Source organism: Schistocerca piceifrons, chromosome 4 (assembly GCF_021461385.2).
Source record: "Schistocerca piceifrons isolate TAMUIC-IGC-003096 chromosome 4, iqSchPice1.1, whole genome shotgun sequence".
Taxonomy (NCBI): domain Eukaryota; kingdom Metazoa; phylum Arthropoda; class Insecta; order Orthoptera; family Acrididae; genus Schistocerca; species Schistocerca piceifrons.
The window spans coordinates 424,523,045-424,595,133 of record NC_060141.1 but is presented as its reverse complement, the minus strand read 5'-3'; positions in this window follow the sequence as shown (position 1 = coordinate 424,595,133).

The following is a 72,089-nucleotide window of genomic DNA, read 5'->3' as shown; positions in this document are numbered from 1 at the left end:
TCCCCGCATCTCAGATTAACGGAAAATACTGAAGCAATTCAGATGTGTGCTACTAAATTCGTTATCTGTAGGACTGGTCAGCACGGAAGTATTATGGAGATGCTTCGGGAACTCAAAAGGGAATCAAAGGAGGGCAGACAACGCTCTGTTTGCAAGGGTCTAAAGCGAAAATTTAAAGAACCAGTATCTGAGACCGACTGCAGGACGTTTTCGCGCAAGAATCGTGGAGATGCGAGTAATTAGGCCTCGTACTGACGTTTCCAGACGATCGTTTATCCCTCGCCCTGTTTGCAAGAAGAACAGGAAAGCAAATGAGTAGTAGTGCTGCTAGTACCATGCAACGTACGCTGTTTTGCAGGATGCGAATGTAGATGTAACAGAGATTTTCTTATTGACCGCCTCTATCGCATTATTTCTTAAAATGACCTCTTCTGGTTCAATATGACCATTGAGTTTTAGGCAATAGTAAAATAACTTATGAATAAATGTTCTATGAAATACATAATGTTATTACATCAAACCATCCTCAAACCTACCTGATTGCATCGCTTACGAGAGTAGCCTGTACAACTACGAGCAAAATTTACTTGGTGCACAACAGGATGAAACAGTGTTTTGGTACAAACCACGTTATTAATGTACCCACAAGGCCACTGCCAACAGGTAGCGTCTGGTATATTTGACACATTTGAATAAAACATATACACCCATGTTGAACTAATAACAATTTTTTTTTGTGAGAATATTGCTCTTAGGGACAATTAATAAAATTTTGTGGGTTGACAAGATTAAAAGACATTATAAAGACCAGAAAAGTTTTGTAATTTAAATGATGGACGGTGTCCATATCCACGGCATTGCTGCGGGCCTGTCTCCGACGCGGATTGCTTTCTTTCACGGTCGGTGTTTCGGTGCCGTGTCGGGTCGCGAGGCAGCCACTCGTCAGCTGAATACCGCCGTAACCAGAGTACTGCGCAGGAGGGCCAAAGTTCTCCAACAACTGTATGCTGAACAAACAAAAATTATTATGAATTCAGTATGAGCATATATGTTTTCCTCAAAAGCGTTAAATATATCAGACGCCACCTGCTGGCCGTAATATTGTGGGCAACATTAAAACATTTACTGATGATAATTCAGCTTTTCGTCAGTTGGCGTGCATCACTCAGAACACCTGCTGTTATCGCAGGAATGAGAAAATTTCAGTTCTTTATTATTAAAATGAAGCTAAGGTGTTGTTACATAATTCAAACAAGGTAATAAAAATGTAATTGTTGCGTAACTGCAAAATAATGAAATACAGGTTAACTTGAACGTGGGAAACGCCGTGGGGCTGCTGTTATCTCTGTGAAAAGCTGCAACTTCAGAAGACTATCCCTAAATGCAGGAAGACCTACCGAGGACCGACAGTTAATATATCTGTCAATCATTCTCAAAAACAGATCTCCACCTCAGTGCACTACTTTCAAGCGAGCAACGATTTCCTTCTCGGTGAAGAGATCGTCTCCTGAAAAGCTGTCAATTTCCATCTATTGAAGCCTAAACTCATCGTGAACTGCTTGCCAGTACGGAGAAATAGGTAACAAGAAACAACAATTTGGTGTCGCCCTTGCATTTACGCGGAAAATCTACACAGAGTTAGTTGGGACGTATGGTTTCTAAAACGACGATTTTCCGATAACATTGCACTACAAACGATTAGTAGAAGCAGCAGTGATTTGAAACAAGCGAATTTCAAAGTTCAGACTGTAATGTCTTGAATGTTAAGAAGAATGAATCTTTCAGTTTGCATCGGAAGGTGCTGCTTTGAAGCTTCGTGTCCGATTGAACCCGCGTGCCAGGCCGGGACTCGAAACCAGAGCTTTTGCCCCTAACAGGCCATGCTCTTACGTGCTCCAGGCACGACGTACGTGCAAGTCCTTGCAGCTTCAATTCTTCCAGTAGCTCTCTCCCATTTCTCAAAGTTTACAGAAGTTCTACTGCGTAGCTAGCTGGACTAGCGCTTCTAGAAAAAGTATTTCGGACAGGGTCACAACGTACGGGATGTTCCGAGAAGAAATTATAAACTCTGCAGCTGCGAGAGCGCTGTTTTGAAACTTACCATCTAAGTTATTTTTCAGGCTGAATGTTTCAGTTTAAAGAATGCTGTGCTGTGTTTTGTCTGCTAGTAACTCTTCAGTATGACCACACAGGCGATCTGATTTTCCGGTCCTTTGTTCACTAGGGGGCAGTGCGGTACTGTATCGAACGCCTGTGGCACTCAAGGAACACGGTATCAGTCTGTATGACGGTATCTACAGCTTTCCGAGTCTCGTTGATAAACAGAGCGTGCTGGGTTTCACAGGCTGCTTGTTTGCTAAATTCATGTTGAATTCCTACAGAGGAGATTTTCCTTCTCCAGTACAGTTTTAATAACCGGCCGTAAAACAAGTTGCTAAATTCTGCAGCTTATGTCAGCGATTTAGGTATACATTTTTGGGACTATATTCCAAAAACCTTCTACAAAAGGGCAATGACCTGTATTTTCTCCCCTACAACCACTAGGGACGACGATCTAAGGGCCCTTTCTCTTTGAGCGATTTCAGCTGAATTTTTATTTCGTGGTGACTTACAACGATACCTATCAGTTTGACAAGGAATAGGAAACAACCAATTGATATGATGTGGAGTTGGTCAAAATTAGTACCGAAACTCGTAACGGACATATAAACAGTATTCCAGTGTGGTAAATACGACAAGAAACTCCAATCGTGGACGTCCACACGAAAACCAGAACATACGAAACTACTTTTGGATCGATAACATTAGTCATCTATAGTGTAACAAAAGCAAACAGCGAAAGAGAAGCAGAGTTCTCCTTTCATAGAATAAATATATTTGTTGTTGTTGCGGTCTTCAGTTTTGGGACTGGTTTGATGCAGCTCTCCATGCTACCCTATCCTGTGCAAGCTTCTTCATCTCCCAGTACTTACTGCAACCTACATCCTTCTGAATCTGCATACTGTATTCATCTCTTGGTCTCCCTCTACGATTTTTACCCTCCACGCTGCCCTCCAATCCTAAATTTGTGATCCCTTGATGCCTCAGAACATGTCCTACCAACCGGTCCCTTCTTCTTGTTAAGTTGTGCCACAAACTCCTCCCCAATTCTATTCAATACCTCCTCATTACTTATGTGATCTACCCATCTAATCTTCAGCATTCTTCTGTAGCACCACATTTCGAAAGCTTCTATTCTCTTCTTGTCCAAACTATTTATTGTCCATGTTTCACTTCCATACATGGCTACACTCCATACAAATACTTTCAGAAACGACTTCCTGACACTTAAATCTATACTCGAAGTTAGCAAATTTCTCTTCTTCAGAAACGCTTTCCTTGCCATTGCCAGTCTACATTTTATATCCTCCCTACTTCGACCATCATCAGTTATTTTGCTCCCCAAATAGCAAAACTCCTTTACTACTTTAAGTGTCTCATTTCCTAATCTAATTCCCTCAGCATCACCCGGTTTAATTCGACTACATTCCTTTATCCTCGTTTTGCTTCTGTTGATAATCATCTTATATCCTCCTTTCAAGACACTGTCCTTTCCGCTCAGCTGCTCTTCCAAGTCCTTTGCTGTCTGACAGAATTACAATGTCATCGGCGAACTTCAAAGTTTTTATTTTTCTTCATGGGTTTTAAACCTACTCCTAATTTTTCTTTTGTTTCCTTTATTGCTTGCTCAATATACAGATTGAATAACATCAGGGATAGGCTACAACCCTGTCTCACTCCCTTCCCAACCACTGCTTCCCTTTCATGCCGCTCGACACTTATAACTGCCATCTGGTTTCTGTACAAATTGTAAACAGCCTTTCGCTCCCTGTATTTTACCCCTGCCACCTTCAGAATTTGAAAGAGAGTATTCCAGTCAACATTGTCAAAAGCTTTCTCTAAGTCTACAAATGCTGGAAACGTAGGTTTGCCTTTCCTTAATCCTTCTTGTAAGATAAGTCGTAAGGTCAGTATTGCCTCACGTGTTCCAATATTTCTACGGAATCCAAACTGAACTTCCCCGAGGTCGGCTTCTACCAGTTTTTCCATTCGTCTGTAAAGAATTCGTGTTAGTATTTTGCAGCTGTGACTTATTAAACTGATATTTCGGTAATTTTCACACCTGTCAACACCTGCTTTCTTTGGGATTTGAGTTATTATATTCTTCTTGAAGTCTGAGGGTATTTCGCCTGTCTCGTACATCTTGCTCACCAGATGGTAGAGTTTTGTCAGTAATGGCTCTCCCAAGACCGTCAGTAGTTCTAATGGAATGTTGTCTACTCCCGGGGCCTTGTTTTGACTCAGTTCTTCCAGTGCTCCCATTTCATCTTCATCTACATTCTCTTCCATTTCCATAATATTGTCCTCAAGTACATCGTCCTTGTATAGACCCTCTATATTCTCCTTCCACCTTTCTGCTCTCCCTTCTTTGCTTAGAACTGGGTTTCTATGTGAGCTCTTGATATTCATACGAGTGGTTCTGTTTTCTCCAAATGTCTCTCTAATTTTCCTGTAGGCAGTATCTATCTTACCCCTAGTGAGATAAGCCTCTACATCATTACATTTGTCCTCTAGCCATCCCTGCTTAGCCATTTTGCACTTCCAGTCGATCTCATTTTTGAGACGTTTGTATTCCTTTTTGCCTGCTTCATTTACTACATTTTTATATTTTCTTCTTTCATCAATTAAATTCAATATTTCTTCTGTTACCCAAGGATTTCTACTAGTCCTCGTCTTTTTACCTACTTGGTCCTCTACAGCCTTCTCTACTTCATCATTCAGAGCTACCCATTCTTCTTCTACTGTATTTCTTTCCCCCATTCCTGTCAATTGTTCTCTTATGCTCTCCCTAAAACTCTCTACAACCTCTGGTTTAGTCAGTTTATCCATCTCCCATCTCCTTAAATTCCCACCTTTTTGCAGTTTCTTCAGTTTTAATCTACAGTTCATAACCAATTGATTGCGGTCAGAGTCCGCATCTGCCCCTGGAAATGTCCTACAATTTAAAACCTGATTCCTAAATCTCTGTATTACCATTATATAATCTATCTGATACCTTTTAGTATCTCCAGGGTTCTTCCATGTATACAACCTTCCTTCATGATTCTTGAACCAAGTGTTAGCTATGATTAAGTTATGCTCTGTGCAGAATTCTACCAGACGGCTCCCTCTTTCATTTCTTACCCCCAATCCATATTCACTTACTATGTTTCCTTCTCTCCCTTTTCCTACTCTCGAATTCCAGTCACCCATGACTATTAAATTGTCGTCCCTCTTCACTACCTGAATAATTTCTTTTATCTCATCATACATTTCATCAATTTCTTCATCATCTGCAGAGCTAGTTGGCATATAAACTTGTACTACTGTAGTAGGCGTGGGCTTCGTGGCTATCTTGGCCACAATAATGAGTTCACTATGCTCTTTGTAGTATATTACCCACACTCCTATTTTTTATTCATTATTAAACCTACTCCTGCATTACCCCTATTTGATTTTGTATTTATAACCCTGTATTCACCTGACCAAAAGTCTTGTTCCTCCTGCCACCGAACTTCACTAATTCCCACTATATCTAACTTTAACCTATCCATTTCCCTTTTTAAATTTTCTAACCTACCTGCCCGATTAAGGGATCTGACATTCCACGCTCCGATCCGTAGAATGCCAGTTTTCTTTCTCCTGATAACGAGGTCCTCTTGAGTAGTCCCCGCCCGGGGATCCGAATGGCGGACTATTTTACCTCCGGAATATTTTACCCAAGAGGACGCCATCATCATTTAACCATACAGTAAAGCTGCATTCCCTCGGGAAAAATTACGGCTGTAGTTTCCCCTTGCTTTCAGCCGCTCGCAATACGAGAACAGGAAGGCCGTTTTGGTTAGTGTTACAAGGCCACATCAGTCAATCATCCAGACTGTTGCCCCTGCAACTACTGAAAAGTCTGCTGCCCCTCTTCAGGAACCACGCGTTTGTCTGGCCTCTCAACACATACCCGTCCGTTGTGGTTGCACCTAGGGTACGGCCATCTGTATCGCTGAGGCACGCAAGCCTCCCCACCAACGGCAAGGTCCATGGTTCATAGTTCATCAGGAATAATTAATCTATTTAATCTATAAACAACCCAAATTCGGTGTTTTGCCATTCTTCCAGTCACTCTTGTCCTCGCTAATGTCACAGTAAGAGCATTTAATTGTTATTGGACACACCGACACAAATCTGCAGTTAAAATCTCGTCCTACAGAGCATTTAAGGGGTCAATACCACCCTAACTATGAGTAATGTACCTCTGGATCCAGCCTATCACCCGCCATGCAGCCTCACCCTTACAGATATGATAGCAACGAGGAAGACAGGTAAGACGATTTCTGCTAGTATGGCTGCTCTGCCCTTGATGTGATACTCTTAATGTACTCAATGCAGATCACTAGAGAGAAAAAATCTCACTGAATGATATACACAGTCTTGGCCAAGTTAACCACGACGCGATACGGAACTGCTCAGATATTCCACAGCAGAATATAACCACGACGCGATACGGAACTGCTCAGATATTCCACAGCAGAATATAAACTCTGAGATGCCATTAATCGGTTACGTGCAGGAAATAAGTCATAAATTTACTGTGCTGCAATGCAAAAATGTTTGAAGACCTTCTGTCAAAGTACAGAGAGTTCCTCTCCGTGGATAGAAATACATCAGGTAACGAATAAACGAGTCCCTTCACCTAGAAGATAGCAGTAAAACACAAGTGTTCCAAAAAAGACGCGCGCGAAAATGGGATTTTTCAGGCGGTTATACCTCTGGTTCCATGACCACAAAGATAATGGGTAAATTTTTTGGACAGCTCTCGGCCCAGCTACCATTTGTTAACCTATCGGAAGAAAGGGTTTTTTGTAGCTATCCTACAATATAGGTTCAAAATATAAAAATTTCACACTTCCTGCAGCCCAGGCAAATTGAAAAAATTTATTGGTTCTTTGGCATTATTTGGGACCTGGGATGGACTTAAGTCAGCTTATAAAAGCACTACTTATTCATTGCCGGTTCTTGAGAAAACTCAAAAAAAATACCTGACTTTTGAATACAGCAAGAAGCATTTGTGGGCATGGCCACTACTATAATTTCTGTTAGAGGCAGACCGTTGAAATTTTCAGCATAAGTTCTTAAGGTGATATTCCAGCTGATACCGACAATTTTTTTGATATCAGCATCTGCTACCGAGATCCAGGTGGCTCAACGATTCCGTACTTATGCAGAAAACAGCAAAAAAATCGGTTTCTTCCCGTTATTGTAACGTGGGGAGCAATTATCTAAATAACTAACCATATAAGATGACTCAAATTTTAACAGTACATTTTTTTAGCATTCATCGAGAAACACTATTTTCCCATTTTCTGAAATCTGCGTCCGTTATGAATATGCACCTGAAAAACCATGATTTTTGAGGACGAAAAGTACTAGTTGTGGGGATGGTCACTTCTTAACTTCTATTCTTGGAAAATCGTTGATATTTTTACCACGTGTTCTTAAAAGGACGTTATTAGGGAGCCATGGAAGTATTTATCCGTTACCGAGATCCAGAGGCTCAAATTACCCTGCTTATGCACGTAAAATATGGACGTAATATCCGGGCTGAGGTGTAAAGTCACGCAATAACTGCATGCAATGGATTCTAGGGTCACCACAAGGGTTCTGAGGTCATTAAACTATGTTTTTAGACAGCACTTTTTCCTGCAGCACTAGGAAGAAACTGCGTATCCTCAGCACAGGAGTCGGAAAACGTGATATCGTATTTCAAGCCTCTGCAGAGGACTTAAAGGGATTTTTGCTCAACAGCAATCTATTCTCAAGTCACCATAAACTGTCAGCCTCAAAGTAGCACCTACTCGACAGACGTCTTTCTCTTAAAAAATATTTCCAGACACACAGTACGGAAAGTAACAGTGACGATCTCTTACGAAGCAGTGTGTAGTAAGCGTGTGTCGGTAGTATTATTCCAGTTCTCACAGACAACTTTAATATCCCTTCTGAGCTGGTGCATGATCGCGCGGCAGTGCACAGCGTACGGTCGGTTCGCTTCTAGTAGGAGTGCCGCCATTCCTCTGCACGTGTTTGTTCTACCCGCGCATTGTGATGCAAATCCATGCGGCTCTTTGCCGCAAGTATACGCACCCAGTGGACATTAGGCCTTAATGGTATAGGTTGACACAAAAAAACGGGAACATTTCCACAATCCAATAAAACTAGAAGTGATGAAGGAAAGAAATTTTATTCATAGTAATTGAAACCTTACAACTTTGCCATTTACGGAACACTGATGGCATTTATCGTATTTTAAAAATTACGTCCGTTAGATGGTGTCCTCCTGTACGAATACATTCGTGAAATCTGCTGTTGACATTCCTCATTGACCGCTGCAACATCTCAGCTGGGATACTGTGAATTGCATTCCGAATTCTCTGTTTTCACTCATCCATGGTTCTTGGTCGAGTCGTGTAGACTTTGCTCTTGAGGTAGCCCCACAAGGACAAATCACAAACGAATAAATCTGGCGATCCAGGGGGCCAGGGAATGTTAACGAATCGTGACATCACACGGTTACAAAACTATTCTCGCACATGTGCCATTGATCGCCGTGCAGTGTGTGATGTCGCTCTGTCCTATTGAAACCAGGCTTCTTTAACGTTTGGAAAGTTGTTCAATGCTGGTGTAGCGAAAGTTTGTAATATCTCCACGTAACGATAGTCATCGGCAGTTATTGCGTTTCCCTGTTCATTTGCGAAAAAATACGGTCCGACAGTCCCATGTGATGAAACACCACACCACACTCTCAGTTTACTAGCTTGTAAAGGGCGCTCATGAACGTCATTAGGGTTTGTGTTTGCCAAGTAACAGCAGTTCTGTTGTGAGATGAAAATGTGGCTCATTTGACATCCACAACTCGTTTAGAAATTCATCGTCATTATTTAGTTTTCTTATCACTTGTTGACAGAATCCTAATCGTAACCGGTAATCCTTGACCTTCAATTTTTGCACCATCTGTAGTTTGTACAGATGAAACTTTAAATCAAGGTGAAGAGTTCTCAGAACACTCTTCCGGGACATTCCAACCACTGCTCCTTGTTTACGAATTGAACTGTAAGACAGACTCACGTACAACTTCAATGTTCGCTGGAGAACGTACACTTCTTGGTCGTCCTGTTGGTTTCTTCCCGAGGGCAGATCCAGTCTCTTCAAAGTTATTAATCAAACATTTTATCGTGTATTTCGACGGAACGGCATCATGACGTCCTATATTATAAAAACGTCGACACTCAATCTGCGCCGCTACCAAACTGTCATTGTTTTTATAAAACGTTTTTGTGGTTAACGCACGCTGTTGTCCGTTCCACGGATCCGCGATTACTGGATTGACGGACTGTTTACTCGCTAACTGTCACGAAATCGCAGTGCTGCCACCTGTCCATGGCTGCCACGAATCATTTCAAACATTCCCGTTATTCTGTGTCATCCTGTACATATCGTACTGAATGGAAGCAAAGTACCCATGGATCACAATCCAAAATCACGAGACAGCTATAGAACGATGCGCATATTAAGCGTAGCATCTAAAACTTCGGTGTACATTGTTCATGAACAGGTGCTAGGTTGTAAGAATGCAGAGTCTCGCGGTGGTAATGTTGAATGAAAAGTTCTCAGGTTTCCAGCGGCGTCAAATGGTTAAAATTACTCGAGCTTTCGGCCAAGCTCTTCTTAATCATCGTCAAGTGATACGACTGCCAGTAAGCTGCTGGTACGCCCCTTATAGCCGGCCGCAGTGGCCGAGTGGTTCTAGGTGCTTCAGTCTGGAACCGCGCGGTCGCTACGGTCGCAGGTTCGAATCATGCCCCGGGCATGGATGTGTGGGATGTCCTTAGGTGAGTTAGGTTTAAGTAGTTCTAAGTTCTAGGGGACTGATGACCTCAGATGTTAAGTCCCATAGTGCTCAGAGCCATTTGAACCATTTGAACACTCCTTACATATGTTACGGCCGAAGCCCGATGACCGGCCAGGTAGCGAATTGGCCGGCCATTTCACACTTTGTGCGAGAGGATTGGCCCAAGTCCGATTACTTGAAAGAATCGACGTTTATCCGACTTTGGCCAGCCATTTCGCTAATTGTCAGGAGATTCCTGGCCAAAACGTGGTGTGACTGCACATACAACACCCCTGGATAAAACATTCTGCATACTGTGATGAGGCAACACTGTGAGGTAGACAGCAATTCTCTCACTTTTGGTGTTAACTTTGCTGTGCACGCGGCAGCTGCTGCTCTTCGGAGAATGTCCTGCCTTTATTTCTTGTTTTTCTTGCTGACAAATTGGATTAATTGTGAGTACTGTTACGTTTTATGTTATTTTTGTTTGTGGTATTTGTGCATCTGTCACATGTGGCAGGGAATGTCAGTTAATTACGAGGGCTGTTTCTTTGTTTGTCTGCTTTTTCTTCATGTATTGGCACCAACTTCGCCCATTTGTGAAGTTTTGTGAAATGTAACATGCCTCTTTCCCTCCGCTTGAGGTCTACCCTGGCCATTTTAAATAGGAAATGTATTTAGTAAACGTACTTAAAGCTTGTTTTTCATTTATTACACTTTTTCTGTGAAAACGTACGAGTCACTAATAACTATCTTATTCTAAGGTTCATTATAACGAGTTTAATTGAAATGATTGTTTTGACAGCTGCCAAAAGGCTCTCTACGGTCGCAGTTTTTTGAAAATAATATCCTCAAACAAGTAAGTACAAACTAGGCGCCGATACCATCTTCCCTAATTCCTCACTCACTCCATCGGCATTCGTGTGCGTCCTCTACTGTACTCTGTGTGAAACAATCTACTGACAGCGTTAGAACATACACGTAAACTGAAAAGCTTTTTATTTGTTTCAGACACTGATTAAACACACTTCAAAAACATGTTTTCATAGGGAAATTGTATGAAACACTTTAAGATGTGAAAACACTTTACTTTAACTATACCGAACCTCAGTAGGTTATGCTATTCATGTTTACAACCGTCTGACAGATCGACAAAAAGGTCCTGAAAGTAGTAGGCCTAACTATTTTAACAGATCCCTAAAAAGTTGGTCTCTTACTGATATAGACTAATGCCACTGAACCGTACTATTCGTACCGTCTTCCGAACCTTATTGTTCTGTACCTTCTCAATTTATAAATTTAGATGATCACTAAGAGTATTCTTGTCAATGAACTTGAGCTTAGCTTCCTTTTACAAACCTCTCTCTGGGACGTTTGTTTCGACTTTTCAGCAAGCCAGTTAACACACACAATGTAAAAGTTTTAGTACAAATTAATTTTCAACACAGTTTTGTGAGTTGCATATTATCACGACTCTTTCTCAACTGACATGCGTGATTTCCGCCACACTGGGAGGGAACTTCCCAAATGATGTCTGACACTTGTGTAGCACGTCTTTCGGATCGGATAATCCCGGGCATATGCACGTATAGTGCATGCAGTTCAAATCACAGTCTGCATAAGGACTGGTGCGTACTTTAATATTGTCTATACTCTGGATTAATTTTATAAAACAAAATGTTATCTTTTATAATAATGGTGGTTTTCTGAATTAAAAAGTTAACATGAGATTTAAACTGACCTTCCCCTTTAAATGAGAATTGGTGAAGTTTCGCCTGACTAATTTCTTCCATTTTGAGCTCACGTAATTAATGGGCGTGCCCTGAATCAATAATCGAACACACCGGTACTAATTATTTGGTAGTAGAACCTAGGCTGTTTACATGTAATGGCATTCGATTTCAATTGTTCGTATCATTCTTCCGTAGGCTGACCCATGGCTACTTCACACGAGAACGATATTCACTATACAGGTGGGATATATGCAGATGCACAAACGACATTTGACATGAAAAATAGGTTCCTGGACTCTCTGAATAAGCTGCTGCAAGTAAAAGCAAATAATAGCGCAATAATCATAAGAGATAAATATTGTTCTATTCGTCAAGGAATCCAGCAGTTGCCATACGAGGCAATGTTTGGCTGTAACGCAAATGGGGCTGAGTACTTCAAATCCGCCACAAGAAATTATAGATACCACAGTGACAGAGGAAGACCTTTAGAAAGCCGAACAAGAAGTGGAGGATGCTATAAATGTGGGGCTACTCCCAACAATGAAGCTGCCGCCGTTGAGGTCGAACCATCGGAAAGTCGAGACCAGTTATCTGACAGTAAAAACGTGAAAATATGTAAGAGTATAGCACAGCTCATTGTTGTATATCCTGCGGCAAAGATGCATATGCAATTTTTGGTTCAAATGGTTCAAATGGCTCTGAGCACTATGGGACTTAACATCTGTGGTCATCAGTCCCCTAGAACTTAGAACTACTTAAACCTAACTAACCTAAGGACAGCACACACATCCATGCCCGAGGCGGGAATCGAACCTGCAACCGTAGCAGTCGTGCGGTTCCGGACTGAGCGCCTAGAACCGCTCGGCCACCGCGGCCGGCTGCAATTTTTGGAAGAAGTAATGATGGAGAGGAAAGATATAGAGGGAAAACTATCTGCAAACTATGTTATAATAAAATCAGGAAGAAGAGGGCAGGAGATCACGAAACTTGGCCACACAAGGTGTAAAGATGCTTAAAAATTCAGATGAAAAATTCCCACATCCAAAAGTTAAAGACAATGTGCGGATCCGTATACCAGATGTTGGCAGAGGTCGTAGGGATCCCAGAAGCGTTCTTGCAGTTTTCATGAACGTCGAAGGCACTTTCTGGAAGCTGGGAACAGAACATGCTGTTTTCAGACAAGTGTGTTCCAGAAACGATTTCTCTATTCTGCACGAGGAACTGCTCATGCTGTAATCCGTGGCCAAAGAAGAAAAATCGTTGTGAATAATATTGTCTTTACAGTCACTGGCCAATGGTCAAGGATACAATCAATGCAATTGCTCTACTAAATGTGCAACAAATCTCTGTAAACCCAGAAATTAGAAAATAGTGTGTAATTACAGATGTCATAAAGGCTTAATATGTTGTACGAAGTGAATACCGGTTGTATTAATAAAACGATTTATAAAGTGAATACATTGTATAAAGTTTATATCTTTGGTAAGCGAGAATTATAAAATAAATAGATTGCATACAGCTTGAAATTATACATATTCATCGACTCTTTATTTATCTTCCGATACTGGTCGGTCTCTCTACGCCACTTCTCAAACTGGCCGGCCATATCCCGAACTGAACAAAAAATCGGACATTAGCTGGTCAGTTTACATCGAAGTTGGCCATTTCTTGACTTCTATAATTTTAAATTGTTCGGTCATATGCGCTTTGCTTCTTTCTTCGGAGTTTGGCAGATCGGTCCCAGCCACTTCGCTAAACGGGCGGCCAAATCCTGAAATCAAGAAAATATCGGACACTGACCAGCCAGTTTAAAACGACATTGGCCATTTCGCGGCTTGGCCGGCCAGTTCCCGCTTTGGCCGACTTCGGACTTTGTCTGTAACACATACACTCTGCTGCCGCCGCTATGTATTGCTACATGTTCACTGGCCGTTCGATGTGCCCGGTTCAACGGCTGGACCCTGAGCCGTGCTGAGCTGCAGGCCACGGTCTCTATTTACCTTGTTGTCGGTGATTTTTATTTCAGTCGCTTCTTTAATTACACAATCCTAGTAGCCGTTAGCGCGAACCGCGATGCATGTTTCTTCAAATTTCGTCAATTTGCTGTTTTCTAAAGCATGCTCAGCTAAAGCAGATTTTTCTGGGTAACGTAGGCGGTAAAACTTCCCACGCTCATTTCTTAGTTGTTCCATAGTGCGTACTGTCTGTCCGACGTAAGACTTTATACACTCGCAAGGGATCTTGTAGAGCCGAGGAGTTCCGAGACCTGCTGTGTCTTTAATTGGCCTTAGTAATTGACGAGTTTTTGTCGGAGGCCTCGAGATCAATTTTATCTTGTGTCCTTTTAGCAGGCGGCTTATCTTTCCCGACACGGAGCCACAGAACGGCAAAAAAGCAAGTTTCTTTTCCTGCTGTCCGTCGTTGGTCTTGTTGTGATTCTTGCTAGAAATCGCTTCATTTATCTGATGAACGTTATAGCCATGAGGAAAATTTTGCACGCAAGTTATAAGGAGAATTAATCAAAAGTTACGTGATACACCTGACAGACAGATTCAGATTGATTTCATTCTTGAGTAAACAACCGTGGAGACAGTTTGACGGAGAAGATCCTCGAATAGGCAGGTAACTACAAAATTCTTCATTACAAACTTCTTCATTACAAACCTAAATAATTTGCTACTTCAGGGACTTGAAATGCGACATCAAGCAGCTGTTCTGTGTCTGGTCGGCATGACCAGACTGTTTTACAAATGTCGCAGAGTACTTATGAATTTCGGGTGTTAATTTGTCTCTCCTCATTTTATAGCGTCGTGGAGGGCTAGTTGCCGCAAACTAGCTTTAATCAGGTGGAAAGCCTTTGATAACCGTAATTTCACATTAATGTATTCTGTATGGCACGGATCACAGTACTTAGACGTTGTGATAGGTCCCACGCAGTGACCACCTGAGACATGGACACTGGACCCATTTCGCAAACACACATGGGGTGGCTATGCGGAGGCCCTTCGTTTAAGAATGGTCACGTTGCGAAGATCCTTTCAGACAATGAGAAGCATGCCGACAACCGATGGAGTTCTGCAGACACTATTACGGAGCATTAAAAATGCACACTTGAAGACGAGTGAATTCTTCTGGCTCACAGTACAGCACAGCGCTGCCGCTTGTACACCTGCCTCAGAAAGCAAGAACGTGTAGATGATTCCAGCACCACACAGGCACTGGAAGGAGCGTACACAAAGCGCCAAGAAATCTCACAAAGAATCGTATGAAACTAAAGAACTGCGAAAGAAGCCTGCTTAAGAAGATGTTCTTGGGGCAGTAAGGACGTTCCTTACAAATCATGAACGCCAGCAGATTCTGAGATGAAGCACAAATACGAGACTGTCCGCGTCTTACTTAGAGATAGCCGTTACAAAGAAGTGCTCTGTGGTTGCTTTAGCAACAACTCCGAAATACAGAAAAAGATCGAAACACTGTACTACCAACACTGGGAACAGCCTTGACAGTGAAACAGTGGGAAAGACGCCAATTCCCAAGTCACACACCAGACAATGAAAGACAGTAAATGTCCACTCTGCACGGAGGGGTGTGCTCACGAAACGGCCATCAGTCATTGGGCGGCTCTGAAAATTTGGCCCGTCACTAACAACGCGTAGAGGAAGAATATTTGGAGGAGTAGTTGAGCTGAGAGATGGATGAGGAGTGAAAATGACAGTCGGTGAGACAGCGCGGAAGCAAGAGGACGTGGGAGCTCTTCCATCCATCCCCAACATCCGCCTTCCGACACCGCGCTAACACAACTTCGGCTACCGCAACGCACGGCAACCTGTCAACGTGGAGGCGGCTCCGGGCCCGCGACACACACAGCTACGAAGCAACACGCTGTCCCGACACAACGCCTGTCGCCGTCATCATCATGTGCGAATAACTATAGAAATTGGTGAGATGATTCATTCTCCCCCTTTGCCTTCAATAACTGAGTCGTGTTCACGCCAAGTTGGGTCATCTCTGAGATTTATAATTTTTGTTTCGTTTTGAGTGTAAAAGTTACTTATATAAATACAGGTGAGTCAAAAAGAAACATCCGATTTGGTACGTTTATATTTCTTAAACTAATAAACATATACAATGATTTTTTTTATGAACGGGAAACTAATAAATTTTCTTTCATACCTTTTCATAGGCGTCAAATACGGCCCCCTTGAGATGTACGGCATATGTCAATGCGGAAATTAAATTATTTCCACACTGCCGCAAACATGTCTTATGTTACAGGTGTCACAGCTCCGGTTATGCGATGTCTCAGTTCATTCAGTGTTGCTGGTAACAGAGGCACATAAACCATCCCACAAGAAATATTCACATACAGTCAGGTAGATGACCTCGGAGGCCAGTAATGTAAGGCTGAATCATTTGGTCTAGTGTTACCGAACAATCGTTCAGTAATCCTTTGAGTTAAAAATTCCCGCACTTCCAGATGCCAGTCTGGCGGTACTCCATCCTGTTGGTAATTGCAGTCGTTCGAATCAGTCTCCAACTGTGGCAAAAGAAAGTTCTCAAGCATATCGAGATATATGCTTCCTGTAACAGTGTTCTTGGAAAATAAATAAAAAACCACACACCTGTTAACGTGAAACTGCACAAAACACATTAAATTTCGGTGAGTCCCTCTCATGTTGTACAGCTTCACATGGTTGTTCCGTACCACAAATTCTCACATTGTGATGGTTCACCTTTCCATTTAAATGGAATGATGCCTTATCACTAAGCACTAAGCGTGGAAGAAAACTGTCGTCCTCAGTCTTGCCAAGAAAAAATGTTCAAATGTGTGTGAAATCTTATGGGACTTAACTGCTAAGGTCATCAGTCCCTAAGCTTACACACTTAATTATCCTAAGGACAAACACACACACCCATGCCTGAGGGAGGACTCGAACCTTGCCAAGAACGAAATTACAGAACTCACTATGTTGTCCGCAGCTCGTGGTCGTGCGGTAGCGTTCTCGCTTCCCACGCCCGGGTTCCCGGGTTCGATTCCCAGCGGGGTCAGGGATTTTCTCTGCCTCGTGATGAATGGGTGTTGTGTGCTGTCCTTAGGTTAGTTAGGTTTAAGTAGTTCTAAGTTCTAGGGGACTGATGACCATAGATGTTAAGTCCCATAGTGCTCAGAGCCATTTGAACCATTTTTCAATATGTTGTTGTTTGTCACCTTCACGAAGAGCTTGCAGTAACTGAATTTTATATGGTTTCATGTGGAAACGTCGACGCAACACACGCCAGACGGACATCGGGGCACGCTGAGCTGTCGAGCTACATAGTGACGGATTCCTACGGATTCCTCGTGAAACTAGGGTGGGTGCTTTCGACGTCTGTGTCAGATACTCAGGGACGGCCCGGAGATTTGCCTTTACACAAACAGCCTGCTTCTCGAAATTGATCATGCTGTCGTGTAATGCTCTTTGCTGTTGGAGGATCCACACCAGACCTAGTACGAAAGTCACGCTGAACAGTTATTACTGATCTGCACTGTAGAAAACGTAGAATACAAAACGCTTTCTGTTGCCCCGACAATATTTTTACTAGAACTCGAGTGGCACACACTGCCGCTACAGGGAATTAGGTAAAACTCTTCCCAACAGTACGTTGCTCACGCCCATATTTGAAATAACATAATAGTAAAATTATGATTTTTAAAATCAGATAATTCTTTTTGATTCATGTTTCATTCATCCAGACAATCTGTTCCATTCGTTTATCAATCTCTTAATCACATAACGTTTTTCTGGTTAATTTCACATAATTACTGATGTCACTTAATTATTGGCTGCCAGGGTGGGGAGATCTTATTGGCAGTTTGGATGTTACGTGATATTACAGAGACTCTTTCAGTTTATTACATTTGGTGCCCAACGTGGGGCGATCACATTATTCATCTACATGTCGTTTCACGTCAGAAAGGAGAACATTTCTCGATTCACAACAACCTAAGCGTTTCTTAACTAAATATTGGATTACAATACACTCAATTTCAAATTCCACATTGACATTTATGCTCCAGTCACACATTATTTGCAATGACTTTTCCATTCGCTATTAAGACATATTTCAACCATTATTTACTTCCTATCTGGTCATAGTGAAGTCAGTGTTCAATTCGTTATAAGTTTTATCTTTTTCCATTTAAAAATAGAGTCAGTTTCACAATGACTGTACACAGATTTTACATTAGGAAGGAAGGGCCTGCAGCGTCCTTCCAAAGTAAGTAGCGCAGCGATGCAAACTCTCTGCACTCACCAAATTCTCATCTATGAGGCTCTAGGGAGGGCCTCTGGCCGCACTCAGGGCCCTACAAGTGCCCTGCCACGCCCACCGCCCCTGCCTCTGCCTCCCGGGAAATTACGCACACACACACACACACACACACACACACACACACACACACACACGTACACCGGTTGCTCAGGAAATGGGTCGCCGTCCGCCTACATACTGCCGTCTCAGATCGACCTCTAACCACACCCGTCGTCGTCACCGCACTCACAATAAATCTAACATTGGCGTCGACACGCCCTTAGTATGATGAATGAAAATTGCGCTCCAGCGTCTTTGTTCACTAGAACTTAACCCCACGAAAACAGAAGAATAACGGCTTTATACGAAAGGACTTGAAAAATTAAGTTCCACGTTATTATGAAAGGCCAATTAACGTTCGGAACGTCCCACAACAACTTCAGTTTCTCGACGGCGGGGTCACGGATTTTCACCTGCCTCGAGTTGACTGGGTGCTTGTGTTGTCCTCACCGTTTGATCGTCATTCATGAAAGTGGCGACATTGGACTGAGTAAAGTTTGGGAATTTGTACGGCGGCTGATAACCACGCAGTTGAGTACCCACATCATCATCAAGTTAGCTGATTCATGTTGATAATCGATTGCACTCTGGACTCGCATTCAGGAGAATGGTGGTTCAAATCCCCATCCATTCATACAGATTTAGCTCTTCTATGGCTTCTCTAAATCGCCGAGAAGATTCCCTTCTTAAGGACAAGATCGAGTTACTTCCCCCTCCTTCCCTGGTCCGAACATGGACTCCAACTCTAGTAAATCGAAATGCCGTGTCGGGTAGACTGTTCGCCAGGAGCAAGTCTTTCGAGCTGACGCCACTTCGGATACTTGGGTGTCGATGGAGATGAAATGATGATGATAAGGACCCTTTTTTTTCACTTGCTGCTTATTTTTTTATGACCCACCATCTGATTTCTTACGGTGGATCGTATGTTGCCACTTAGTCGCTGTGTCTGGGTCCGGGGTCCGGAGTGACTGAAAGTAACACCACACCGCCTCCCGTCCCCACTCACACCGTTGCCCGTGTCCCGCCACGTGGAGGCGGGCTCTATTTGCTTACATCCATTTGATATCTTTTTTTTTGTGCAGCATTAGAAAAACTATAACTAATACAAAATCAAGTGAGATATTAATAAACAAAACGAAATTAAATATTTAGAAGGAAGGAAGGAAGAGAATTGAATAGAGAAGAGATAGTTATAATATTGCCCGTCACCTGGTTGTGGGCGGCGGCCCGGGTCTTGGAATGACCCTCAAGACGCTGACCATCGCTCACCATGCCTTTAACATCTACCATCCTAAAAACTAACTTAAATAGAAGAGATTAGGGTACGTTAAAGCTAGAAAATAAGACTAAGACCTCCATGTCCAGCGCGCTAAACTATTTACGATATACAATAGAGAGGGAACTGATTCTGTGCTTGGCTCAAAGTTGCTAATGAAAGGGTTCTTGTGGTAATAGTAATAAAGGTAGTGGCGGTAACGGTTTGTGTTGAGCCTACAACGCTCCTAGTAGAGTACATCAGGCGCAAGCACCTCCCGGTCCCGCCGACAACAAGACCTGAACGGTTGTTTCCCCGACCTACCATAGGTATCAGTCCGGTTGGGCTCAAAACAGAGGGACCACAATTAAGATCCTTCCATCCAGACTGTGCGCTGCCTCTTAACGGAAGGCGTAGGTCCCTTGAAGAGGTACCTAGCTTTAAGCTCTTATTAGACATGGAGGTGCTGTTAACTATTTACATATAAGGTGCAATCCGTTTTTAGGATTGTGTGTGACTTGTGCACCTCTTGTCGGTTGTTCCAGACTGTTCATTGAAGTGGACTTGGTTGACACTATGGATCATCCGCGCTGGACGCTTCAATATCTGTGTTGGTGCCCTGGTCTGTATCTGTTCCTTGTAAGGAGAATACAACACCCAATTCCTGAGCGGAGAAAATCTCCGACCCAGCCGGGAATCGAACCCGGGCCGCTAGATATGACATTCCGTCGCGCTGACCACTCAGCAACTAGGGCCGGACTCCAACTCTAGTGACCTTTGCGTAGACAGCACGCTAAACCCCGCTTTCCTTTCGTCCTTTCTTTTCCTTTTCAGAATGAAAAATGCCCCTTGTGTATAGATTCTCTTACGAGAGTGGCAGCCAGTACATCGGCAAAACAGCGCTGCGTCTCGCAAAGCTGCGTGGAACACAGAGCGTGCGAACGTTTTCGGCATAAAGATAAATCAGCAGAGGCGGGACACACCTCAGAGAGGCATATACATTCCATTTTCTGAAATCCAAAATGTCGTGCCGAGCTTGTTGCTTTTTAGGGAGCGTCATCAAATAATCATTTGACATGAAGGATTTATGAGTATGGTATCGGTTCATAATTTAAAAAAACGTCGCAGGAGAAACCAACGTTTCTTCCACGGTTACAATGACCTTCCTCTGGGTCTTCTGGTGTCTTTTAGCTGTTTATAGCTGCTTACATATTGTTATTACTGCTCACTGAGCATGATAGGACGTCACGATTTTTGAAAGACCATTGGTGTAGTTGGTGTCTTAAGGTAGAAGGACTTGGAACTTGTTCGAAGTACGTTACTACGGGGGAGTGAGTGGGGATCTGCTGTTATCAATTGTTTCTAGCGTTATGTGTCATTATTGTTGGTCACTGGCGTCTGAGGTGCGGACTGCTGTTTTCCTCCTGCCGGACGCAGACTGCGCGGCGGCAGTCATTTGTTGGCAGCGCTTGCGTCTCGTGTTCTGATGTGGCTGGCAGCCAGGATGGAGCAACCATCCTTTCTTTTCATGTTGCTAGGGTATCTTAGTATTTCGATGGCTTCTCCGATCTTGCGTCTTAGCAAATCCGAGTACTTGACAAGCATGCAGTTGTTATTAAATTTTATGTCGTTAACACAGTCTTTCTGGTGTTTGACCACTGCAGATCTGTTGTACTGCCAAAGTCAAATGTGATGCTCATGGTCCCGTATGTGCGTTGCTGCTGGCCCGCCAGTTTCACTGATGTATACTTCTCCACGCTCACATTCCACCTTGCATATACACTGTGTGATCAAAAGTATCCGGACATCCCCCAAAACATACGTTTTTCATATTAAGTGCATTGTGCTGCCACCTACTCCCAGGTACTCCATGTCGACGGCCTCAATAGTCATTAGACACCGTGAGACAGCAGAATCGGGTGCTCTGCGGAACTCACGGACTTCGAACGTTGTCAGGTGATTGGGAGTCACTTGTGTGAGACGTCTGTACGCGAGATTTCGACACTCCTAACCACCCCTAGGTCCACTGTTTCAGATGTGATAGTGAACTGGAAACGTGAAGGGACAAGTACACCACAAAAGCGTAGAGGCCGATCTCGTCTGTTGACTGACACAGACCACCGACAGTTGAAGAAGAATTCCAAACTGCATAAGGATCCACTGCAAGCACTATGACAGTTAGGCGGGAGTTGAGAAAACCTGGATTTCATGGTCGAACGGCTACTCATATGCCACACATCACGCCGGTAAATGCCAAACGCCGCCTCGCTTGATGCAAGGAGCGTAAACATTGGACGATTGAACAGCGGAAAAACGTTGTGTGCAGTGACGTATCGCCGTACACAATGTGGCGATCCGATGGCAGGGTGTGGTTATGGCAAATGCCCGGTGAACGTCATCTGCCAGCGTGTGTAGTGCCAACAGTAAAATTCGAAGGCGTTGGTGTTATAGTGTTCGTGTTTTTCATGCAGGGGGTTTGCACCCCTTGTTGTTTTGCGTGGCACTATCACATCACAGCCCTACATTGATGTTTTAAGCACCTTCTTGCTTCCCACTGCTGAAGAGCAATTCGGGGATGGCATTGCATCTTTCAACACGATCGAGCACCTGTTCATACTGCACGGCCTGTGGCGGAGTGGTTACACGACAGTAACATCCCTGTAATGGACTGACCTGCCCAGAGTCCTGAACTGAATCCTATACAACATCTTTGTGATGTTTTGAACGCCGACTGCGTGCTAGGCCTCATCGACCGACATCGATACCTCTCCTCAGTGCAGCACTCCGTAAAGAATGGGCTGCCACTCCCCAAGAAACCTTCCAGTGCCTGATTGAACATATGCCTGCGAGAGTGGAGGGTAAGGGTGGGCCAACACCATATTGAATTCAAGCATTACTGACGAAGGGCGCCATGAACATTTAAGTCATTTTTCAGGCAACTGTCCGGATACTTTTGATCACATTATTACCTACAGTGTGTATACCATCTACCTTATCCTTCGTGGAGGCTAACACATCATGAATATTGCGGCTGCTGTAGAAGACGGGTTAGACACCAGCCCTACGAAGATTTTTACCAATCCAGTCAGTGTCATTCTTCACATAAGACAAGCACGCTGCTGACTGCAATTTGTTACATTCTTGTCTATCTTTTTTTTTCTTTTCTTCGTTGCCATGGCAGCGTGGATCGATTTAATGTTGTAATCATTGGCCAAGAACTTGCACGCAGGCTTTTGAGCTCATGTGTTATGTTGTGAAGATCACTCAGGATAAACAAAGAACAGATAACTGAATTGTTCTGCACGTGGTGGTAGTTGGATAGGCTGTGCTAATATCTGTCCATGTGTGTAAGCTTCTGATATATTCTTCAACCTAGTGTACCCTCCACTGTTCTATGTACTTCTATGTCTAGGGATGGAACTGTACTAGTTTCCTCTACCTCAAGTGTGAAATGTACTTTCCTGTGCATTATGTTCAAATATTCGTGAAATCTCTGTAGTTCCCTTTCACCATGAGGTGATACAGCGAATGCATCACCCACGTAATGAACCAGCATCGTGGACGTATTTTATGGGTCAGCAGTCTTCTGACTGGTTTGAAGCGGCCCGCCACAAATTAGTCTCATGTACCAACCTCTTCATCTCAGAGCAACATTTTCAATCTACGCCCTCAATTATTTGTTGGATGTATTCGAATCACTGTCTACCTCTACAGCTGTTTCCGTGTAGTATCATAGATGTCATTAACTCGTGTCTTAACAGACGTCCTATCATCCTTCTCCTTATCAGTGTTTTCCACATATTCCTTTCTTCTGCGATTCTGCGCACATCGTGCTCATTCCTTACCTTATCAGTCGACCTAATTTTCAACATTCGTCTGTAGCACCACATCTCAAGTGCTTCTGTTCTCTTCTGTTCCGGTTTTCCCACAGTCCATGTTTCACTACCGTCTTCTGCTGTACTCCAGACGTACCGTATGTTCTCAGAAATTTCTTCCACAAATTAAGGCCTTTGTTTGATACTAGAAGACTTCTCTTGGCCAGGAATGAATGCCCTTTTTGCCATTGCTGGTCTGCTTTTGATGTCCTCCTTGCTCCGTCCGTCATTGGTTATCCTAGGTAGCTGAATTTCTTAACTTCATCTACTTCGTGACCATCAATCCTGATGTTAAGTTTCCTTCTGTTATCATTTGTGCTACTTATCATTACTTTCGTCCTTCTTCGATTTACTCTCAATCCATATTCTATAATCATTAGATTGTTCATTTCGTTGAGCAGATCATGTAAATCTATTTCATTTTCACTTATGATAACAATGTCATCACCGAATCGTATCGTTGATATCCTTTCACCTTGAATTTTAATTCCACTCCTGAACCTTTCTTTTATTTCCATCATTGCTTCTTCGATGTACAGACTGAACACTAGGGGGGAAAGACTCCATCCCTCTCTTACACCCTTTTTAATCCGAGTACTTCATTCTTGGTTGTCCACTCTTATTAGTCCGTCTTGGGTCTTGTACATATTGTATATTACCTGCCTCTCCCTTTAGATAACCCCTATTTTTCTAAGAATTTCGATCATCTTCCAGCATTTTATATTGTCCTACGCTTTTTCCAGATCCTAAGAACGTGTTTTGATTTTTTTTGGGATTGCTTCCATTATCAACCGTAATGTCAGAATTGCCTCTCTGGTGCATTTACCTTTTCTAAAGCCAAACTGATCGTCATCTAATACATTTTCCATTCTTATGTATATTATTCTTGTCAGCAATTTGGATGCATGAGCTGTTAAGCTGACTGTGTGATAATTCTCGCACTTGGCAGCTCTTGCACTATTGTGAATTGTGTGGATGATATTTTTCTGAAAGTCAGATGGTATGTCGCCAGACTCTTACATTCTACACATCAACGTGAATAATCGTTTTGTTGCCACTTCCGACAACGATTTTAAAAATTCTGAGTGAATGTTATCTATCCCTTCTGCCTTATTTGATCTTAAGTCTTCCAAAGCTCTTTTAAATTCTGATTCTAATACTGGATACCCAATCTCTTTTAAATCGACTTCGGTTTCTTCTTCTATCACATCAGACAAATCTTCCCCCTCATAGAGGCTTTCAATGTATTCTTCCCACCTGTCCGCTCTCTCATCTGCATTTAGCAATGGAATTCCCGTTGCCCTCTTAATGTTAACACCCTTGCTTTTAATGTCACCGAAGATTATTCAGACTTTCCTCTATGCTGTGCCTGTCCTTGCGATAATCATTTCTTTTCCGATTTTTTCACATTTTTCAAGCAGCCATTTCGTCTTAGCTTCCCTGAACTTCCTATTTATTTCATTCCACAGCGACTTGTATTTCTGTATTCCTGAGTTTCGCGGAACATTTTTGTACTTCCTCCTTTTATCGATCAAATGAAGTATTTCTGCTGTTACCCATGGTTTCTTCGCGGTTATCTTCTTTGTATCTATGCTTTTTTTGTCCAACTTCTGTGATGGCCCTTTGTAGAGACGTCCATTCCTCTTCTACCGTATCGCCTACTGAGCTATTCCTTGTTGCTGTATCTATAGCTTTAAAGACCTTCAAGTGTATCTCGTCATTCCTGACTACTTCGGTATCTCATTTCTTTTGGTATTGGTTCTTTCTGACTAATGTGTTACACTTCAGCCTACTCTTCCACACTAGTATATTGTGATCTGAGTCTACATCTGCTCCTGGTTACGCCTAACAGAACTCAATTAGTCTTTCTCCTCCCTCATTCCTTGTTCCAAGCTCATATTCTCATGTAACCTTTTCCTCTACTTGCTCTCCTACAGCTGCATTCCAGTCCCCCATGACTATTAGGTTTTCGTTTCCCTTTACGAACTTTATTGCCCTTTCAGTATCCTTACATACTTTCTCCATCTGTTCATCTTTAGTTTGCGACGTCTGCATATACAGGGTGAGTCACCTAACGTTACCGCTGGATATATTTCGTAAACCACATCAAATACTGACGAATCGATTCCACAGACCGAACGTGAGGAGAGGGGCTAGTGTAATTGGTTAATACAAACCATAAAAAAATGCACGGAAGTATGTTTATTAACACAAACCTACGTTTTTTGAAATGGAACCCCGTTAGTTTTGTTAGCACATCTGAACATATAAACAAATACGTAATCAGTGCCGTTTGTTGCATTGTAAAAAGTTAATTACATCCGGAGATATTGTAACCTAAAGTTGTCGCTTGAGTACCACTCCTCCGCTGTTCGATCGTGTGTATCGGAGAGCACCGAATTACGTAGGGATCCAAAGGGAACGGTGATGGACCTTAGGTACAGAAGAGACTGGAACAGCACATTACGTCCACATGCTAACACCTTTTTATTGGTCTTTTTCACTGACGCACATGTACATTACCATGAGGGGTGAGGTAAACGTACACACGTGGTTTCCGTTTTCAATTACGAAGTAGAATAGAGTGTGTCCCACTGGAAACGCGTCGACGTATGTGGTATCAGCATGATGGTGCACCTGCACATCCCGCAATTAACACAAGGCTGACCCTTGACAGGATGTTCGACGGGCGTTTCATAGGACGTGGAGGACGCATAAATTGGCCAGCCCGTTCTCCTTATCTTACTCCTCTGGACTTCTTTCTGTGGGGTACGTTAAAGAAGAATGTGTACCGTGATGTGCCTACAACCCCAGAGGATATGAAACAACGTATTGTGGCAGCCTGCGGCGACATTACACCAGATGTACTGCGGCGTGTACGACATTCATTACGCCAGAGATTGCAATTGTGTGCAGCAAATGATGGCCACCACATTGAAGATCTGTTGGCCTGACATGTCGGGACACACTCTATTCCACTCCGTAATTGAAAACGGAAACCACGTGTGTACGTGTACCTCACCCCTCATGGTAATGTACATGTGCGTAGGTTTGTGTTAAAAAAACATACTTCCGTGCATTTTTTTATGGTTTGTATTAACCAGTTACACTAACCCCTCTCCTCACGTTCGGTCTGTGGAATCGATTGGTCAGTATTTGATGTGGTTTACGAAATATATCCAGCGGTAATGTTAGGTGACTCGCCCTGTATACCTGAACTATCGTTGTCGGTGTCGGTTTGCTGTTGATTCTGATAAGAAGCAGCCTATCACTGAAATGTTCACTGAAACACACACTCTGGCCTACCTTCTTATTCATAAGGAATCATATTCCCATTATACCATTTTCTGCCCCCCATGAACCATGGACCTTGCCGTTGGTGGGGAGCCTTGCGTGCCTCAGCGATACAGATGGCCGTACCGTAGGTGCAACCACAACGGAGGGGTATCTGTTGAGAAGCCAGACAAACATGTGGTTCCTGAAGAGGGGCAGCAGCCTTTTCAGTAGTTGCAGGGGCAACAGTCTGGATGATTGACTGATCTGGCCTTGTAACATTAACCAAAACGGCCTTGCCGTGCTGGTACTGCAAACGGCTGAAAGCAAGGGGAAACTACAGCCGTAATTTTTCCCGAGGACATGCAGCTTTACTGTATGATTAAATGATGATGGCGTCCTCTTGGATAAAATATTCCGCAGGTAAAATAGTCCGCCATTCGGATCTCCGGGCGGGGACTACTCAAGAGGGCGTCGTTATCAGGAGAAAGAAAACTGGCATTCTACGGATCGGAGCGTGGAATGTCAGATCCCTTAATCGGGCAGGTAGGTTAGAAAATTTAAAAAGGGAAATGGATAGGTTACAGTTAGATATAGTGGGAATTAGTGAAGTTCGGTGGCAGGAGGAACAAGACTTCTGGTCAGGTGACTACATGGTTATAAATACAAAATCAAATAGGGGTAATGCAGGAGTAGGTTTAATAATGAATAAAAAAATAGGAGTGCGGGTTAGCTACTACAAACAGCATAGTGAACGCATTATTCTGGCCAAGATAGACACAAAGCTCATGCCTGCTACAGTAGTACAAGTTTATATGCCAACTAGCTCTGCAGATGATGAAGAAATTGATGAAATGTATGACGAGATAAAAGAAATTATTCAGGTAGTGAAGCGAGACGAAAATTTAATAGTCATGGGTGACTGGAATTCGTCAGTAGGAAAAGCGAGAGAAGGAAACGTAGTAGCTGAATATGGATTGGGGGGAAGAAATGAAAGAGGAAGCCGCCTTGTAGAATTTTTCACAGACTATAACTTAATCATAGCTAACACTTGGTTCAAGAATCATGAAAGAAGGTTGTATACCTGGAAGAATCCTGGAGATACTAAAACGTATCAGATAGATTACATAATGGTAAGACAGAGATTTAGGAACCAGGTTTTAGATTGTAAGACATTTCCAGGGGCAGATGTAGATTCTGACCACAATATATTGGTTATGAACTGCAGATTGAAACTGAAGAAACTGCAAAAAGGCGGGAATTTAAGGAGATCGACCTGGATAAACTGAAAGAACCAGAGGTTGTACAGAGTTTCAGGGAAAGCATAAGGGAACAATGGACAGGAATGGGGGAAAGAAACACAGTAGAAGAAGAATGGGTAGCTCTGAGGGGTGAAATAGTGAAGGCAGCAGAGGATCAAGTAGGTAAAAAGACGAGGGCTAATAGAAATCCTTGGGTAACAGAAGAAATATTGAATTTAATTGATGAAAGGAGAAAATATAAAAATGCAGTAAATGAAGCAGGCAAAAAGGAATACAAACGTCTCAAAAATGAGATCGACAGGAAGTGCAAAATGGCTAAGCAGGGATGGCTAGAGGACAAATGTAAGGATGTACAGGCTTGTCTCACTAGGGGTAAGATAAATACTGCCTACAGGAAAATTAAAGAGACCTTTGGAGAGAAGAGAACCACTTATATGAATATCAAGAGCTCAGATGGCAACCCAGTTCTAAGCAAAGAAGGGAAAGCAGAAAGGTGGAAGGAGTATATAGAGGGTTTATACAAGGGCGATGTACATGAGGACAATATTATGGAAATGGAAGAGGATGTAGATGAAGATGAAATGGGAGATAAGATACTGCGTGAAGAGTTTGACAGAGCACTGAAAGACCTGAGTCGAAACAAGGCCCCGGGAGTAGACAACATTCCATTAGAACTACTGATGGCCTTGGGAGAGCCAGTCCTGACAGAACTCTACCATCTGGTGAGCAAGATGTGTGAGACCGGCGAAATACCCTCAGACTTCAAGAAGAATATAATAATTCCAATCCAAAAGAAAGCAGATGTTGACAGATGTGAAAATTACCGAACTATCAGTTTAATAAGTCACAGCTGCAAAATACTAAAGTGAATTCTTTACAGACGAATGGAAAAACTGGTAGAAGCGGACCTCGGGGAAGATCAGTTTGGATTCCGTAGAAATGTTGGAACACGTGAGACAATACTAACCTTACGACTTATCTTAGAAGAAAGATTAAGAAAAGGCAAACCTACGTTTCTAGCACTTGTAGACTTAGAGAAAGCTTTTGACAACGTTAACTGGAATTCTCTCTTTCAAATTCTGAAGGTGGCAGGGGTAAAATACAGGGAGCGAAAGGCTATTTACAATTTGTACAGAAACCAGATGGCTATCATATAATGATACAATAAAGGATCCTTCTTTCTATGTATTCGTAATACATTACATTTGTCTATGTTAAGGGTCAGTTGCCACTGCCTGCACCAAGTGCCTATCCGCTGCAGATCTTCCTGCATTTCGCTACGATTTTCTAATGCTGCAACTTCTCTGTATACTACAGCATCATCGGCGAAAAGCCGCATGGAACTTCCGACACTATCTACTAGATCATTTATATATATTGTGAAAAGCAATGGTCTCATAAAGAATAAACTATTTCAAGGAGTTAACCCATTTTATATCGGTGTACAGATTGCCGGCGACGAACCCGCTAAAAATGATGTAGTACAAAGCGAAGTCAAATATGTTACATTTATTGTAAGAAATAGAGTGTATATTACGTTTTGTAGAAGGAAGGGAACTGTCACTTTCTAAATAAAGATTATTGTTACAGCTCATGTCTGCGTTGGAATTTTTTTATGCCAATTGGGAACACATAAGAAATTATCCTGATGACCTACGCCTCGCCTTCCTGGTTCCTACTACGCAGCAACGTATCGACGATCTAGCATTAACATTCTATGGGAATAAGATAAACTATGCTGCAGCTGTTATTGTTTCAGAGGAATTGTGGTTTTATAAGCCAAATCTGCAACAATTGATTGCGCAATTTAGGGAAGCATACAGAGAATTTGTATTTATGTCAAACGGTATACGATGAGCGCAGCGATATTTTGATTTCAGACAGGGTAGATACAGACCATTGTGGTACAATTATTAGAGCCGCAGTAGTTATCTCACAGTCCTTCTCAGACGCACAGCAGTAGGCCATCCTAGAAAATGGCCTCACGTTCAGTGAGGTCTCCCTGTCAGGGTAAAAAGAAGTATAGGCTTGTACACAAGTTAAAAAATGAGAAACCCCGGTGGCAATGTACATGTATGTACGAACTATGTTTACACTAACGTTGGCAGTGGCTATCTAGGCTCTTTTATGTTTTGGACATTGCAGGATGGCGTACCACTTGCGTTCCGCATTGGGATACACAAGAAGAATGTATGAAGATGCTACCCTTCGTCATGAACAAGCCCAAACCGATGAACATCACTCAAATAATAATACAGAGGCAGACGGGTTTCATGAAGAAGCTGCACAACACGAGTTTAACGACGGATGGGAGGTGCCGCTGTCGCGCCTGCCAGCGCACTTACTCCGAGATGGTGGATCACCCGCTTCGAGTGCGTCCCCATTGGGGGCCCCTTTAGAAAGCGACTCGAGCCCACCTAGTATTACTTGCGGGCCGAGTACGCGTTTTCGCGATTGCGCAACCGCTTCAAGGCCATCGGCAGGTTCTGACGTGCCTGACCGGCTTGGACAAGTTCCAGATTCTTGCAACACTGCTAGCAGGGGCCGGTACAAAAGGCGCGGAGAAGTCTTTCTTATTACAGTTGATTCTGATTCCGTTGGTGGTAAACAACATTTTATTAACACTGTGTTGGCTATCTGGAACGTACTTGAATATTGTATTGCGGAAGACAGAGGTTACTTTAACGTCTGTAGACGTCTCTCCATTGATAACAACATGCTGTGTTCTGTCTGCTAAAAACTCTTCGATCCAGCCACACAGCTGGTCTGATATTTCGTAGGCTCTTACTTTGTTTATCAGGCGACAGTGCAGAACTGTATCGAACACCTTCCGGAAGTCAAGGAAAATAGCATCTAGCTGGGAGCTTTTATCTAATGTTTTCTGGGTCTCATGAACAAATAAAGCGAGTTGGGTCTCACACGATCGCTGTTTCCGGAATCCATGTTGATTCCTACAGAGTAGATTCTGGGTTTCCAAAAACGACATGATACGCTAGCAAAAAACATGTTCTAAAATTCTACAACAGATCGACGTCAGAGATATAGGTCTATAGTTTTGCGCATCTGCTCGACGACCCTTCTTGAAGACTGGGACTACCTGTGCTCTTTTCCAATCATTTGGAACCTTCCGTTCGTCTAGAGACTTGCGATACACGGCTGTTAGAAGGGGGGCAAGTTCTTTCGCGTACTCTGTGTAGAATCGAATTGGTATCCCGTCAGGTCCAGTGGACTTTCCTCTGTTGAGTGATCCCAGTTGCTTTTCTATTCCTTGGACACTTATTTCGATGTCAGCCATTTTTGGCGAGGATTAGGAGAAGGCACTGCAGTGTAGTCTTCCTCTGTGAAACAGCTCTGGAAAAGGGTGTTTAGTATTTCAGCTTTACGCGTGTCATCCTCTGTTTCAATGCCATCATCATGCCGGAGTGTCTGGATATGCTGTTTCGAGCCACTTACTGATTTAACGTAAGACCACAACTTCCTACGATTTTCTGTCAAGTCGGTACATAGAATTTTACTTTCGAATTCACTGGACGCTTCACGCATAGCCCTCCTTACGCCAACTTTGACATCGTTTAGCTTCTGTTTGTCTGAGAGGTTTTGGCTGCCTTTACACTTGGAGAGAAGCTCTCTTTGCTTTCGCAGTAGTTTCCTTTGTTGTTGAACCACTGTGGGTTTTTCCCGTCCCTCACAGTTTTACTCGGCACGTACCTATCTAAAACGCATTTTACGATTGCCTTGAACTTTTTCCATAAACACTCAACATTGTCAGTTTCGGAACAGAAATTTTCGTTTTGACCTGTTAGGTAGTCTGAAATCTGCCTTCTATTACTCTTGCTAAACAGATAAACCTTCCTTCTTTTTTTATATTCCTATTAACTTCCATATCCAGGGATGCTGCAACGGCCTTATGATCACTGATTCCCTGTTCTGCACTTACAGAGTCGAAAAGTTCGGGTCTGTTTGTTATCAGTAGGTACAAGATGTTATCTCCACGAGTCGGTTCTCTGTTTAATTGCTCGAGGTAATTTTTGGATAGTGCACTCAGTATAATGTCACTCGATGCTCTGTCCCTACCACCCGTCCTAAACATCTGAGTGTTCCAGTCTATATCTGGTAAATTGAAATCTCCACCTAAGACTGTAACATGCTGAGAAAATTTATGTGAAATGTATTCCAAATTTTCTCTCAGTTGTTCTGCCACTAATGCTGCTGAGTCGGTAGGTCGGTAAAAGGAGCCAACTATTAACCTAGCTCGGTTGTTGAGTGTAATCTCCACCCATAATAATTCACAGGAACTATCCACTTCTACTTCACTACAGGATAAACTACTACTAACAGCGACAAACACGCCACCACCGGTTGGATGCAATCTATCCTTTCTAAACACCGTCTGTGCCTTTGTAAAAATTTCGGCAGAATTTATCTCTGGCTTCAGCCAGCTTTCTGTACGTATAACGATTCCAGCTTCGGTGCTTTCTATCAGCGCTTGAAGTTCCGGTACTTTACCAATGCAGCTTCAACAGTTTACAATTACAATACCGATTGCTGCTTGGTCCCCGCATGTCCTGACTTTGCCCCGCACCCTTTGAGGCTGTTGCCCTATCTGTACTTGCCCGAGGCCATCTAACCTAAAAAACCGCCCAGTCCACGCCACACAACCCCTGCTACCCGTGTATCCGCTTGTTGCGTGTAGTGGACTCCTGACCTATCCAGTGGAACCCGAAATCCCACCACCCTATGGCGCAAGTCGAGGAATCTTCAGCCCACACGGTCGCAGAACCGTCTCAGCCTCTGATTCAGACCCTCCACTCAGCTCTGTACCAAAGGTCTGCAGTCAGTCCTGTCGACGATGCTGCAGATGGTGAGCTCTGCTTTCATCCCGCTAGCGAGACTGGCAGTCTTCACCAAATCAGATAGCCGCCGGAAGCCAGGGAGGATTTCCTCCGATCCATAGCGACACACATCATTGGTGCCGACATGAGCGACCACCTGCAGATGGGTGCACCCTGTACCCTTCATGGCATCCGGAAGGACCCTTTCCACATCTGGAATGACTCCTCCCGGTATGCACACGGAGTGCACATTGGTTTTCTTCCCCTCTCTTGCCACCATATCCCTAAGGGGCCCTAACTACCAGTAAGCCCACCCCCTGCGACCGCCCGGATCTTGAAGACTGAGGGGCAACCTCTGGAACAGGACAACGAGCCATGTCCGGCCGAAGATCAGTATCAGCCTGAGACAGACCCTGAAATTGGTTCGTCAGACAAACTGGAGAGGCCTTCCGTTCAGCTCTCCGGAATGTCTTTCGCCCCCTGCCACACCTCGAGACGACCTCCCACTCTACCACAGGTGAGGGATCAGCCTCAATGTGGGCAGTATCCCGGGCAGCCACAGTCGTAGTCCGATCGGGGGATGCGAGGGACGAGCTGGCCGTCCCCAACAAACCCCCATCCGGACCTCCACAGTGATGCCCATTGGCAACAGCCTCAAGCTGTGTGACCGGAGGCAACACCGCCTGAAGCTGGGAGCGAAGGGATGCCAACTCAGCCTGCATCCGAACACAGCAGTTGCAGTCCCTATCCATGCTAAAAACTGTAGTGCAAAGAACGTCTGAACTAATCTACAGAGAGCACAAACAATTCGACGCAAAATTGAAACGGTTATTAAAATACGGGGTTGCCTAGTAAATGCAGTAATGCTGCTACTTGCGCACTGCTGACATACTGCTCGGCGGCGGAAGGAGACTACGCGACTTTACACTATTCAGGTACTAAAACGCGATGCTAAAACTCTCAAATACTATAATACGCTTGCAATTTATGAATTAAACAATGCAAATACCAAAAACACGCAAAGAAATTAAGAATTAAACTATGTAACAAATAAGTGAGCTAAGAGTATACTACTTGCTGCTGCAGCTGCTTATCCAACGGCGGCAGGGAGCACACTGGCTGTGACCAACCGACACTGGCTGTTCAAAACAAAAACAGAAGATAGATGACTACGCGAATTTACACTATTCAGGTACTAAAACGCGATGCTACAACTCTCAAATATTATAATACGCCCGAAATTTATGAATTAAACAATGCAAATATCAAAAACACGCAAAGAAGAATTAGACTATGTAACAAATAAGTTAGCTAACAGTATACAACTTGCTGCTGCAGCTGCTTATCCAACGGCGGCAGGGAGCACATGGCAGTCCTCTCCCGGAGATCCGAATGACGGACTATTCCTGGATCTTTTGCCAATGGAAAGATAATCAAGACACATGTCCTGTGAACACACGTTACGTGTCTTTAATGCAGTGGTTTCTACTGACTTCTGCATCCTCATGCTGTCGATCATTGCTGATTCTTCGGCCTTAGAGGTAGTTTCCGACCCCTAGGAGAAGAGGGTGATCTGAACTTCCGTCTGCTCCTCTGCCCTCTTTGACAAGAGCGTTGGCGGTACGAGGGTGACGTCTTATGCGGGAAGTCTTCGGCCGCCATTGTTGATTATTAATCAAATTTTAAACAGTGGCGGGACTCTAACTCGGGACCGAGGAGGTTTTGATTAATCAACGACGCCACCCCTAGACCGCGGGTGCAAACGTGGAGGAGAGAAAGAAGATGCCGTTGCTTAATAGACCTCCATAAATACGTCAGCTGCTAACGGGAATAGGGGAGATCCCATTGTTGTGCTAATCGGCTGCTCATGGTATTTTCCTTGGCATTTGCAGCATGTTGAAGTCAAACGAAACTCAGTGAGGTTAGATATGTCTGGTAAAACATGCTGTTTTAGAATTGTTTCCCCCTTTATGTGTCCTAAAAAGTGTGTCGAGTTCTTCAGGTAAGATTCCGTTTTACCGACTAGAGGTCTTTATTTGCAGACTATTTTGTAGGCGAGTTGAACCTGTTCACTGATCTGGCTTATGAATAGTTTTCCTTACAAATTTTTGGCACTCCATAAATTCTAGAAGCAACCGGCACTTTGGGAACAAGCCCCTTGGTTGTGTCAGCGTCAGTTCTTGAGTCCTCGATTGAGATCTGCGTCGTTCGAATTATCTTGGCCGTGGCGCCCGTCCTTAGTTCATTGTAGGTGGAATCATTTAATAATTTCTTCATCTTGTCTCTACGCTGCACGTTGTTCTTTGTTTGTAGCATTCACAATGTCTTTGTACTTCTTCAGTTCTGAGATACCTGCCTAACGGCTGAGTATGTGATTCGGTGACTTGGCACGTACTAAAATTCGAATGGTTTCATGGCTAACTTTCTCATTTCCTTCCAGAGATGGGTTCCGGAGTGCTGCTTCCACAGAAGCGATCATTCCTTCCTTAGGGGATACGCTAAGTCACAACAGTAAACATACCTCAACGATATTGTGATATTACAGTGACTAAGGAAACGCTACTGTTATCTTGGGCACCGTGCCATGTAAAGACAAGATCAAGGCACTGTTATATGATATTGACTGTAGTGAACTAAGGACAGAGCCCAAAGCCCAAATAGACCGAAAGACGCACATCTGAATTAAGGACGCAAGAACCGATTCTGACGCAGCCAAGGCCTCATTCCCAGAGTTGCACTCGCTCCTAGAATTTATGGAGGGCCAAAAATATATAAGGGAAATAATCCACTGAGGCCAACAGTGAACGGGATCGACTAGCCTACAAACAATCTGGAAAATATGTAGCCTTCAAAACGGTATCTTATATGAAGAACTCGACACACTTCGTAGAACGCATAAAAGGAGAAACGATTTTACCCTCAGACATCATGGTCAGCTATTCAGAACGTACCAGGAGACGAAACTGCTCACATCCCACAGGAGTGTGTCCCCCTCAGAGATAATCGATTTCGTTGAGTTATGCTAGTCTTCACCATACTTCAAATAGCAAGGAAAATAATACGAGCAGACGGATAGTACAAACATAGGGTCGCCCTATTCCCGTTAGCAGCTCAAATATCCATGAAGGCCATTGAAACAACGATGCTTTTTACCGCCCCATTATGCCCATGATGCTGGTTCAGGTACGTGGACGATAGATTCGCTATATGGCATGGTGAAATGGAGCTATACGGGTTTCACAAATATTTGAATAAAACGGAGAGGGAGATATAGCTCATGCTCGAGGTAGAGAAGAATGGTGGAATTCGATTCCTAGACATGAAAGTATATAGGATAACTGAGGGCACGCTGGGACGCAGAATTATCGGAGGCATACACATACAGACAGGTATTAGCACCACCCAGCACAGATGAACTCAGTTATCCATTCTTTGGCTATATGCACCCAGTGGCCAAGTGATGCTCACAATACAACATATGGACTAAGAAGGCTAACTACAACGTTTCCTGTCAACCAAAAATCGATCCATACAGCCATGGGAACGAACAAAAGAAATAAAGATAAGCAAGAAGACGACAAGCTGTAGCCTGTAGTGCCCTTACCTTATGTGGAGAACGACACTGATTGGACGGGTAAAGATCTCGGTGGGTTGGTGTGCTACCCGGCTTCTAGAGTAGCTGCAGGATCCAGGATGTGCCACCAAATACAAGGTAGTTGCCTTACACACAGTAGGTGTGTACAAGATGGAATTTCAGGACAGGGAAGTCGACGTCTGTGAGATCAGCAGGCAAGCAGCACATATACGGGTACATGAGCGCTACAATCGTCTAGGCAAATACAACAAATCTGAAGTTGCCGGACACCAGCAAAACTGCACCAAGTAAATAAAATTTAACGAAACTTACATATTTTCAGAGGACCCAGAAGTGGTAAAACACAAGTTCAGAGAAGCTATCGAAATACTAAAAAACAAACCGCAAGAAGATAAATAGAAATGTTGGACTTAGGCTTGTCCCGTCCTTGCTGTCAGCCCTCAGAGTCTTAACAGGCCGCACCGACAACACGAGACGCGAACTCGAACGCGAGCAACTGTCGCCGCGCAGCCTGCGACCTGCAGGAGGAAAATAGGAGTCCACACCTCATTCGCTGGTGAGTACCAGCATGGCACACAATGCAGGAAGCCTTACATAACAGCAGATCCCCACTCCCTTCACCGTTGTAACCTAATACAATAAAATTGCCACTCCTTCCGTCTTTAGAGATCAATTATAATAACGATCTTTTACAAATCGTGACGTAATGTCATGCTCAGTAAGCACTAATGACAAAATACAGGGTGGCGCAGCGGAACGGGAAATTTTGAACGTCACAGTTGGCAGCACTGTAGCGCCGGCAGATGTTCGAAACTTTGCACAATTGATGTGAACACATTGCCATTTAGTAACCATAGAGAAGAGGACTGGTGCGGAACGTGCAGTAGCTGTGAGAGCGTTTTACAAAAATGGTGATAGTGCGACTGCCGCGCAGAGAACATTTCGACAGCATTACCAGCTTGGACGTCATGGACGTGTCCCATCTGCGCATGCGATTACAACGCGGGTGCGTAATTTTGAAGAAACAGGATCTGCCTTGAAAAAGAAACCTCCAGGTGGCATTCCAACGGTACTTACCCCAAAGAACATTGTAGCTGCTAGAGCTGCAATCGAGATAAGTCCTCGCCGCTCCGTTCGTCAGCATGCATCTTCTCTAGGGATTAAGCGACGAAGCTTACAAAGAATACTGCACGAATTAGACTTCCGTCCCTATAAGTTGCAGATTGTGCAACACTTACATGAACGAGACCCAGCGTCACGTATGGAGTTTAGTAGCCAGATATTGGCTAAAATCAACGAGGACGCGAATTTCCTTGGTAACTTATGGATATCAGACGAAGCCCATTTCCACCTGAACGGATTCGTGAACGAACATAATTTTCGTTGTTGGGCACAGGACAATCCTTGTGAGTTTTACCAGCGACCACTACATAGCGCCAAGGTTACAATATGGTGTGCTGTATCATGTCATGGTGTTATCGGCCCTTATTTTTTTGAACGTGAGGATGGTAGCGCAGTGACAGTAACATCCGCTCGATATGTTGAAATGCTTCAAACATTCTTTACACCGAGACTGCACGAGTTTAATCTTAACGTCGAAAACATGTTGTTGCAGCAGGACGGAGCCACGTCACACACTGCTCGACAATCGATGGCAGCAGTTCGTCAATTGTTTGGAAGACGCATTATTTCACGTAACGGTGACATTGCATGGCCTGCGAGATCCCCTGATCTTAGTGTGTGCGACTTCTTCCTGTGGGGATATCTTAAAGGCAAGGTGTACCGTACACGTCCTGCAACAATCTATGAACTGAAGGAGAACATTGAACACGAAATCACTGCCATTCCCCAAGATTTGCTACACCACGCATTCCAGAGTTTTCATAACAGGCTGTTAGAGTGTGAACGCCGAATGGGAGCACATCTTTCCGATGTCATCTTTAAAATGTAAAGAGACACTTTTGGACATTTTGATTGTAAAGACATACTGAATAATGGCATACTGAATACATTCACTTTCGTTAATAAATTACTAGTTTTATGAATTTATTCATGGAAATGACGTTATTTCGAAATTTCCCGTTTCCCTGCGCCACCCTGTACAAGTGACTTTGCACAGCTAAAAGCCACCAGTAGACCCAGAAGAAAAAGCCAATGTAACTGTGGCCAAAATTTTGGTTTCTCCAGTACAGTATTTTACTTTACCATCGGTACCATAAGCAGAAAATGCTTCTCAGTTTTCTCTGGCAGTTAAGCAATTGTATCAGAGGAACAGTCGGGATGAGGCTCCGTGACAGTCTCGTAGACAGGGAGTCGAACAGCAGTCTGCCACACCACAGGTCGCCAGATACCACGACTGGGTGAGAGATGGGGATAGAAGGCCGCTCCTGAGGTACATTTATGAGATGTGTGCCATCTTAACATTTCGCAAAAAGAGTATGAGACTGACACTCATCGAGGCGTCGCGGAATTCCAACGCAGCCTCGTGGATGGAAGCCCTAGAAGGTTTCATCAGCACTCAGAAAAGTCTACATGCACATATAGGCGGGCTTGCCTTTCCTCAACGACAGACCTACAGGCCTGTTACGTCGCAACAGGTGGGAGCAGTGTAGTCTCAGTGTTGGGCTGCTATGGCATCATACGTTCTGGTTAACCAGTCTCGTAAGCTACTTCAGAAGGTCTGGCGTCACAGCTTCAGCCCTCAGAGATGTTTTCCGGCGTCATTCACATTGTCAGAATACTAAATAAGTATTCTTGCATAATTAATAGACGCTCAGGTGAAATGACATGTAGTTATCAGATGCCTGTCCCCATATGACGTCGTTCTGCTGAATCTCTCCAGGAACAGTTCGCTATACTGGACTAAGCTATGGTGCGACATGCACAGCCCTTCACTCATACTGAAACACCCCTTTTCATGAGCAATACTCTTATCAAATGTGTTATACTCTCACAACACTCTGGCTATCTGCACGGCTGCAGATCTGTGAAGCTCACTCTCCAGTGGTCACACATCCTGAAGTGGAAACTACAATCATCGCATCATGCGCCATAAAGGACCTACGTATCTTCCATGTGGCACGTAACTAACAGCACAAAACAGCGACAGTGGTAGCTAGAGAGCTACGACGAGAAGTTACCAACTCACCGGGCAGTGTGGGGATGTAACACTACCCATCATTCTTCGAAGAAGGCTTCTTACTCCTATTCAGAGTGATCAGGCATTATCCTCTTGAAGCATAAAATGTGTAGTTTCCGAAGGAGAGATAGTCCTTCACATTCTGAAATTTACCTTATAAACTGTATATAAAGGTAAATGAGACTACATGAACCGACAGAGTAGCTGCTTCCCACTTTACACAGTAGAATGAAGCATACCCTTGAATCAGTGCTAGCTCAGACTTGCTACGGTAGCTGCCTGAGTGTCAAGAGCTAATGAAGCAAAGCAGTGTTTCGATCTGCAAAAATTTGTGCAACGCTGCCACATCTAATTTTATTCTCATATTTACATCCCCCGTCATCAGGAAGTTCGCTGCCGCAACACATCTGAAAATAAGTATTCACTAGTTCTTACTTTATGGCATTTTAAATGTGTTTTAGTGTTTTTCGATTTGTATATCAGTTATATGCGACAAATGTGGCTGTTATCATAGGCTGGTCAGTATGGGGGAAATACGTCAGGATTGTGGGTTGGTATTTCATTGGGGCTATTGTGGTAGGAAGGCCAGTAAACTATGCAATAAGCCTCCCCCTTGTTGTTGTAATTGTGGAATCTGCAGTCAAGAGAAGAGAAGCATGCAACAGGAAAGAAAGATGTGTGCCTTTAGGCTGCATTGAAATAGCGTATTTTGAATTAGATAGACTGAATTGGAAAGAGACAATGAGGACGGGGAAAAGGAAACAAATAATATCCAAAAGGAGAAAACGTCAAAATCTACATTTCATATTCTTGTTAACAATTAGTTCGACTTGAAATAGGAGAAGAGTCTCATTCAGTTTTTGGGCAAAGCAGAGTGCAGCAGACTCATAGGAACGACTTTAAAGTTAGGTCGATAGAAACGTCAAGTAGAAAGAAATGAGTCCTGCTGCTAGCTATCACTTACTGGAGTGGTGTAGACCAAAGTCTACATGAATAGGTAGGTATATTCTACCAGGTCACATTCATCTTTAAAATTAGTGCCAAGCTTATCCATGTGACAATGAACATAGTGGCTTTGTGCAGAGATTTTGAGGAAGAAGATCAGGTAACTATAGTAAACGGAGCAAGAAACAGCCTGGTCCCACGTGTGGGATTTGTGGAGATTTTGTAGCGAAAAGTTGTGTAACACACCTGTCAAATGTGTAAACAGAGAGCTGAGTGGATAACTTTCGACCGAAAGTCACATATCTGTACTGTTGCTGCAGTTGGAAGATGGGGATACACGAATCGTGGCCTGCACCTGATTGGGAAGGGAAAGGAAAGTTTATCTGAGCATTTTGCGGAAAATGTAAGTGGGGCTAAAAGCGCACAAAGCAAAATCTTTATCATTACTGGAAACAAAAGGGCACACGCTTTGGGTTAGTTTGGTTAGAGGCAGTCTTGAACACGGTAGAACAGAACAGGACTATAATGTGTGTTACAACTTCCAGAAAAGTAAAATTATTTCCGTCGGACATGCATGCACATCCAAAGGAAGTTTGCATCCTATTTCAGAATAACACAGGCACTGCAATATCGTATTTATCTGCCGACGCCGGTCAAGCGACGTTCAAATAAAATATCTCACCCACGCGGAAATACAAGTAATAGATGTACGAGCCCAGGTTATAGAGGCATGGTTGACGACATATGGAAGTTTGGATGCGGCCGTGAGTCGTTCACGGATAGTCAAGTGGTAAGGCACCGCTCGCGATAAGCGGGAAACCCGGGCTAGAGTGCCGGTTCGGCACAAATTTTCACTGTCTTCAGTCAGTTATACAGTTGGTGGTTGTCCATATTCACAACGGCGAATATATTTCATGTTTTTCATAACGTCTGTAGTCGCCGCAGTGCCTGTTCTTTCGGACATGTATGCGTGTCCGAAATAACTTTGCATCGCAATTCGGAATAAACCGGCACTCCAATATCGTACCCCCTTAATATGTCCTGGTGGAGTAAGTATTCTCTGTGGTTTCGTATTTCAATATTCCAGCACTTTCAGGTCAGAATATTTGGCGTCCTTCCCTGCGATATAATGTCATGCTTCTGGCTGACAGTCAGTTGATTCGCTCCACACGGAGTTGTATGTAAACAAAATAACGTTCTGTGCAAGACATGTGTTTTCTGCAACCGTGCGTTAGTATCTTCCATACTGATGTTAGTGTAGCAGCCTACAAGATACTCTCTGTCACACGAGAATTCAAGTAAGAGATGCTCCGGTTCACGGTATCGAGTTCACAATCAACAGAACGTGCCTCCTGCAAAGTAGTAATCGGGTTCGAAATCACTAAATGCCAGTGGATTAGCTGGAGACGCATAGATTTTATTGAGTTCGTACGTGCCCAGATATGGGGACAGGAGAGAATCTTCACAAGAGACATTGCGAACCAACCGTGCCGCAATCATAACAGTGACTGTTATCAGCGAAGTTCGAGACTTTGGAAGAGAAACCAGAATTTAGTTATTTACAAGGAAAATATTTGAGCTCTAACACACACATTTACGCCACACTCCCCTGAAGATCATTTAAAGGACTCTTATTGCACTGGTGATACTCATTTATCTGCAAACCTTTGCAGTCATACATTAGAAGCCGCTGAGTATGTCATGCCGAATTCGATCTTTGCCTGCCGCCAGCGATCAACGGTATGAGAATGTAGAAGGCAATGTAAACGACTGCATTAAAGATACATAACGTGTATCTACAGAAGATGTGACCTGTAACTGAAAAAGTCTCTTGATGATCTCTTCATCGGCAAAACATTCCGGACTAGTCCCCTATTCAGATCTCCAGAAGGGAACTACCAAAGGGGGAGGTGACCAGAAATAGATTGAATAATCAACGAAATAATAATGTTCTACGAGTCGGAGAGTGGACTGTCAGAGGTTTGAACATGGTAGGGAAGCTAGAAAATCTGAAAAGGAATCTTTTAAGGACCAACCTAGATATAGTAGGGTTCAGTGAGGTGCAATGGAAAGAAGGCAAGGACTTCTGGGCAGATGAGTAGAGGGTAGTATCAACAGGAGCAGAAAATGCTGTAAGGAGAGCAGAATTCGTTATGAATATGAAGGGAGGGCAGAGAGTGAGTTAGACTGAAAATTTCAGGGGTAGGGTTGTTCTCATCAGAATCGAGAGCAAACCAACACCGATAATGATAGTTTAGGTATACTTGCGAGCCGAGGATGAAAGATGGCGAACGTATATGAGGATGAATAATTGTGTACATAAAGAGAGATGAAAATCTAATAGCCGACCGAAGTGGCCGTGCGGTTCTAGGCGCTGCAGTCTGGAACCGCGAGACCGCTACCGTCGCAGGTTCGAATCCTGCCTCGGGCATGGATGTGTGTGCTGTCCTTAGGCTATTTAGGTTTAACTAGTTCTAAGTTCTAGGGGCTAATGACCTCAGAAGTTGAGTCCCATAGTGCTCAGAGCCATTTGAAAATCTAATAGTCTTGTGGGATCAGAATGCAGTTGTAGGGGAAGGAGTAGAAGAAAGGATTACGGTAAAATTACGGGATTGGTAGTAGGAATGAGAGGGGATAAACACTGCACGAGTTCTGCAGTAAGTTTCAGCTAGTAACAGCGAATACTCCGCTCAAGAATCACAAGAGGAGAAAGTATACTTGAAAAAGACCAGGAGCAGCTACAGACGCAGGTCACAATTTAGTAGTGATGAAGAGTAAAATTTAAGAGACTAGTCGCGAAGAATTAATGGACAAGAAAGTGGATACAGATGTATTAGCGAATGAAGAGATGCGCTTGAAATTCTCTGAGGCTATATAGATACTGCGATCAGAAATAGCCCTGTAGGCAGTTGAGCTGAAGCGGAATGGAATGTCTCAAAAAAAGAGCAATGACGGAAAGAAAAACATAGGCACAAAGATGGCATCTGCGAAGAAACAATGGGTAACAGAGGAAATACTTCACTCGATCGATGACAGAAGAAAGTACAAAAACGTTCAGGAAAATTCGGCACTATAGGAACACAAGTCACTTAGAAACGAAATGAAGAGGAAGTGCTTTGAAGCTAAGGCCAAATGGCTACATGAAGAATGTGAAAAAATCTAAAAGAAATGCTGTCGTAGGTCCAGACTCAGCATACAGAAAAGTAGAAACAATCTTCGGTGAAATCAAATGCAAGTGCGGTAACATTAAAACTGAAATGGGAATTTCATTGTTAAATGCAGAGGAGAGAGTGGATAGCTGAAAACTACACATTGAATGTCTATATGAAGGGCAATACCTGTCTGGTGACATGACAGAAGAAGTAACAGTCGATATAGAAATAGGGGATACAGTATTAGGATCTGAATTTAAAAGAGATTTGGAAGAGTTGAGATTGAATAAGGAATAAGGGACAGATAATATTCCATCATAATTTGGAAAATTATGGGGGGACGTGACAACACGACTATTCACGTTGATGTTGTAACTAACCTGCTCTACGGGTTATTACGTTAAGAGTGGGAATGGAAATGCTTATTGATTGTGAAATGAACGTGAAAAGATTAGGGTCGCCACCGACTCTAACCATACAACTAATCAAAGGTTTGACCGAGTCGAAATATAAATTAATTTGATCACCAACCAAAAATTCATAAAAATACGTACGTCGTGATATTGCTCATAGGGGATGCGATGTAATTAATAGTATTTCCCGTGCACTGTCCGAGAGAATCAACCATTTAAAATAAAATACTACATGCATGAACACTGTGCAGAAGATCATCTCCCAGCAACACACCTGAAAATAAGACTTAATCTAAAGCATTTGTTTTAAAATAAAAGGGGAAACTAATCCCTGGACCTGTGCGTAAGGAGACGCGTTGGATGTGCTAACAGGAAAGCTACGAGGTGAGTGGCTTAGGTGCAAAAACGTAACCTCGGAATGCAAGAGAAAATTGTGTATAAAATCATTTATTCCTAAGATATGGATATGAGGCATGTACACAATTCCTGATAACATTAATTCCTAAAACATTAAAGAAAAGCATCAGAACGTAAACCGTTATAATCTACACCTAAAATCATTGGTGTGAATCATTAATACAACTGCTGTTGCCTGATAACTGATCGCAATAACTCGTGAAACGGTACACGTTTCGCAGTACACCCGCGTGCCCACGTGGTTTGTGGAGACGCGATTTCTAGGTATCGTGGCCAAGTTGCAACAATATCTCATCACACAATCATGAACAGTTAACGTTCTTTAAAACAAACATGAGACCGGACAGTTAGTGATGACGGTAGCTCAACAAACTTTAATGTTCAACCACGTGGTCGGTTTCCCACGGACGAAAGATACATAAAGCAAGGCAAATTTACGAGAAGGCAAAGCTATTAATATTTAGAAAAATGAAAGCTTATATAGGCACAGCTGAAGGCAAACAGACATTCATACAGAAGCGAGTGCTCACTTCTTATCAACACCTTTGTGTGGCGCTCTTCCGGTGGATCCAAGTCTGCTATAGAAATTTACTAAAAGAAAAATCTGCCAAAGTTTTGCATTCCTTGCTGCGACAAGGCAAAGCAATCTTTCAGAGTTGAAAAGCGAGACCAAAAGCTAACAGCTCTCCCCTCGCCAAGTAACAACGCGCCACGCGGACAGTCTAACTCACCCTTCTCCGACTGGAGCACAGCTGTGGACGCTTCCCGTACCGGCGGCAGACTGCCTCCCTTTTACTTCTCCAGCCTCTTCCACGCTCCGCGTGGCCCGGAAAACCCAAATATGCCATTTCCGCCACCAACCTAAAGCAGGTGGATTTCTCACAAGTAGCGCAAACCTCTTTGCCTACTTGACCACTACGAGAGTTGGCTATTATGTACAACTGCTGCTGAATCTGTATGACTATCGCAGACTTTCTGCAGCAGACTACGCCACCGTCTAGCAACGTGACACACAACCACATTCATTCAATCGCACCATTATGAGAGTTATGAGGAAAGAGAAACAAGGAAAAGAAGGAGAAATGCTAGTGAAAATGGGCTACTGGACTAATGAAAGGTGGCTACAGGACTCTTTCAGTGTTTATAATGTATGCGTCTGGTGATATATCATCAGACTTTCGGAAAAACATCATCCACACAATTCCGATGATCACAACAGTCAACAAGTACGATAATTCGCTCACAATCAGCTTAGCAGCTTATGCACATTCAGCTTAGCAGCCCATGCATCCAAGTTGCTGACATGAATAACATGCAGAAGAATGGGAAAGAAAATTGATAATGTGTTAGCTGACGATCAATTTGGCTTTAGGAAAGGTAAAGGCACCGAGAGGTAGTTATGACGTTGCAATTGATAATGAAAGAAAGACTGAAGAAAAATCAGTATCTGACCATCTCTAAAAAGCGTCCAACAATATGAAATGGCACAAGATGTTCGTAAAAAATAAAAAAATAAAAGCAGTCGAGACTTATAGAGACGGTGCAATGTGTTTTTGAAGCTGAATTTTGTGAAGTTATTTGTGTAGTGGGGTGTCAGATATGTCGGCGTTTGGTAATTAACACTGCTAATGTATTGCGATTGGTTGATACAAAGGTATGACGAACTGTTCTTCGTGAAGATGGTGTTTGTGTAAAAGACGATTCAGTCGCATGTTTTCTGGTGTCTAGCACTGTGCAAAATATTGTCACCGGTTAGAAACGGATGCTGTTGTAACTCTTCATGGTGTTGGGACAGCATCCAGCCACAAATTTACTTTCAGTTCCTTCATTCAAAGGGTACCAAAACCGGTTTCGAATCGTTGTGATTCATCTACAGACGGTTTACACGCTTTCCTTATGACATGTGGTGTGTTTTTTACAAATAAATTGTCCTAAAATATAAATAATACATAATTATTAGCCCGCCATACAAAGATGGTTCCGCTACAGATTTTCGTTGCATGTGACTTACGTGAAATGTCGGTTTGGAGTGTTTGTTTTCATAACGTTCGTCAAACGGATCTGAATACATTCCCACTGCATTGTTATTGTTGCACGCGTAAATTTTTCTCACTGAACTCTTTAGTTTTGTCACTGAGAAGATTTCTACAATGCACCACATGTTTTGATACACACAAAGAGCCTACAAACATATGAGTATCGAAGATGCTGTGATATATCGTAATATTTGAAGATGTCCTATGTTTGGAAAGCAACATATCTTCACTTACGCAACTGAAATGCCTTTCACACTAGTACAGAGACATTGATTTTTTGAGTTGATACTGTTACATTAATTATAAAGCTGTTTTTTTGTTTTTTAGTACTGTATAGGTAAATAGTACATTATTTAATTACATTTAGTATCATGAAAATTATAGTAACATATAAATTTGCTGCGTGATCTGCAGATAGGCGTACTAATATTATTTGCTTTGGAGGTTGTAAAATAATTTTAGGAAACTTTTCAGGAAAGAGGTGTTAGCTAACTCTGTTTGTTCATTAAGGATATAGTCTGGGGTGCTGTTTTTGTGTGTGTGTATTTCTATTTCTGCTAATATATTCATAGTGGCTCCTTTTTCTTCTAGATGTAAAAAAAAGAACATCATAATTAATGTAACAGTATCAACTCAAAAAATCTATGTCTCTGTACTAGTGTAAAAGGCATTTCAGTTGCGTAAGTGAATATATGATCCTTTCCAAATATACGACATCTTCAAATGTTACGATATATCTTAGCATCTTTGATACTCATATGTTTGTAAGCTCTTTGTAAGTATCAAAATCTGTGGTGCATTGTAGAAATCTTCTCAGCGACAAATCTAAAGTGTCCAGTGAGGAAAATTTTCGCGTGCAACAATAAGAATGCAGTGGGAATGTATTCACATCTGTTGGACGAACGTTATGAAAACAAACACTCCATACCGACATTTCACGTAAGTCACATGCAACGAATATCTGTAACGCAACCATCTATGTATGGCGTGCTTATAATTATGTATTATTTATATTTTTGGACAATTTATTTGTAAAAAACACACCACATGTCATAAAGAAAGGGTGTAAACCGTCTGAAGATGAATCACAACGATTCGAAACCGGTAACTGTACCCTTTGAATAAAGGAACTGAAAGTAAATTTGTGGCTGGTTGCTGTCCCAACACCATCAACATTTGTCTTCAAATAACAGCCACGGTCTCCATCATGTCATCACATGACAAAATTGCATGTTGTAACTCTAACACAAAATTATGATGCTACTGATGTTGCTGTTGTGCTCTTCAGTCCTGAGACTGGTTTGATGCAGCTCTCCATGCTACTCTATCCTGTGCTAGCTTCTTCATCTCCCAGTACCTACTGCAGCCTACATCCATCTGAATCTGCTTAGTGTATTCATCTCTTGGTCTCCCTCTACGATTTTTACCCTCCACACTGCCCTCCAGTACTAAATTGGTGATCCCTTGATGCCTCAGAACATGTCCTAACAACCGATCCCTTCTTCTAATCAAGTTGTGCCACAAACTCCTCTTCTTCCCAATTCTATTCAGTACCTCCTCATCAGTTATGTGATCTACCCATCTAATCTTCAGCATTCTTCTGTAGCACCACATTTAGAAAGCTTCTGTTCTCTTCTTGTCTAAACTATTTATCGTCCACGTTTCACTTCCATACGTGCTACTGATAATAATGACGAACACTTCAGTGCCAGTGGTAGTGATACGGATGTTTCGAGAAGAGATGACGGATGCAGTGAAAGTGAATTCTAGCTCCTCGTGATAAAAGTTTAGATTCGAAAGTTTCCTACATTTTTTGATGACGACACATTATGGAACATACATGATGATTATCAGGTCAGAGGTTTCAACACATACGGAAAACTCCTTGAAATATTCCCTAAACTGGCGACTAAAAGCAGTGTTAAAAGCGTAGGCACTATATAGCCCCAGATGAACGAATTATTTGCATTGTAAATGGAGCTATAAGGCTCTGAATCTTGTCTGAAAAAACACAATTTCGTCACGACATGCTGAATATTTAAACCTTACACAATGAGGAACGCAGGTGTGGTCCTTGCATCTTCTCCCACAATGTGGAGAAGCCTCCATGTGTGGCTGTCTGCAAATACGTTTCTTTCATTTTCACACAAAATTGCAAAAAGAAATTTTTTCCTGTCATTCAGCACCTAACTTCAATTAATTCCTTTGTGGGGAGGACCTTGAGAAGAAAGGGACAAACTCTTAAAGTGAACAGTGTCGACAGCCGAATGGCTGGATGGTAACCTCAATAACGGTACTGTGAAATGTTTGAGAAGTCACAAAATACTCAACTTCCACTGCCTTACGATTAGTTTTTATGCAGATGACAGATGGGTCTCCCTTATTAAACCATAAAACACATTGTTAGAGCATTGGGGTATTTATATTATCACTCCAATTGCTTGTGTGTCCTTTGTCGTAAGTAAACTAAAAGAAATTTTGTCTGTACAATTATGATGGATAGCATACTTGCTCTTTTCACATTCATTTAAAATCACAAACACAGTTAACACCTCCAAGTATTGCTACAACCTGGGACATTAAGATACATGAACGACAATACAGCAATTTTGTACAGCGAGTTGTTTAATAGAGTTAACAAAACAGGCAGTAGGCTACCCGACTGAATTGCTTTTGTGATTCCTATTAACAATGGAACAATCGCACTAAACTACATATTTCATTCAGCCACGAACTTGTTCATTCTTTTTCTATAATTACAAATAAATAGCAATTCGTAAACAGAAATGTATGTAAACAGTAAGACTATTGTTCACTTGTAACTCGTTTCCATCCTCTTAACATGAAATGGCAATTTGTGGACTACAGACGACAAAAATGTAAGTTTCAGACGTATTTAGAAATAAATTCATTTCATCAGTACCAAGACAGTGAATGGAGATCCAAGCAGAATTCATAAATGCTGATGTGAAGGTTAGGCACATGAAAATGAGTGCGTTTCCAATTTCATTTGGTATTTTTCTATTATTGTACATCCCAAGTTACTCTCATTCTACGGGAGAGGGGCGGGGGTAGACTGACGCCGATGTTACTTAATGTCTAAGATGGTTAATGCTGACTTTTGAAGACTGTAAGCGTCAGTGTTTTTACTGCATGATATGGACTACTAAAGGCTCCAGATATAGTAAATTGCATGTTTCGAGATTTATCGCGATCGTTTAAGACATCTTTTTCTCGACGTTATATTGTGGCTGTCCTTCAAAGCATCCTTACCAGCGTTAAATTTTACGAGCCAACATAAATTTTTATCTTCAAGCTCGGGAACTCGTAAGCCGATCATGCAAAATATGCAAGCCTTTTGCATCGTGATTTTTAATTTAGTTTCTGTTCTAACAAATAAATCGTAACTCTACTTTCATAATCAATTTGTTTAACACTCAGCGCATGTTTCACAGTAACTTTTATTACCCCATCAAATGGAACTACGTTTCTATTGCAATAACAGCAAAAGCAGAAATGACATACTTTTATTTACAACATCTGCTGTTGAAATTTCTTTGTATCGCTACTAGTACAAAATTTCTATTAAAATTCAGCTGTATCTGAATTATAACAGACAAAATGCGTTACATACACACATGCTGTAATATTACTGATATCAAAGGCTTGTAAGTCACCTGGCTTGTCCACTAACACGTCTGATTGTTTTAATGCAAGTCGACCCTTTCAACACAACGCTACATTCTAGTAGTAAACAGCTTAGATGGTGGAGTTTGTTAGGTATGGAAACGCTACTGAACTTTATCGTCATCCGTCCTTCATGCATTTCGTTTAGCTATAGGTCCCACATTTTTGCATCGATTAGAATAGATTTTATCAGCGCAACTTTCCTTACTAGTCTCATGCTTAATGTGTTTCTTAATTTTGGCTATTTTAAGAATGTGTGAGGCTGTGCATAAGTTATGATGTCATAAGTGTGTAAAGGAAACAAAAGAAAAATTTGGAGTAGGATTTAAAATCCATGGAGAAGAAATAAAAACTTTGAGGTTTGCCAACGACATTGTAATTCTGTCAGAGACAGCAAAGGACCTGGAAGAGCAGGCGAACGGAATGGACAGTGTCTTGAAAGGAGGACATAAGATGAACATAAACAACAGAAAAACAAGAATGATGTAATGTAGTCGAATTAAATCGGGTGATGCTGAAGGAATTAGATTAGGAAACGATAGGCATAATTAGTAAATGAGTTTTTCTATTTGGAAAGCAATATAACTGATGATGGTCGAAGAAGAGAGTATATAAAATGTAGACGGACAATGGCAAGGAAAACATTTCTGAAGAAGAGAAATTTGTTAACATCGAGTATAGATTTAAGTGTCAGGAAGTCGTTTCTGAAAGTATTTGTATGGAGTGTAGCCGTGTATGGAAGTGAAGCATGGACGATAAAAAGTTTAGACAAGAAGAGAATAGAAGCTTTCGAAATGTGGTGCTACGGAAGAATGCTGAAGATTAGATGGGTGGATCACGTAACTAATGAGGACTTACTGAATAGAATTGGGGAGAACGGGAATTTGTGGCACAACTTGAATAGAAGAAGGGATCGGTTGCTGGAACAGGTTCTGAGGCATCAAGAGATCATCAATTTAGTATTGGAGGGAAGTGTGGAGGGTAAAACTCATAGAGGGAGACCAAGGCATGAATACACTAAACAGATTCAGAAGTATTTAGGTTGCAGTAGGTACTGGGAGATGAAGAAACTTGCACAGGATGGAGTAGCATGGAGAGCTGCACCAAACCAGTCTCTGGACTAAAGACCACAACAACAACAACAGGTGCGTAATAGAAAAATGTTTACTTGTAAGCGATTCCTCTGCATCTCTTTTGACGACGACTTGTAAATAACGTGCAATGATGAGTTTACTGCAACTCATTACTTGCCATGATGCGTATATGTGCGTTAACACCAGACCCCTAACTCAGAAAGAGGCCCTAAATAAATAATAATCCAACATATCACTGCAAACTACGACCCTATTCTTAATGACTGACTCACTGATGAACTTACTATCAGGTTATTAATTTTATATCTAAGTTCCACAAACATTAAATTCACCCCTGATTAAAAATGTAAAGACAAATATGACCATAACTGCAATTTTCTTAACATACAGAGGAACAGTATGAAGGAATCAGATTTCTGAAGAAATCACCTTGAGAGGAGTTACTTGCGCAAGATGGCGCGAACCATTAAAATTAGCCAAAAAGTCAAACAAAGCGTTCTTCTCCCTTGAGGAACTACAGTGAAACTGAGATGAATGTGTTCGATGGTTGGAGTCAAGGTAGGATGCGATATGTCTGTGGAAAGAAGACGTCGTCTCTGTTGTCTAAGTAGTCAGATAGTACATGACAATTGCTCATCCCAGCAGTAGCTACTAAACCTAGCTTTTAGGGTCACAGGCTTAATGGGGTTCATAAAAGTGGGCGGTACACCCGTTCAAGGCGGAGTTGGTCGGTTTCTCTTCGGACCAACGGTTGCAGGCCGACGACTGACATGATGCAGTTTACCTCGAGCAGAAGGTAGTAATGTCGCTCTGATTTAGGCATTACTATTTTTACTCGACACGAGCGACTACGTGTCGCTGTTGTTATCAGATGAGATCTTCCGCCATGTGGTAAGAAGTCATGGCAGCCACCTCCTTGGTAACCTGAATCGTTATTTCATAGGTTCAGCTCGGTCTCTAGCACGCTAGTACTCCCATAGGTAAAGGACTGAACATTGTACCAAAGGTCTTGTCAAAGCCTGTGTTCGTCAGAGCTATTCTACCGCTTTCCACGGACTCATCAGATAAAATAAGACTGGAAAATGTCGGTCTGTCATGAAAGCTTGTCCGCAAAAGACTAATATGTTTCAGAGAAAACTGCACTGCATAAACATCGCCAGGACATTCAGTCGATGGTTCTTCCACCAAAAGATGGTAATGCCATTTTTTCAGCGTTTCGTGACAACAAAGTGTAAGAAAATCTTTTTTAAAAGTATTTATCTCGAGTGTATTCTTAGAATGTAGTGAAACTTGAACGATAAAAATAGCAGTAGAAGAATGGTGCGAAGCAGTAGAGTAGATTAAGCGAAAGCATTTATCAGAGCGGGAAACAGCTGAAGGGGAAGGTACAAAATCACTAAAATTCGTCTGTATTTTTGAAAGAAAGAGAATAACTGTTAGAAAAAGTTTTTTAAACTGATAAGTGTAAGCTAGGAAAAACAAAACAGCGTCTCACTTTTTGAACTGAAATCTTTAATATGATATGGGTCCTCCAAAACATGACACACTTGATAATGTTATGTACAATGAAGTTATAAGGTTGAGGTCTTAAAAATGAGATACAGATAACACAAAACGAAACAGATATATAAGTGGCATTTTTCTGTGGGATCTAGGAAATTTATGGAATGAAGCGTACTTCAGACAGAGCTTCAGAAATTTTGACATGCAAAAAGATACAAATGCATAACTTGGATTTTTCTGTGGGAAAGTTCCAAGGAAATTTATGGTATTAAACGTACGTCAGTGAGAATTACAGAAATTTCGTTATTTTTTCTGTTTTAGTACTGCAAACTCACTCAGCAATGGATAGGAACTGTTTACAATTACACTTAATATACTGAAATTAATACAAAAATAAGCGGTACACAAAAGACAATCAATGTCTTACATTTTTCCATGAACATCACCAGTACTGCACAAAGGAGATTCCTCATTTACTACTTCCCGCCCTGTAGCAATACCAAGGAATTTTACGTAAGGTGCATTACCAAAGGGGGAAAGGAGGTGTAATTTATGTCCAAGACAAAAAATGAAAAAAAGGTTAATTGTTATTTATTTATGTCAAAAATTTTTTTTAAAGAGATGGTGATGTGTAAATCGGATCCAGAATCTGAAAATATCTTTTAACACACTCTTAGCAATATCAGTGCACTTTCAGTAACGTGTACTACTAATAGAAATAATTATTTACAAATGCAATTTTCGTTAATTCTTGTTAACTTATACTCACGAAATATTTTTAAAGAAATATTGATGTGTAAGTAAGGTCCTGAACGTGGAAATACTGAATATTATATTGGTTGCGGAGAGTGATATCTATTACCAACACGTAATTTTTTGGGTAAAGTTCAACTGAAAAATTTTGAACTTTTATGGGCTCTGGTAGGAGAAATCATTAAAAACGATATTTTTTTCAAAATTTTAAAATAGGAAGTAATTGAGTAGATTACAATATTTTTGAAAGGTGGGCATAAAGTACCCATTTCTCCCCTCCCCCCCCCCCTTGGAATTTCGATGGTTAACAACCGAAACGTCTTTTCCACTTAACTGAAGTACCATTCCATCTATGTGCACAGACTTCAGACAGAGAATTTCTAAGTCAATTTCCAGCATTTTTTGTGTGGTGGAGGAATATCTGCAATGCACCAATTCCTCTTCCTTCCTCGAAATTAAGCCGCCAGCTTCTGCTGCATATGTGATTACAAAGAGATCGACATCAAATATGCTACCGTCACTCATCAAAGAGATGTCGAAATCAGAATCAGTCCCCTCAGGTTCCTTTCTTTTTTTGTACTGTTCACAGCTTTGGTCATAAGCATAGCCTTCTGGCTTTTCCCTGTGGTCTACTTTTCTGGTTGGGGGCGTTCCTTCTTCGGCAGTGAATTTGGTCATTGGCGATTGGGTTACTGGCGTATGGGCAAGGCGGCAACCCGCAGTACACTACAGTGTGGCCAGTGACTGGGACGTAGGCGACAGGGTATCAAGTATTGGAATGGAGCGTATCATACTTTAGGATTATATTGATTGCTTAATAATTATCTCCATATAATAAATATGGCAATAATGAATACTTCAGCAGATAGAGCAAAGATTTTTGTATATGTGGGGTAAATTTGATGGGTAAAAAGTCAATACTTCTAAGTGTGTTAAATGTTCTAGTGCTGTGCGCCCATTTAATTTCAAACTGTTTTTTTACCGCCAAAGTGAAGTTGCGAATGGAAAGACAAATTAATAATAACTATTCCTAAAAATGGCAGCATAATTAACAATAGAAACAACTGTGACAGACATGGGTTGCTTATGAACAGACGGCCGTATCATTTACTTGCAAGTTTCACCCGTATCAGTTTTAGGACACTACTCTGTGGCAAACTTAACTAGAAACAGGTACACGTTAACAGAAAACATCCTGAGTCATCAAGGAATCTGAAGGAAGTGTACTGAGTGGTTACCGAATGGGGAGATCAAACCTTTACTACAAGTGAAAAGTTAATGTGCAAATACGCTGCAGTAATTGAACTGAGTCGAAGAGATTTGCACCGGGTGACACGGAGAGCTACAGTATTTGTACTGGAGATCATCACAACATAAATATTGCAACAAATCAGAGACGACTGATGTGAGTAATAATATCACTTTATTGTTGGATTGGAGAAATGTTGCACTCGAATTTGCATCGTGACAACAAGACTATATATTTCTGTAAATATGAGGACTACGTATTTTCTAAGAGCACTGGAGGCTAATTAAACAGAAAGGTACAAGCCTTAGAAAATTAAATTATACCGTCAGAAACGTTGTTATAAAAAGAAGAAAAATACAGCAATATGAGCACGAGAATTTTCAGCGAGATCAAGTGAGCAAAACATACGAACATTGCTTTCGTTGCGAGTTTGAAAAGTAGTCCCGAAGCGAGGAAGTAGCGGTCTGGAGAGACCGCTGAATGCAGCGTTGCGTGGGACGCGGGCCTGACCCTCCAGGCAGGTCGCCCTCCGCTCCTCTAGTCGGGTTGGATTATCAAAGCCCGGACGTTCTGCTTGCCGGCTCTGTGCATTCGAGAGAGGGCTGCGCGCAGGGCAGCATTGTCTGTGTGGCTGCTCTAACAAGTTCTCGGGAACGGGAGGCAGGTGGAGGACCGTGAATGCGCGCCTGTAGCTTAGCTTCGGCGTACCTATTTACAGTACAAGAAGAGCCATCCGTTTTCTTTGTAACAAATACTCAGTCTCCTTGTAAATCTGCTACAAGTTCAGGGACTTTATTATGATATGTTTACCGCTTTCAATCAAAAACTCGTCATTAATTCAGTATGCCACGGGATATTTTGTGATATGCGGAAAGATTTTGGCTCCAATTTCCAGCGACTGACAAAGCTAAAGAAAAATTTAAAGTTTGAAATAAAATTTAAAAAATATTAAGACAGCCAAATAGATCTTCATGGAATACATTTATAAGCGGAGTTGAACATGACATTCGAGGTAAACAGGAACCGACACACCAAGTGATAAGTCAGCTAAAAACAGCAGACAAAGGTACTAAAAATATAAAAATCACTCCTTCAGGAAACTGGATAAATCACTATAAGAAATTTTGGTATAATCCGGATGCAGAAACCCGAACGAAGAGAAAGATGAAAAAGAGACGGGTCTGACAGATTTGACAGATTTAATCAGACCTTCAACGAAACAAAAAATGAAGTATTTGGCGTTAATTCAGAACTGATAAGAGATGGTGGATCATTTCTAGAATTCCGGACGCTTCATCTCTGTAACATGTTGGTGTACAGGTGAAATACCAAAGGAATGGAGGTGTGCTGAAGTTACTTCAATGTTGCCTGTCCGGCTAGCCGCGAGGGCTAACACGCTGCTTACCGAGCGGGAAGGCGTGCCTGTCCCCGGCACGATTCCGCCCGGCGGATTATTGTCGAGGTCCGGTGTGCCGGCCAGCCTGTGGATGGTTTTTAAGGTAGTTTTCCATTTGCCTCGGCGAATGCGGGCTGGTTCCCCTTATCACGCCTCAGTTACACTATGTCAGCGATTGTTGCGCAAATACTGCCTCCATGTACGTGTACACCATCATTACTCTACCACACAAACAATCGGGGGGGAAACCGGACAATAACACTGGGTTAGGTGTGGGGCGGTGGTGGAATGGTTGGACTGCTGTGGCCTGTTGTGGGCTTGGGACCACTGAGGGCTACGGCGGGACGAAGCCTCTCCGTCGTTTCTAGGTCCCCGGTTTAAATACACAATACTTCAATGTTTAAAAAAAGAGAGACAGAAGTCACATGTCCAACTGCTGTCTAATCAGTCTGCCGAATGCTTGTTATTAAATCTACTGCAAAATAGTGAAAGGCTTCGAAACGTCTCTGATTGGATTGTGTTAGAACATCAAGCAGGCTTTCTTGAAGGAAGATCCTGCGCTGACGATGTGACAGAATTAAAACACGTTATACAAGAACACTAGAATTAAATTTGGAAACACACCTAGCAGTTATCCACTACGAAAAAGCATTTGATTGCATCCACAGAAAAAGGCTCTGATCAATAATGGCTGAAAGAGGTTTCACCAGGTAACTGATCCAAAATGCCGCATTAAGAATAGATACTGTGGTGCTACAGAAGAATGTTGAAGATTAGGTGGGTGGATCTCGTAACTAATGAGGAGGTATTGAATAGGATTGGGGAGACGTTTGTGGCACAACTTGACTAGAAGAAGGGATCGGTTGGTTGGACATGTTCTGAGGCATCAAGGGATCACAAATTTAGCATTGGAGGACAGCACGGAGGGTAAAAATCGTAGAGGGAGACCAAGAGATGAATACACTAAGCAGATTCAGAAGGATGTAGGTTGCAGTAGGTACTGGGAGATGAAGAAGCTTGCACAATATAGATTAGCATAGAGAGCTGCATCAAACCAGTCTCAAGACTGAAGACACAACAACAACTCGCAAAAAGATGACACCAGAAATATAAATAAACCAGGAAGTAAGGCACAGATATAGTATGTCACCAACACTGTTCAACGTCTACATCGACGACCTTTTTGACGAAATGAGTCAATCTCTCTTCACGATAATTTATTCTAGCTACCTATGAAACGCCTCAAATCAAGAAGCATGTGAACCAGTCCAAGTGCCCTTCACTGGGTTAATCCATTCGCTGAATGGAAGCGTTAGGGACAACAGAAGAGAATCCAGAGTCACGAACTTTTTCGCAACGCCACAATTATAGTCCCTGGAAAGAGTAGGTACAACTTAACAGATACTGGACTAGAGAAATACGACATGCACAAGGGGTCTTTTGCACTGGCAGTACATGTGACTCTGTTGATAACTGGATAATGAGCTACATTATAAATGAGTGTTCTAACAGATCTTTTCCTGGTGGCGTCAAGGATCTACAAGAAGCATCCTACGAGGCGCTCCACTAGGTTGAGTCTTCAAACATTCGTGTGTAGTCTGGGCCGTTTAATGTTTATATAGTGTAAAAAGTAACAGAGTTTTTTGTTTACTACTTCATGGATTTGTTGTTGTAACCGATGCACACGGTAACAATAATAAAAGCGCTGTTGCCCTTGTGAAGCAAACTGAGGAGCTACATGACTGAGAAGTAGTGCTCCAGTCTCGCAAAGTGACAATGGCCGGGAGAGCGGTGTGCTCACCACATGCCACTTCATATCCGTATCTGGTGACGTGGTGATAGCTATGGTTGAGGATGACACGGCGGTCGGTCAGTACCGCTGGACTATCCGGAGCCTGTTCGGACGGAGTTTAGTTTTAATAATAATAATAAATGAACGAAGGTCAGTATACTCGAGGTATAAGAATTACGACGGATAACATTCTAAATACGATGGTTTTAGTCAGTGACCAGCTAATCATGAATGACAATGAAGATATATTATGGATAGCGATACACAAACGATATATATCTAATTTTAACTTGAAAATATTTACAACAAAAACAATATCGTTTTTAGGAAAATACCTGTAAGAATTAAGATGAAAACCTATAACACAATAATAGAATAGGAGTCCCACGTCCTATAATTAGGACACTAAATAACTTTTGAAGAAGAGAAACGTGTAAATAAGAAAATTAACGCATATCGACATATATGTGGCACGATAAGAACAACAAAAATAAGAATAGAAAGAAAAATGAAATTTTTGTAAATTCATTGCCCTTTTCGGAGCGCTATATGGAGCAGAAAGTAGGACATTAACTTCCAAAGATCTAAGATAACTTGAAATACCAGAGGTGAGATTCGGTAGATCTGTGAAAGACTGCTCAAGAGAAGTCATAATAAGAAACTAGGAAATAAGGAAAAAACTGATGGTACAGCCATTAACTGAAAATCGTCATGGATATGAATAAAGCGTTTCAGTCATATTTGATCTTCTGAGTATCAGATCACAACCGGTTTCATGGAACTGAAAACGATATCCAAACGTGACAACTGCAAAACAATAAATAGTGATACGTTTTAATACAGATGAACTGTCACTGTTATTTCCTCTATACAACCCGTATGTTACTGTATTCGAGCATCCCAACGTTCCCTATTCTTATTTGATTTCATGCGTTCCTCATAAACTGCTCATGCGCAAGACCTCCACGACCTGGCTGTTTACTTTTGCGTAGGTTCAAAATGGCTCTGAGCACTATGGGACTTAACTTCTGAGGTCATCGGTCCCCTAGAACTTAGAACTACTTAAACCTAACCAACCTAAGGACATCCATGCCCAAGGCACGATTCGAACCTGTGACGTAGCGGTCGCGCGGTTCCAGACTGAAGCGCCTAGAACCGCTCGGCCACACTGACCGGCTTTTGCGTAGGTTAGGTTAGGTTAGGTTAGAATTTCACATACGCGATTACGTCCTGTGTGCCAGGAACGCGCATAGACTGGAGTTGTAGTACGTGTTTATTTACTTATACCTCCTTTTCCGTTAATGCGCCACTTGCTTGACGCAAACTGTCCAGTTTTTTGGGCTATTGCGCCGTTTTGCTGCAACCTGCCCCTCTGTTCTTTGAACTAGCCGCTCGTCAGGCTTTTATATGGTTTTTTATGCATTTTCCTGTTACCAGAGGATAACCGTGATGTAATTTGTTCATGGTCCACCGATCATTTTGGACTTTAGTTTGGTCTGACTCAGTAACGTGACTACAATTTTCTGTTTTAAATATTGTTAAAACTCTTTAATTTTTTTCATATTGATATTTTAGGGTCCGTTACTCTTTCGTGATCCCTTATCATGCAGAAGTCACCTAAGGATATGGTTTTCACTGCCACGAAACCGGCTGCGATATAATAATAAAAATATAAAATACAGCAGAAGCACATTGTTGATCCTCAGGATGATTAGTCACAGCTGTTTTAGTTCTTTCTGCAAGGTCTTCTGCATTAACTGAAAAAGCAATCCAAAGAAAATAGACATGGGAAAAGAATCAACTGCGTATGTCATTTAAGAGAATCATTCTGCAAGCAATGGAATAAAATTTCGCTGGAAAAAGAAATGTGGGAATGCAGGGGAAGAGATGGTGACGCCAATACAGGTAATCACGCCTAATCCTGGACTGGTAGAAGAAGAAGATATCAACGACTTTTTGTGATACGAATACTGATTCATCACCACTCACTCGGGCATGTGACTAAACCAGTCAGTGCAGTCAGTGACATAAGTGTGAGTGATAATATGGCAGCAGCATGGCGCGCTTGATCGTGTATCGGGGGAAATACTGTACAACGGATTCTTCTTGGGGTAGGGACTAAGGGCGAGGCCGTTAATCTCAGACTCAGTGAAGTAGGCATTGTCAACCACAAGGCACGCCCAAAACAGATCTAACTAGGAGAAATCCTATTGTCGTCCCTGTGAGAGGAACGATCCTAACAGAACAACTGGGTTGACAACATGGGAAGAGCAACTGTAGGAGCTCCTCCGAAGACAACCACCGAATAAAGACCAATGGTTTACCGAGGTGGAACCAGAGATGACTTCTGGACGGATAGCGTCAGACAGGAGACGTATCGTGCTGCCGACTCCGTGAAGTATTAGGACACTACCGACTACTAATCAATTAGGGCTTCACCGATAATATTATTCCTGTGAAAATATTTTAATTTGATCGTGATCGTGCGTAATGGAAAGGCATCCACGGTTTTCGTTTATCGAAAGATTACTATTCAAAGGAAGCAATAGCAGAACAAACTGAATTCGAACCAAGGCTCTGTTATTTGTCTAACTAGGCAAATTTGTACCAAGTTCTAGCACTGTTTATAAAGAAAGTTTGCTATCGGAATGGACTTTTATTAATATTGACGTTATGTTCTGCAGATTATATATGAGACAGTTACACACTTTATCTAGTAATGCACCAGTGTTTTGGCATAAACAACACAGAAGCTTTCTCTAGAAGTGGCGCTATGTGTGTAAGCCTCAGCCACTACCGTTTCTGAAACGGTGGAGGATTTTGTACTGTACGTTACGAAAACATCGAGGTCGAAAATTTGACTGTTGAGTAATTACGTCAGCAGTGCTCCAATTTTCATGTTGTGTCAGCAACTTCTCAGCTCTGGCGTTACTGTAATGATGTCGCAACTTTTCTTTTCAGAAGTCCCAGGCGGTGACATCCGCGATGTTGTGCAAGGACACATAACTACTGAGGTCACTTGCACTGTGACGTATTTTTGCTGAGCGGTCACAAAAGTCTACTACTTTATCAGATGGGACTGTGGCGCAACACATTCAATTTCAGTATTGAAAGGACTGACATGGTCAAACAACCGAATGTTGCGTACATATGAAAGCGTTCAATTCCAGCTTGAATCCTCTTGTGTTTTCACTGTTCCAGCAGTGTTGAAATACATTACAAAAGAACAGATTCAGAAGGACTAATGAGTGGATTAATTTTTGTTTGATTTGAGATGGAAATATTATTCTAAATAATTGGACTGCATGTAGGCAGGAGAGAATTTCCTGCATGTTGCAATGGTTTGTTCTTTTCAGTTTAGAGACTCATCCAAGATGATGTCAATTTCTTTTACTACGTTTTGAAACGTAACTGGATGCAGTGAAAAGTGTTTCAGGAACTGTTATCGACTTTCGGTGTGCTGCAAGGACGACCAGTGATTTCTTAGGCTTTATTTATTTAGATGACGAACGTACTGCTTTCAGTTATTTCAATTAACCATACAGACACAGTCGGTGGAAGTAATCAATAGGCCATAGAGAATTGTTTAATCTGAGGGGGATACCGACAGAGAAGGTGACGGGGTGGGAAGGCTACCACAGACTTATCTGCACGTTTCGTCAATTTATGCGAGAGATAGTTTTAGATGTGACAACTGAAAGAAGACTATCAGATTGGTAGTCACTATTGTTCCCACCCGATTTAGATTCACAGCAAAAACTCGTCTTGCCGTTAAGTGTATGTCAGAAAAATCAGTTTTATTACAAGGTCCTCTAACGTGTTTATGTCAGTAACAGTAGTCCACACAACGAAGTTAAACGTACTGAAAAAACTACATCCAAACATTCCTTGCAAGGCCCAGTGGGACCGACCGACCGCCGTGTCGTCTTCAGGCGGTAGGCGTTACTGGATGCTAACATGGAGGAGCATCTGGTGAGAACACCGGTCTCGCAGCCATTGTCAGTTTTCGTGACCGGAGCCGCTAATTCTCAACCAATTAGCTTTTCATTTGGCCACGCCACTTGCCAACAGCGCTCGGCAGACCCGGATGGTCACCCATCCAAGTGCTAGCCAACCCCGAGAGCGGTTAACTTCGGTATCTGATGGGATGCGATAAACGCTAGTATTAAGACTTCTTTCTTTTACATGACTGATATGCTCATAATTCCAGCGAGAGTAGATCAGTTTCCCTTCTTGAAATTTGCAGTGGGTAACAGTGTGGAGCAGGTATATTGTCACGTAGAAGAAGGTATAATTAGATGAATGACGGACGCTAACTTCACTTAACGAAGGTTTCTTCGGCACTTGCACATACAAGAGCGCGGAGCGAACTGCCTCCGGCCAGAACACATACGGTATATAAACAGCTACAGAACATTCCAGTGCAATGATTCCTGACAATTGTGGATATTCCTAGAATGTACTCGAACCGAATATAGAAATTAAAATTGTATAGTCCAGTCCAGACGACCCTCCATGCAACACCACGGTGCTACTCAGCTTCTTCTGCGATAGTATCTTCAATTGTTCTGTCTGATATAGGCTGCACACATTCAGAACAACAGCCGTTCCACTTCAGCGGAGTGACGGATCATGCTTACAGTGACCGATCAGATCAGCATGAATTTAGATAGTACAGTAGGCAAGTGAGGTTAACGTATTTCTCAATAACTTACAATTTATAGTACTTATAGCATGAACGGCTTTTCCTCTCTTTCCTTCATTCTTTCCATACATTCACTTTGAAGTGAATGGGGCCCGAGATAAGATGAAGCTTTGAATATATCATTAAGCGTGATCGGATGATGACACTGGAACATAAACGTATTTATTCATGTGTTTGTAAAAAGTATCATTCTGATTATACGTTCCCGAACATGGTGTTCGAAATAGTATAATAATCACCACGTACGTACCGTCGTTTGTCATACTGTTCGCAGTAAATTGTGCCATTACCTTTGGCTCGACAATGGTTAGTGTGATGGTCTAGAGAGAAAACTGTACTGGCATTAACGAGCAGAGGAAAAGATACATTCAGCACCCCAATGGACGACATCAGTCGCCAGATTCTTGGAGATAGCTCCCCTCCTATGCCACTACAACATGGATGTGACTGTAGTTCACCTGGGTGGTATTCGTCAAAAGTTCCTACGATATACCCCCCCCCCCCCCCAACACACACACACACACACACCTAATCAGCGCAGTAGCATATCTTTTGTCTCTGTACATCTTACACCGGTGGCGATTCAGATGAGCGATTGTAATAGGCGCAAAAAAAAAACAACCATCTTATATAGTAGGCTTCATCTGTGGGCCTAAATGCATCACTCAGAAACAGAATACACCATTCCCTCCACAAGAAAAATGAAATCGCATATGGAGCGTATGGTCCCAAATGCATGACTCAGTTACAGAACATACCATTTCCTGCGCAAGAAAAATAAAAGAATACATTAGTTTCGTCAAGAGCGAAAAACGCAGTTGAGAGTCTGCTCTACCGGCCTGTTTAAGTGCAGTTCTATGTAGAAGGTATACCACACATTTACAGGTGAATGCTGACCCTGCATTATACTTTACACCAACTACACGGAAAATGTAACTTTCAACACACTTTTGTTCAGTTTTAATTACGACATTCGAACTTAATAAATTTTGCATCCATTAATACGATCAAACGTACATTATTGTAAAAATGAACGTGATACGCTGCAAACTTTTTGGGGGGATTTATCAAAATGAAAGAAGAAAGAAAGGCAATGATGTACGATATTTATTTATTTATTACATAATAGACTGATAACTTTAACTCGAACATGGGCTGCATTCATTCGCCCCTGTTTTTTTCTCCTATACATCAGCAGGTATTGACGTACGTACTACTAATGACGACTCACCTATTAGCATGACTATCTATATCTACCACTACTATTGTTCCGAAATTTCTTTCACTCCTATCTGTGACTAGTATACACAATAACCGACTGAGACAGATTATGAACAGTGATAACACTAGTGTTTTGGCTGCCGCAATCCACAGAGCACTCCCTCGTTTCTTGATCCATAGGCACTAGAGAGGGCATTTTGGTAGAATCTGTCTCTTTCATTGTCTGATGGCTCCCAAGTTGCCGGGGACGACTCTACTGTTCCGAGGGCGCATCGTTGTTGCCAAAGATGAGCACAGTCATATTCCGATCGATGTCTCCTCTGGTTCTATTTCCGTGGGTAGCGAGACAGAGTCTATACCTGTGCTTACACTCTGGTGTTGTAATTGCCTTGCATGTGCTTCTGGCTGTTCGTCTGCGGCAACTATTGAAACTCAACCTTTTTTCCCTGTGTTTTTTCTTGATCTTCCGCCGAGGCCACCCACAGGGCAGCGCAAGGGGATCAACTGGTAAGATGACGTGCCACCCAAACCATTCTTAAAACATCATTGACGATATTGTTCAGGATCTTCCATAGACATCCGGATCTGTCGTTTGTTATTGACGAATGAACATTCTTCATAATTTTCAGATCAGAAACATAGCGAAAGCCTCTAAGATCATGCGGTTGCACACGTTTTCCCAGAAATGTCGCGACAAAATACGAGGGGTTGAAGCAGGTGTCTCGAGAAACAAATCGAGGATAGGGATCGGTGTCCGGAAACGTCGTCATCCAACGACGCTACAGAGAGTCGAAGTGAGAGATGCCGGCGCCACCCACTAGGCCACTCATTCGGCAACAAACGTGACTTTCTGCGTTGACGGACTGTAGGTCAAACGACTCGCAATTTTGTTTTTTGCTCAATGACTTCGACCGTTTGCCACGATCACCAGTGGAGAAGATGGAGGTACCTGCTGCGTAGAAAGGTTTTCTCTCCCAAGTATGCGATCCTTTATTGCCTCGATGAATGACGGTGTTGGACACAGGTTTTCCTCCATATTTTATTTTTCTCGCAGAGCCCAATAAAATCTCTAGTGTTTTGCGGTGTACAGCAGAAAAACAAACTGCAGATAGAAACCTGTGTTCGAAACCGTCATCCACCGAGGCAACAGAGCATCACGTTTATAGGAGGCAAGGCAGCAGCTAGCTCTATCTTTTCCACTGGCGATCGTGGCCATTATTAGCGATAGATGAGTTACATACGGCGTTGTGAGACATTTCGCCTACTATCTATCCATCAGCTTACCAAGTCGTGTTTACTGCCGAAGGGGTAGCCTAGTGGCAGGCGCCAGCGCCTGTGACTTTGAGACTCTGTAGTGTCGTTTGATGACGTTTCCGGACATGGGTTCCTAGCCTCAATTTGTTGCTACAGACACCCTCTGCAATCCCTCCAAGTCTGTCGCAACATTCCTGGGACACCTTGTATACAGCGTGCCGTGAATTATCAATTTCACGATACGTATGAATTCCCGTCCCTCCGAGCAGTTCGCGCTAGTATGGCCGATGCGCTCCGTTTGAGCTGCGCCGCACCGCCATTAACGGCGGAGTAGTAGTTTTTGGTTCGGCTCTAGAGACCTCGCATAGCGCACCGGCTGAGTTTGCTTTTATCTGCATGGTTGTCCCATGGGTTGGACACTGTCAACAATCTAGGGAGACAACAAATGGGAATCGGCCAGAAAACGGAACAATACTAGCAGCTCGGAGGGCGAGGACCACCTCCTGGAGAGGCGGAACAGGAAGCGTGAGGTGGAGCAGCGAGGTAGTCTGGCGGACGGATTGCCGAGGCTGATAGGCGTTTCCTGTCAACATGGGATATCTTTCCGGCTGCAGATGCGGACGGTCCTGGACTTCGCGAATCCAAGGATTGCAGCGCAGCCGGGAATGAACTGGTTGCTGCGACGCGTTTTCGGGAACGACAGTTGGAGGAGTGTAATTCTGCTGTGATACGTGATGGCTGTAGTGCTTACAAGTAAGGCACGGCTGTCCTACTTGGATTGCCTACTGATTACAGGAGGAGTCTGTTGTTGGACAAGGTGTATTCAACTGTAAGCACACTAGTTGAAGCAAGTGTGTCTATCGAAAATTCAACTGTCATAGCTGTTGGATTGCACTACTATAACGTTATGATGCTCAGTGTACTGTAGAATGTATAGATCGTTTTCATTGTGAATTTTGCCTCTCTTGTTGGGGGTGAGACCTGTTATTGTCTCTCATGCTTTCACTGGGAGTTGTTATTTATGTATAATAGCTGATACCCTTGCGTGTATCCTTAAGTTAAATCAGAGGGTCTGATTTATTGTATTTCTGTTTACCGTATTAGGTACTAATGCGTTGTTAAATTGCATATTCATTTGTGCCCCCTTCCCAACCCCCTACGTATCTTTAACTGACGACTTATTCTTGTTGTTCTTTTGTTTGCGCCTTTATCCCGCAGTGTTGGCAGGGTCGGCACAGTTACAATCGGATTTGTTACTTTTGAAGGGGTGGCTGGATGCCCTTCCTGCCGCCACCGCGCACCCCTCGGGACAGAAACAGTGTATCTCAGCTGTCAGCGTCTAGTGTAAATCATGAAATAGTACGAACGTGTTTGAATGTCTGCGAGTCGTGTAACCGAGTCGGGACGTGGGGGCCAGCCCGGTATTCACCTTGTGGGATGTGGAAAACCGCCTAAAGACAACATCTAGGCTGGCCAGCACACCGGCCCTCGTCGTTAAGCCGCCGGGCGGATTCGATCTGGGGTCAGCGCGCCTACCCGAGACCAGGAAGCAGCGCATTAGTGCTCTACATAACCTGGTGGTTCTTTGATTGACGACTGGAGCAAGTAAATTAAAAGTGCTTCATTTTTTTCGTGTCTTTATGAGCGCTAATTTGTTTATTCTGTATGCACTCTGGATTGCTTAAGAAGTTAAGCCAATCCAACCCACAACCACTTGAAACTCCCATTAGATCCTTGTGACACAGAAGGGAGTTTCACAGTTCTTGCTAGAAGCTTGTAGGGCTTGCAGAGGGGACTTTGATAAGAAATTTCTGATAGGAAACCCACATCCGGAATGTACCACTTGGATATGAAGTAAGTTTGAAGTTTCGATCACTTTCAAATCTCCTGCTTCACCGTACGGTACGTAATGACACAGCTGCACAACACATGTATCCGCAACGTTTTCCGAATCACATACAAATTTTGTCAGACTACAACAACGGCTCCGAGAAAACGGCACGTTAGTATCTAGAAGGATTGACTGTGGTGCTCCATCGACGCGTTCCAGGTTTTGTAGACCGCATGTATGAAAGTATGCGACACAGATTCACACAGTGCAACGAATAGCAGGGTCACCACTTGGAGCACCTTCTGTAGATATTAGCACACTGGTCAGAGATTTGAAAATAATCCCATCTTTAAATTTATTTTACACCCAGACGTTACATATCCACGCATATGTTCCTTATCAAAACTGCCTACCAAGTCTTCTCTGAAGGAACTGTGAAACGCTCTGTTTAACAAGGGTAAACTTGTTCTACTGTGAACATAGGCAAATTTTCAAATTTCCTAGGATTGCTTACGCTCTAAAACAGAAACAAAAGAAAACGCACCACGAAGGGGACGGAAATCGCTAGATGTCATGTTCATTCACTGACAAACAAACGATTACAGTTTCAGAAAAATTGGATGATTTATTCAAGAAAAACAGCTTCACATATTGAGCTAGTTTGGCTTATAAACAAGCAGTTTTTCGGCTTGGCATTGACTGACAGTTGGATGTCCTCCCAAGGGACAAATTCTATCGAATTGGCGCGTTATACCGTAAAAATTCCGAGCTCGTTGCAAGGTCCTGCCCATAATGTTCCAAACATCCCACTTGGGCTTTCCTGGCCAAGGTGAGGTTTGGCAGGCACGAAGACAAGCAGTAGAAACTCTCGTTTGCTGAAATTAAAGCCCATGCTGGCTTGCCACGAAGGGCAACAAAACGGGGGGTGGAATATCGTCAACGCACCGCAGTGCTGTAAGGGTGCCGCGGGTGACAACCAAAGGGGTCCTGCTATGAAATGGAATGGCATTCCAGACCACGACTCGTGGTTGTCGGGCCGTATGGCGGGCGACAGTCATGCTGGTATCCCACCACTACCCGTGTAATCTCCAGGCACGTCTTGGCTGGTCATCGGGCTCAGTTCGAAGCGGGACTCATCTTCTCCAGTCAATGAGATTCCAGGCCGAATGTGCCCGACACCACTACAAATGGGCTTTTTGATGTACAGAGGTCAATGGTAAATGGTGCAAGGGAGCCACGAGCGCAGCGTTCTTTCTGTGAGCCGCCTATTAATAGTGTGTGTGTATTATCTATTGAACCGAGGACCTAGAAACGACGGAAAGGGTTCGTCCCGCCGTAGCCCTCAGTGGTTCACTACCCCACAATAGGCTACAGCACAATAGGCCACCCCACCGCCGCCCCACACCGAACCCAGGGTTATTGTGCGGTTCGGCCTCCTCCTCCCCCCCCCCCCCCCACCCTGCGGACGTCAAATACCAGACGAGTGTAACACCAGCTTTTGCGTTGTATAGTAATTACGGTGTACGCGTACGTGGAGACGGTGTTTGCGCAGCAATAGGCGAGTTAGTGTAACTGAAGCGGAATAAGAGGACTCAGCCCGCATTCGCCGAGGCAGATGGAAAACTGCCTTAAAAACCATCCAAAGACTGGCCGGCACATCGGACCTCGACATTAATCTGCTGGGCTTGGGAAGCGACGCGTTAGACCGTGCGGCTAGCCGGACGAGTTGCCTGTTGATGGTGCTTGTAAGACACTGAAGCACCAGCTGCACGTCGGATCCATATTGATGATGGATGCCTCTTTGATGATTGCTCGGGTCTCACGTTCTGTTGTCCATCAGGGCGATCGATTAGTTTTTGAAGCTGTTTTTGGCTATGGTTCAACGGTTCCTGTAAACATCGTAGAAACGCTCTTCTTCAGATATCGAGCTATTTTCCGGTTACTACAACCGGCTTCTTTGAGTCTGACGACCTGTCATCAGTCAAATGCTGACATCTACGTATACTGTTGATGCGCCTGTCTGCGAGGCAGAGTTACTGTCCAACGGAGTAGAAGTAATGAAACACGCAGAGACTCTATGCCCTGGTATCGACGTGTTCCCTGTTTACTATCCATGTCAGCTGCACAGGGAAATTGCGCTGCAGTGTCACGAATTCATCCATCGGCCGTCAAAGTTTACAGTCTACCATTTTCCGTCGATACATGCATGCGTACCAACTTGTAACCAATTTGCATAGCTCCTTCGTGGTGCGTGGCTTCTTCGAGTGTACATGCTGTTCAGGTCTGGTGATACTTTGATGAGCTGTCTTTGCATCAAGAATGTGTACTGCATGTGCCGGTGGTGGTGGGTGGATCCACAGATAATGACATGAAGTATAGAGAAAGGGGTTACATGCAGACCATATACGTGCAGACCATATCGCCTACATACCAAAGCCAGAATATCTTCAATATCATGACTGAAATATGCTGGACGCCTCTATATACAAAGCAATTACTTTACAAATTTTTAGAGGCTACTCCTGTAGTAGAATGGAAGGCTGGTTTGAATAAAGTGTTTGTAGGCACTATATGTTTTTCTGCAACAATATATGGGCCTACCACAGAGTTTCGTAAAATTCCAGCCCATGTATTAATGGTGAACTGCTGCTCGTGTGTAGCCTGAATTTTCATCCATCCATCCATCCACAACAAGTGTTTACGAAAATGATCCATCGCCCTGAAATGTATTCTCAGCTGTAGATAACACTAAAGATATGAAAAGTGGATCGATAGTTAATCCAATAAACAGTTCTCACGCGAGGGCTGGCAAATGTCCATTCGTACGTTGAAGGTGATAGCGATAAGTGAACTGGACCTATGTTTCCTCTATGTGATACTATGAAATGTATCCCATAATACTGAGACATGGAGGGCTTTGATGACTGGATATCTTTCACGGTCAGTTGAAAGAGTAAATTTGGTCTACTTAGATTCGTCATTTATGATGCTATTTTTAATCTGGAAACTCATTTTAATATAACTCCATGACGATTCCACTCGCGTGGCGTTATTTAACTCACATTTGCCTGCTTACAAAATGAATATTCTGACTTGGTCAAGCCAAATATTTGTCAGGTATCTCACTTCCACTACACATAAGGAACACCGACGACAAACTATTCTCAGACGTACATCAATGTCAAATGCAAACGTGTCTAGACAGTGGCTAATACTGGGCGACAATTATTGAACTATAAGAAAAAAAAGTTAATTAGTTACAAGCTACGGCGTGCACACATTTTATTCAACACGCAAACGTCACTACAGATATTCGGATTTAGGTTATGATATGTTCGATATGCCTGCCATCATTGGCGATGATATGGTGCTGATCAATAGCGAAAATCTGTAAGTCCCGCTGAAGTGTCGGAACTTCGATGCAGTCGATGACCTCCTGAATCGTTTTCGTACATCTTGCTTTTAATGTAGCCTCACAAAGAGGAGTCACATCTCTTCAGATCAGAAGAATAAGACGGTCAATGGAGGCCCATGCCAGTGGCCTCTGGGTACCACAATGCCAGAACGTGGTCCTCAAAGTGCTCCTCCAGAACATGAAACACTCTCCTGCTTTGACGGGATCGAGCTCCGTCTTGCATGAACCAAATCTTGTCGAAATCAGGGTCACTTTCGATATGGGAATGAAATCATCTTCCAAACCCTTAGCGTACAGTTCGGTAGTAACCGTTCCATCAAGGAATATCGCAGGGATTATTTCGTGACTGGACATTTTACACCACACAGTCACCCGCTGAGGGTGAAAAGTCTTTTCGATCGCGAAATGTGGATTCTCAGTTCCCCAAGTGCGCCAATTTTGCTTACTTACGAACCCATCCAAATGAAAGTGGGCTCCGTTGCTAAACTAAACCAAATACCGCATACTAATTCCCATCATGCTCCGCGGCCAACTGTGCAGTTGAACGTCCTAACGCAAACCGTTCTGAAGTTGATTTTGTTTCTTATAGTTCAATAATTATCACCATGTACGTCACCATCGAGGGTTCGTGGGGTGCATCAGCAGATTCGCTTTTCTTGACATCATTACAAAATGAACCTCTATTGGTGAATTTTACATTGCACATACTGACATTAAATTTCATCATAATTATAAAATGAAGTATTTTAGGTATGTCTCTACCTGATTATTTTTTTCTTGTTTTGATAAGCAAAATAACCTCCTCGTAGTTTAGAAACATTCTGTAGACAGCAAAGTGCGTAACCTTATTCCTTGACAATGACCGGCTCATATGAGTCCCGGTTTCAGTTCGTAAGAGTTGATGTAGGGTTGGCAGATATCGTAGACCCTCGAAACCATGGACTCAAGTTGTCAACAAGGACTGCGCAAACCATAATGGTGTGCGCTGTGTTTACATGGAATGGACTGAGTCCTCTGACCCATTTACTGGAAATGATTATGTTCGGCTAGATGGAGACCTTTTCCAGCCATTCATGGACTTCATGTTTACAAACAACGATGGATTTTTTATGGATGACAATGAGCCATGTCACTGCGGCAGAACTGTTCGCGATTGATGTGAACCACATTATGGACAGTTCGAGCTAATGATTTGGCCACCCAGATCATCCGACATGTATGCCATCGAACGTTAATGGAACATAATCGAGAGGTCAGTTCGTACACAAAATCCTGCGTCGCATATACTTTTTCAGTTATGGTCAACTATGAAGGCAACATGACTCAGTTTTTCTGTAAGGAACTTCCAACGACTTGTTGAGCCCACGTCATGTCTAGTTGCTGCACTACGCAAAGCACAAGGAGGTCCGACGCGATATTAGGAGGTATCCCACGACTTTTGTCACCTCAATGTAATTCTATTAAAGGTTTTTAAATTTCAGCGATACTTTCTCAACGACTGTCTTGGCTTTTGTATTTAGACAATTTATTTTCGCGAAATGTTTAGTGTATATGGTAACAAAAGTTATCACTAAACATTTGTTTCCAAGATGTGTCCCAACTCACACCGTTACATTTATGCTGACTACGAATTATTTTCTTGAACCACATTCCTTTCCTCTCGGAAAATATTAATTCATACCGTTAATCGAAGTAGCTCACTATTAATGTTCGGAACAAAACGATTTTCACGTTGGCGTAACAAAATACTGTGAAAATACTGTTCAAATATAATACAAAATGACATTTACATTCAGTCCACTTTCTGAAAATCGGTAATAATTTTCACAACAAACAATTTTCTAAATCACTTAATGTTAATAGTTTTATATACGAAGGAGGATCACAAAGTAACGCACAATAAAAAATTTTTCTCCTCTGGTATTGCAGTTGTAATGTTGAAATTTCTCTACG